The 72,089-nt window shown below is 46.1% G+C and overlaps 1 protein-coding gene and 2 long non-coding RNA genes across 5 annotated transcripts; all 3 read right to left on the reverse strand.

Moving 5' to 3' along the window:
- Window positions 1–29,437: 29,437 nt before the first annotated feature.
- LOC119329210 lies at window positions 29,438–30,069 on the reverse strand. The gene is made up of 2 exons (XR_005159344.1): window positions 29,972–30,069; window positions 29,438–29,801 (listed from the first exon to the last, which is right to left on the reverse strand). It is a non-coding gene; the product is annotated as an uncharacterized LOC119329210 (long non-coding RNA).
- Window positions 30,070–30,259: 190 nt separating this feature from the next.
- LOC119331373 lies at window positions 30,260–32,151 on the reverse strand. Its single transcript, XR_005160484.1, has 5 exons — window positions 31,569–32,151; window positions 31,367–31,468; window positions 31,180–31,274; window positions 30,945–30,994; window positions 30,260–30,297 (listed from the first exon to the last, which is right to left on the reverse strand). It is a non-coding gene; the product is annotated as an uncharacterized LOC119331373 (long non-coding RNA).
- A 2,967-nt stretch (window positions 32,152–35,118) lies between these two features.
- Window positions 35,119–41,177, reverse strand: LOC119331372 (very-long-chain 3-oxoacyl-CoA reductase 1-like). Of its 3 annotated transcripts, XR_005160483.1 has the most exons (6): window positions 40,616–41,177; window positions 40,202–40,490; window positions 39,802–39,871; window positions 35,679–37,309; window positions 35,478–35,610; window positions 35,119–35,402 (listed from the first exon to the last, which is right to left on the reverse strand). XR_005160483.1 is itself a non-coding variant. In XM_037604534.1 (4 exons), exons 1-4 carry the CDS (start codon window positions 40,968–40,970, stop codon window positions 36,998–37,000), a joined length of 1,026 nt encoding a protein of 341 aa, XP_037460431.1. In that variant the 5' UTR covers window positions 40,971–41,177; the 3' UTR covers window positions 35,119–36,997. The 3 variants fall into 3 exon arrangements, 1 of the variants encoding a protein (XP_037460431.1); XR_005160482.1 differs by having other exon boundaries at window positions 35,119–35,610; XM_037604534.1 differs by having other exon boundaries at window positions 35,119–37,309.
- Between the last annotated feature and the right edge of the window lie 30,912 nt (window positions 41,178–72,089).

Consider the following 72,089-nt stretch of genomic DNA (forward strand, 5'->3'; position numbering starts at 1 on the left):
TGGCACAGAGATGGCCATCATCGCCAACTACCCCGGTCTTCTTCCAGCTTCACACGTAAGTGATCCGAACACACCTTATTCAAAAAGAGATTTCTCCTTCCTTCTTACCCACCACACCGTCTTGTGCTCCAAAGGGGGAGGGTTCGGCGCGCCGTACTACTCCCAGGGTACCTCCGAAGAGTGCATCCCCCATGTTGGGTGAGCCTTCCAAGAGGAAGGCAAACGAAGATACGGTCATGCCTTCATCGAAGAGGTATGAATGCGCCAACCTGCACCTAAGCAGTCATGCCCAACCATGACCTTCCTGTTATCCATGTGTCAGGAGAAAGATGCGCCGGACTGTATCCGGAGGTTCGAGCAGCCGTACTTCCCGCAGCCAGGATTCAAATCCTACCATGAAGACGGGGGCTGATACGGAGGTGAAGTCGGACTGTCCTCCAGCCGAGGACTCGGATGATGTATCCATTACCAACTCGGAAGTGGAAAGTGTGATGAATCATCGATGCTGCCGGGCCATTTTACAGGACCCTGGCTTTTCAGAGGAGTCGTTTAACGCCTTCAACTCGGCCAATGCGTATATCCGAGCTGCTCGAGATGGGATTAATAGGGCCACAAAGCAACATTTGAAAGATGTGCAGGTAAATTTATTTTGTCTGACTATGATAACCAGTAGCCCCCAAGACTTAAAGGAGTTGAAACAACTGATTTAAGGATCAATGTGTTACCAGGTGCTTACAGAGAAGAACACCCAGCTAGCTCAGGAGCTGGAAAAGTGTCAGCGTCGGCTGCTTGCTGCCAATGCCGAACTGGAGAAATACAAGGCATCTCCCGGTAATGTTTCCTTCTATCGAGAATTCAGAATGATACGCCGATAGTGCGAATCCGGGTGTTAATCTTTGTGTTTGGCTGTTAGACCAAGTACAAGAGCAGTTGGATGCCGCTCGAAGCGAAGAACGCGAAGCCAAAAAGCAACTAGAAGTGGGCGAGCGTGTATTGACAAAGGTCGTCCAAGAGAAGAAGAAACTCCAAGACTCGAACGCCAAACTAGGCGAAGAACTGAAAGATGTGTGAGCTCAGCTAGCCGACTCTGTGAAGGAGAACAAGAAGCTACGAGGCGGCATATTCACTATGTGTCCACTATTGTTTTATAACAGCTTTGGAGGTAACTGTAGCTGATTAAGCTGTAATTGCAGGTGTTTTGACAACCGCCCTGAAGAGGAGGTGTTTGGATCATCGAGTGATCTGCTGTAAGGGTTGTCGCGGTTGCACGAGCAAGCTCGGCAGGTGATGCGGAGTGTGGCCAAGGCTTTATGGCCATCCGACCCCCCTCCAGGAAGCATGGAGGAGCTGGTAGAGCTGTTCAAGGGGGCACGGCGGCATATCCGGTTGTGGAAGATATTGGCATGCCGAGAGGGTGCGCGAGAGGCATGGGCCATGGTGAAGACACGATATACCAAGCTGGATCCTAATCACATGGCTCGTGTCGGACCGCTAGGGTCGAATGGGGAATAAATTCCCGTAAGTTTAGTGTATAACCAAGTAGAGGTGGCCGCCAAATACTCCCAACAGGATTGTAAGTTAGATTGCCTATTGGAAGGTATAGAAGAGGAGGTGTTCGAGTCCAAGTGACTATGTACTTTCCTCATCTAGCCGAATTATATATCATTTATCATGGCAGACCTTTTCGCTTCAACCTCCGGTCCCGAAGGTGCGGAGTGTTTCCAAATACCGCCGCAGCCGAATAGGCCGGGGTATGCCTGGAAAACTAGGCGTAGGGGTCATAGTTGCTTAAACAGACAAGTTGTATCCGGCTAGCTATGTTATATTACATTGATATCATAAGAAATATCTTCCAGAGAGAATACTTCCGTTAAGGGTTCCTTTCCCTGGGTGTGTATGCGTTTAATGCGCATGTCCGAATTGTGGTGTGAGCACCATGGTTTGTATAACTTCTGGGGGTGCACAACGGAGTGAGTGTAAAAAACATCTTTAATTCACTGATCGAATATTCCCTTAAGAAAGCTAGCTTTCGGCTTCACGCAGTCTGAGGTACACATCCAGATGACCCGGTGGTAACAATCGCAGAGGTGCTCCCTTTATGCCCTAGCCAAACTAACGGGAACGTAGGGCATAAGCACAGGAGCCAGGCAACCCAGCTTGGCCAAAACTTAAGTCATATCGATGCATATAATGGCAAAGAAAAGGTACATATGGAAAAAACTCATATGTGAGGAGCTTGATGCTCAAGGAATGACAAGAACTTCTGTCTGAGAAGCCCCCAGGTACAAGTGGCGTACATGTTGAAAGATGTATGTGCCAACGGTGTGCGGTCTAGCCGCATCAAAGCTTTAAAGTGAAAAAAGAAGAAAGTAATCAGAAAAGAGAGGAAAAATAATGGGAACTATAGGGGAGGAGGAGACGAACAAGGGATGTAGCGCTAGGCGTAGAATCTCCGGAGTCTGGCCACATTCCAAGGGTTCGGCTCGAGGCGATTGTCTGATGCATTGCAAAGACGGTACGCTCCTCCAGTGAGAACTTCGACAATTATGAAGGGACCCTCCGATTTGGGCTTGAGTTTGTCCTTTTTCTTCTCCGGGAGCCGTAGAACGAGTTCGCCAACATTGTAAGTCTTGGCCCATACTTCTATGCTTTGGTATCTTCGAGCATGTTGTTGGTAAACTACTAAACGGGCTTTTGCGACATTGCGTTCCTCCTCCAGGGCATCTAGGTTGTCCTGCCGATCGAGCTCGGCTTCTCTCTCTTCGTACATACGCACTCTAGGTGAGTCGTGAATAATATCGCAGGGCAATACGGCCTCTGCACCATACACCATGAAGAAAGGTGTGTACCCGGTAGTACGGTTGGGTGTGGTCCGCAGCCTCCAGAGTACGGAGTCGAGCTCCTCAACCCAGTGCTTGTCTGATTCTTTTAAGGACCGCACTAGCCTAGGCTTGATGCCGCTCATAATAAGACCGTTGGCGCGTTCGACTTGACCGTTGGTTTGTGGGTGGTAGATGGAGGCATAATCTAGTTTAACTAGATGATACCCCGCACGTTGTTGCGGGAATATTTGCAATATATTTCGATGATATGTGATTTCTATGGAACGTGAATAGTGATACTACGAAAACTAAAATTGCAAATCCTATGCTTTATTGTGTTTGATTAATGTATTGTAAAATATCTAATATATGTTTGCATGTTGAGGTGGACATTTTCATGTGCATGAATGCATGTTGTGGTGGGCCTTTTGCCATGCATGTTACTTGATGATGTGGCATGCTTGCATGTTGAGAGAAATATGTTAGTGGGGGCTAGCTATTTAGATATAGAAGATACCCAGATTAGTGCACCAGGTTTGGAGGAGTAGGAGAGGAAAGGGAAAAGAGAAGAGAAGGAAGGAGGGGGCGCCACCCCTCCCCCTAGTCCAATTCGGACTAGGCCTTGGGGGCGCGCAGCCTCCCCTCTCTCTTTCCCCTAAAGCCCAATAAGGCCCATATACTCCCCGGCGAATTCCCGTAACTCTTCGGTACTCTGAAAAATACCCGAATCACTTGGAACCTTTCCGATGTCCAAATATAGTCGTCCAATATATCGATCTTTACGTCTCGACCATTTCGAGACTCCTCGTCATGTCTCCGATCTTATCCAGGACTCTGAACTACCTTCGGTACATCAAAACACATAAACTCATAATACTGATCGTCACCGAACGTTAAGCGTGCGGACCCTATGGGTTCGAGAACTATGTAGACATGACCGAGACTCATCTCTGGTCAATAACCAATAGCGAAACCTAGATGCTCATATTGGTTCCTACATATTCTACGAAGATCTTTATCGGTCAAACCGCATAACAATATACGTTGTTCCCTTTGTCATCGGTATGTTACTTGCCCGAGATTCGATCATCGGTATCTCAATACCTAGTTCAATATCGTTACCGGCAAGTCTCTCTACTTGTTTCGTAATACATCATCCCGCAACTAACTCATTGGTTGCATTGCTTGTAAGGCTTATAGTGATGTGCATTACCGAGATGGCCCAAAGATACCTCTCCGACAATCGAAGTGACAAATCCTAATCTTGATCTATGCCAACTCAACAAGTACCATCGGAGACACCTGTAGAGCACCTTTATAATCACCCAGTTATGTTGTGACGTTTGGTAGCACACAAAGTGTTCCTCCGGTATCTGGGAGTTGCATAATCTCATAGTCATAGGAACATGTATAAGTCATGAAGAAAGCAATAGCAACAAACTAAATGATCATCGTGCTAAGCTAACGGATGGGTCAAGTCAATCACATCATTATCTAATGATGTGATCCCGTTAATCAAATGACAACTCATGTCTATGGCTAGGAAACTTAACCATCTTTGATTCAATGAGCTAGTCAAGTAGAGGCATACTAGTGACACTCTGTTTGTCTATGTATTCACACATGTACTAAGTTTCCGGTTATTACAATTCTAGCATGAATAATAAACATTTATCATGATATAAGGAAATATAAATAACAACTTTATTATTGCCTCTAGGGCATATTTCCTTCAGTCTCCCACTTGCACTAGAGTCAATAATCTAGTTCACATTGTTATGTGATTTAACACCAATAGTTTACATCTTTATGTGATTAGTTCGCATCTCCATGTGACTAACACCCGAAGGGTTTACTAGAGTCGATAATCTAGTTCACATTGCTATGTGATTTAACACCCAAAGAGTGATCATGTTTTGCTTGTGAGAGAAATTTAGTCAACGGGTCTGCCACATTCAGAGTTGTATGTATTTTACAAATTTTCTATGTCTATAATTCTTTGCACGGAGTTACTCTAGCTAATTGCTCCCATTTTCAATATGTATCTAGATCGAGACTTAGAGTCATCCAGATTGGTGTCAAAGCTTGCATCGACGTAACTCTTTACGACGAACTCTTTGTCACCTCCATAACCGAGAAACATTTCCTTATTCCACTAAGGATATTTTTTACCGTTGTCCAGTGATCCACTCTTGAATCACTATTGTACCCTCTAGCCAAACTTATGGTGAGGTACACAATAGGTCTGGTACACAGCATGGCATACTTTATAGAACCTATGACTGAGGCATAGGGAATGACTTTTCGTTCTCTTTCTATTTTCTGCCGTGGTCGGGTTTTGAGTCTTTACTCAATTTCACACCTTGCAACACAGGCAAGAACTCCTTCTTTGATTGTTCCATTTTAAACTACTTCAAATCTTGTCAAGGTATGTACTCATTGAAAATATATCAAGCGTCTTGATCTATCTCTATAGATCTTGATGCTCAATAAGTAAGTAGCTTCACCGAGGTATTTTTTGAAAAACTCCTTTCAAACACTCCTTTATGCTTTCCAGAAAATTCTACATTATTTCTGATCAACAATATGCCATTCACATATACTTATCAGAAATGTTGTAGTGCTACCACTCACTTTCTTGTAAATACAGGCTTCACCGCAAGTCTGTATAAAACCGTATGCTTTGATCACTTTATCAAAGCATATATTCCAACTCCGAGATGCTTGCACCAGTCCATAGAAGGATCGCCGGAGCTTTCTCACTTTGTTAGCACCTTTAGGATCGACAAAACCTTCTGGTTGCATCATATACAACTCTTCTTTGAGAAATCCATTAAGGAATGCAGTTTTGACATCCATTTGCCAGATTTCATAAAATGCGGCAACTGCTAACATGATTCGGACAGACTTTCAAGCATCGATACGAGTGAGAAAATCTCATCGTAGTCAATACCTTGAATTTGTCGAAAACATTTTGCGACAATTCGAGCTTTGTAGATAGTAACACTACTATCAGCGTCCGTCTTCCTCTTGAAGATCCATTTATTCACAATGACTCACCGATCAACGGGCAAGTCAATCAAAGTCCATATTTTATGTTCACCACAGATAAGCACATGCAAGACTTACATCAAGTGTTCTCAAATCCTTAAAGACTCAATCCGATAAGATAACTTCAAAGGGAAAACTCAATCCATTACAAGAGAGTAGAGGGGGAGAAACATAATAAGATCCAACTATAATAGCAAAGCTCGCGATACATCAAGATTGTGCTGAATCAAGAACACGAGAGAGAGAGAGAGATCAAACACATAGCTACCGGTACATACCCTCAGCCCCAAGGGTGAACTACTCCCTCCTCCTCATGGAGAGCGCCGGGATGATGAAGATGGCCACCGGAAAGGGATTCCCCCTCCGGCAGGGTGCCGGAACGGGTCTAGATTGGTTTTCAGTGGCTATAGAGGCTTGCGGTGGCGGAATTCCTGAACTAGGTTATTTTCTGGAGGTTTCTGTATTTATAGGAATTTTTGGTGTCGGGAACAAGTCAGGGGGTCCCCGAGTCGTCCACGAGATAGGGCGGCGCGCCCTACCCCACCCTCATGGACGGCTCGAGACTCTTTTGGTCCAACTCTTTTACTCCAGAGGCTTCTTTTGGTCCATAAAAAATCATCAAAAATTGGCACGTCAATTGGACTCCATTTGGTATTCCTTTGCTGTAAAACTCACAAACAAGAAAAAAACAGAAACTGGAACTAGGCTCTAGGTTAATAGGTTAGTCCCAAAAATCATATAAAATAGCATATAAATGCATATAAAACATCCTAGATGGATAATATAATAGCATGGAACAATCAAAAATTATAGATACGTTGGAGACGTATCATGGGCCCAAGACCCTGGAGCGCTTAGGATGTAGACCGTCGGGGACCTCTCAGCTGAGCCTAGGTAGGGCTGCAACGTGTTGATATTCCGAGGCCGGGCATGACCTAGGAAAGTGTGTCCGACCAGAGTGATCAAGCGTGTTGGGTAACGTGGTGCACCCCTGCAGGGAAGATGTCTATTTGAATACCGTGTCCATGATAATGGACGTTCAGACTTGTATCCTGATCTATTACAACTAGAACTAGTTACTTGAGACATGTGATGGATATGTGGCTCCGAGATTGCTTTCTCGTAGGGAGTCGAGGAAGGATCTCTGGGCGTTAATGTTACAACATGTTTGTTAAGTATAAATAGCTATTCTTTACTCTTCTACATGTTGCAAGATGCTTGGAGCTGCTTGAAGATGCTAGTCTTGGATAGGCTAGGCCTTCTCCTCTATTCTGGCATTCTGCAATTCAGTCCATAGATACAACCCTTCCATTTGATACCAATGCATACTTAGTATAGATCTGATGCTCGCGAGTACTTTGGATAAGTACTCACGGTTGCTTTGCTACCCCTTTTCCCCCTTCTTTCTTCTTTCCGACTGTTGCAACCAGATGGTGGATCCCAGGAGCCAGATGCCACCCCGACGACTACTACTACCACCCGGAGGATGCCTACTTCTACACGGAGGCCGCCGAACACCAGGAGTAGTTAGGAGGTCCCAGGCAGGAGGCCTTGCCTCTTCGATTGTTGTTGTTTTTGTGTTTGCCTTCTTAAGGCAGTCGTGTTTAATTTATGTATGTACTCAGATATTATTGCTTCCACTGACTCTTGTGTATCGAGCTATGTATTCGAGCCCTCGAGGCCCTGGGCTAGTAATATAAAGCTTGTATTATTTTTGATTTGTGTCTAGAGTTGTGTTGTGATATCTTCCTATGAGTCCCTAATCTTGATCGTACACATTTGCGTGCATGATTAGTGTACGGTCGAATTGGGGGCGTCACACCTTGAGACCAAAAAGTATCTTTGAGAAATGGAGCGAGAGGATCCAAAATTTCATTACCAGAGGCAGTCTGGCTACCAAAGTCATTGATGGTGTAGGTCATCACTTCTAGACTAAAAAGGGACTATGTCTAGGTGACCCTCTATCTTAATTGTTATTTAACATTGTCGCTGACATGTAGGCTACTCTGACTGATCGCGCCAAATGGGAAAACCAAATTGCAGGAGTAGCGCTGCACCTTGTGGATGGGAGGATCTCTATCTTGCAATATGTCGATGATATAGTTCTTTTTATAGAACAAGGCCTGGATAAGGCTAGGAATTTGAAACTCTTTCTTTTAGATTTTGAGCAGTGATAGGTCCGAAAATTAACTTCCATAAAAGTGAAGTGTTCTGTTTCGGAGAAGCCAATTAGGCTGCTTCACAATACACTGGACCTTTTGGTTGTGCACAAGGCCAAGTCCTAATTAATATTTGATAATTCTGATTCATTATTGGCATCTCACTAATGGGAGGCGGAAGTATGTGTTGGAAATATGCCCTAAAGGCAATAATAAAATGATTATTATATTTCCTTGTTCATGATAATTGTCTATTATTCATGCTACAATTGTATTATCCGAAAATCGTAATACATGTGTGAATACATAGACCACAATGTGTCCCTAGTGAGCCTCTAGTTGACTAGCTCGTTGATCAACAGATAGTCATGGTTTCCTGGCTATGGACATGGGGATGTCATTGATAACGGGATCACATCATTAGGAGAATGATGTGATGGAGAAGACCCAAACATAAGCATAGCAAAAAGATCGTGTAGTTCGTTTGTTGTAGCTTTTCTGGATGTGAAGTATCATTTCCTTAGACCATGAGATTGTGCAACTCCCGGATACCGTAGGAGTGCCTTGGGTGTGCCAAACGTCACAACGTAACTGGGTGACTATAAAGGTACATTACAGGTATCTCCGAAAGTATCTGTTGGGTTGGCACGAATCGAGACTGGGATTTGTCACTCCGTATGACGGAGAGGTATCTCTGGGCCCACTCAGTAATGCATCATCATAATGAGCTCAATGTGATCAAGTGGTTGATCATGGGATCATGCATTACGGTACAAGTAAAGTGACTTGCCGGTAACGAGACTGAACAAGGTATTGGGATACCGACGATCGAGTCTCGAGCAAGTAATGTACCGATTGACAAAGGGAATTGAGTACGGGATTGATTAGGTCCTCGACATCGTGGTTCATCCGATGAGATCATCGAGGAGCATGCGGGAGCCAACATGGGTATCCAGATCCCGCTGTTGGTTATTGACCAGAGAGTCGTCTCGGTCATGTCTGCTTGTCAACCGAACCCGTAGGGTCTACACACTTAAGGTTCGGTGAGGCTAGGGTTGTATAGATATGAGTATGCAGTAATCCGAAAGTTGTTCAGAGTCCCGGATGAGATCCTGGACGTCACGAGGAGTTCCGGAATGGTCCGGAGGTGAAGAATTATATATAGGAAGTGTAGTTTCGGCCATCGGGAAAGTTTCGGGGTCACCGGTATTGTACCGGAACCACCGCCTAGGGGGCCTATATAAAGGGGGGAGGGAGGGAAGCCGCACCTCAAGTCTTGGCGCCTCCCTCTCCCCTACTACACCTCTCCCTCTTGCAGAAGCTCGGCGAAGCCCTGCTGCGATCACTGCTGCATCCACCACCACGCTGTCGTGCTGCTGGATCTTCATCAACCTCTCCTCCCCCCTTGCTGGATCAAGAAGGAGGAGACGTCATCCGCTCCGTACGTGTGTTGAACGCGGAGGTGCCGTCTGTTCGGCAATTGGTCATCGGTGATTTGGATCACAGCGAGTACGACTCCATCATCCCCGTTCTCTTGAACGCTTCCGCTCGCGATCTACAAGGGTATGTAGATGCACTCTCCTCTCATTGCTAGTTGACTCCATAGATTGATCTTGGTGAAACGTAGGAAAATTTTTGTTTTCTGCAACGTTCCCCAACAGTGGTATCAGAGCTAGGTCTATGTGTAGTTACTATGCACGAGTAGAACACAAAGTAGTTGTGGGCGTCAATATTGTCAATTTGCTTGCCGTTACTAGTCTTATCTTGATTCAGCGGCATCGTGGGATGAAGCGGCCCGGACCAACCATACACGTACGCTTACGTGAGACTGGTTCCACCGACTGACATGCACTAGTTGCATAAGGTGGCTGGCGGGTGTCTGTCTCTCCCACTTTAGTCGGATCGGATTCGATGAACAGGGTCCTTATGAAGGGTAAATAGAAATTGGCAATTCACGTTGTGGTTTTGGCGTAGGTAAGAAACGTTCTTGCTAGAAACCTATAGCAGCCACGTAAAAACTTGCAACAACAATTAGAGGACGTCTAACTTGTTTTTGCAGCAAGTGTTTTGTGATGTGATATGGCCAAAGGTTGTGATGAATGATGAATGATATGTGTGATGTATGAGATTGATCATGTTCTTGTAATAGGAATCACGACTTGCATGTCGATGAGTATGACAACCGGCAGGAGCCATAGGAGTTGTCTTTATTTATTTATGACTTGCGTGTCAACATAAACGTCATGTAATTACTTTACTTTATTGCTAAAGCGTTAGCCATAGTAGTAGAAGTAATAGATGACGAGACAACTTCAAGAAGACACGATGATGGAGATCATGATGATGGAGATCATGGTGTCATGCCGGTGACAAGATGATCATGGAGCCCCAAGATGGAGATCAAAGGAGCTATATGATATTGGCCATATCATGTCACTATTATTTGATTGCATGTGATGTTTATCATGTTTTTGCATCTTGTTTACTTAGAACGACGGTAGTAAATAAGATGATCCCTCATAATAATTTCAAGAAAGTGTTCCCCCTAACTGTGCGCCATTGCGACAGTTCGTTGTTTCGAAGCACCACGTGATGATCGGGTGTGATAGATTCCAACGTTCACATACAACGGGTGTAAGACAGATTTACACACGCAATACACTTAGGTTGACTTGACGAGCCTAGCATGTACAGACATGGCCTCGGAACACAGAAGACCGAAAGGTCGAGCATGAGTCGTATAGAAGATACGATCAACATGAAGATGTTCACCGATGTTGACTAGTCCGTCTCACGTGATGATCGGACACGGCCTAGTCAACTCGGATCATGTTATACTTAGATGACTGGAGGGATGTCTATCTAAGTGGGAGTTCATTGAATAATTTGATTAGATGAACTTAATTATCATGAATTTAGTCTAAAATCTTTATAATATGTCTTGTAGATCAAATGGCCAACGTTGTCCTCAACTTCAACGCGTTCCTAGAGAAAACCAAGCTGAAAGACGATGGCAGCAACTATACGGACTGAGTCCGGAACCTGAGGATCATCCTCATAGCTGCCAACAAAGATTATGTCCTAGAAGCACCTCTAGGTGACGCACCCGTCCCACAGAACCAAGACGTTATGAACGCTTGGCAGACACATGCTGATGATTACTCCCTTGTTCAGTGCGGCATGCTTTATAGCTTAGAACCGGGGCTCCAAAAGCGTTTTGAGCGACACGGAGCATATGAGATGTTTGAAGAGATGAAAATGGTTTTCCAAGCTCATGCCCGGGTCGAGAGATATGAAGTCTCTGACAAGTTCTTCAGCTGTAAGATGGAGGAAAATAGTTCTGTCAGTGAGCACATACTCAAGATGTCTGGGTTGCATAACCGCTTGACTCAGCTGGGAGTTAATCTCCCGGATGACGCGGTCATTGACAGAATCCTTCAGTCGCTTCCACCAAGCTACAAGAGCTTTGTGATGAACTTCAATATGCAGGGGATGGAAAAGACCATTCCGGAAGTATTTGCAATGCTGAAATCAGCAGAGGTAGAAGTCAAAAAGGAACATCAAGTGTTGATGGTGAATAAAACCACTAAGTTCAAGAAAGGCAAGGGTAAGAAGAACTTCAAGAAGGATGGCAAGGGAGTTGCCGCGCCCGGTAAGCAAGCTGCCGGGAAGAAGCCAAAGAATGGACCCAAGCCCGAGACTGAGTGCTTTTATTGCAAGGGAAGTGGTCACTGGAAGCGGAACTGCCCCAAATACTTAGCGGACAAGAAGGCCGGCATCACAAAAGGTATATGTGATATACATGTAATTAATGTGTACCTTACCGGTACTCGTAGTTGTTGGAAATATGCCCTAGAGGCAATAATAAATTGGTTATTATTATATTTCCTTGTTCATGATAATCGTTTATTATCCATGCTAGAATTGTATTGATAGGAAACTCAGATACATGTGTGGATACATAGACAACACCATGTCCCTAGTAAGCCTCTAGTTGACTAGCTCATTGATCAATAGATGGTTACGGTTTCCTGACCATGGACATTGGATGTCATTGATAACGGGATCACATCATTAGAAGAATGATGTGATGGACAAGACCCAATCCTAAGCATAGCACAAGATCGTGTAGTTCGCATGCTAAAGCTTTTCTAATGTCAAGTATCATTTCCTTAGACCATGAGATTGTGCAACTCCCGGATACCGTAGGAATACTTTGGGTGTGCCAAACGTCACAACGTAACTGGGTGGCTATAAAGGTGCACTACGGGTATCTCTGAAAGTGTCTGTTGGGTTGGCACAAATCGAGACTGGGATTTGTCACTCTGTGTAACGGAGAGGTATCTCTGGGCCCACTCGGTAGGACATCATCATAATGTGCACAAGGTGACCAAGGAGTTGATCACGGGATGATGTGTTATGGAACGAGTAAAGAGACTTGCCAGTAACGATATTGAACAAGGTATCGGGATACCGACGATCGAATCTCGGGCAAGTATCGTACCGCTAGACAAAGGGAACTGTATACGGGATTGATTAAGTCCTTGACATCGTGGTTCATCCGATGAGATCATCGTGGAACATGTGGGATCCAACATGGGTATCCAGATCCCGTTGTTGGTTATTGACCGGAGAGTTATCTCGGTCATGTCTGCATGGTTCCCGAACCCGTAGGGTCTACACACTTAAGGTTCGATGATGCTAGGGTTATAGGGAATAGATATACGTGGTTACCCAATGTTGTTCGGAGTCTCGGATGAGATCCTGGACGTCACGAGGAGTTCTGGAATGGTCCGGAGGTAAAGATTTATATATGGGAAGTCCTGTTTTGGTCGCCGAAAAAGTTTTGGATTTTATCGGTAATGTATCGGGACCACCGGGAGGGTCCCGGAGGTCCACCAAGTGGGGCCACCAGCCCCGGAGGGCTGCATGGGTCAAGTGTGGGAGGGGACCAGCCCCAGGTGGGCTGGTGCGCCCCCCCACCAAGGCCCAAGGCGCAAGGGAGAGTGGAAGGGGGCAAACCCTAGGCTCAGATGGGCCTAAGGCCCACCTAGTGGTGCGCCCCCCTCTCTACCCCCTTGGCCGCCGCCCTAGATGGGATCTAGGGCTGGCCGCCACCCCTAGGGGTGGAAACCTAGGTGGGGGCGCACCCCCTCCCCTCCCCCTATATATACTTGAGGTTTTGGGCTGCCATAGACACGATTCAATCTCCATCTTGGCGCAGCCCTACCCCTCTCCCTCCTCGTCTCTTGCGGTGCTTGGCGAAGCCCTGCTGGAGTCCCGCGCTCCTCCACCACCACCACGCCGTCATGCTGCTGCTGGATAGAGTCTTCCCCAACCTCTCCTTCTCCCCTTGCTGGATCAAGGCGTAGGAGACGTCACCGGGCTGTACGTGTGTTGAACGCGGAGGTGCCGTCCGTTCGGCACTAGGATCATCGGCGATTTGAATCACGACGAGTACGACTCCATCAACCCCGTTCACTTGAACGCTTCCGCTTAGCGATCTACAAGGGTATGTAGATGCACTCTCCTTCCCTTCGTTGCTAGATTACTCCATAGGTTGATCTTGGTGATGCGTAGAAAATTTTGAATTTCTGCTACGTTCCCAAACAGTGGCATCATGAGCTAGGTCTATGCGTAGTTTCTATGCACGAGTAGAACACAAAGTAGTTGTGGGCGTTGATTTTGTTCAATATGCTTACCGTTACTAGTCTAATCTTGATTCGGCGGCATTGTGGGATGAAGCGGCCCGGACCGACCTTACACGTACTCTTACGTGAGACTGGTTCCACCGACTGACATGCACTAGTTGCATAAGGTGGCTAGCGGGTGTCTGTCTCTCCCACTTTAGTCGGATCGGATTCGATGAAAAGGGTCCTTATGAAGGGTAAATAGCAATTGGCATATCACGTTGTGGTTTTTGCGTAGGTAAGAAACGTTCTTGCTAGAAACCCATAGCAGCCACGTAAAACATGCAAACAACAATTAGAGGACGTCTAACCTGTTTTTGCAGGGTATGCTATGTGATGTGATATGGCCAAGAAGAATGTGATGAATGATATGTGATGTATGAGATTGATCATGTTCTTGTAATAGGAATCACGACTTGCATGTCGATGAGTATGACAACCGGCAGGAGCCATAGGAGTCGTATTTATTTATTGTATGACCTGCGTGTCATTGAACAATGCCATGTAATTACTTTACTTGATTGAACCGGTAGCCATAGTAGTAGAAGTAATAAGTTGGCGAGACAACTTCATGGAGACACAATGATGGAGATCATGATGATGGAGATCATGGTGTCATGCCGGTGACGATGATGATCATGGAGCCCCGAAGATGGAGATCAAAAGGAGCAATATGATATTGGCCATATCATGTCACTATTTGATTGCATGTGATGTTTATCATGTTTATACATCTTATTTGCTTAGAATGACGGTAGCTTAAATAAGATGATCCCTCACTAAAATTTCAAGAGAAGTGTTCTCCCTAAATATGCACTGTTGCGAAAGTTCGTCGTTTCGAAGCACCACGTGATGATCGGGTGTGATAGATTCTTACGTTCGAATACAACGGGTGTTGACGAGCCTAGCATGTATAGACATGGCCTCAGAACACATGCGAAACACTTAGGTTAACTTGACGAGCCTAGCATGTACAGACATGGCCTCGGAACACAAGAGACCGAAAGGTCGAGCATGAGTCGTATGGTAGATACGATCAACATGAAGATGTTCACCGATGATGACTAGTCCGTCTCACGTGATGATCGGACACGGCCTAGTTGACTCGGATCATGTAATCACTTAGATGACTAGAGGGATGTCTATCTGAGTGGGAGTTCATAAGATGAACTTAATTATCCTGAACATAGTCAAAAGGTCTTCGCAAATTATGTCGTAACTCGCGCTTCAGTTCTACTGTTTAGATATGTTCCTAGAGAAAATTTAGTTGAAAGTTGATAGTAGCATTTATGCGGACTAGGTCCGTAAACTAAGGATTGTCCTCATTGCTTCATAGAAGGCTTGTGTCCTTAATGCACCGCTCAGTGTGCTGAACCTCGAACGTCGTCTGTGGATGTTGCGAACATCTGACATACACATTTTGATAACCACGTGATAGTTCAGTTAAACGGTTTAGAGTTGAGGCACCAAAGACGTTTTGAAACATCGCAAAACATATGAGATGTTTCGAGGACTGAAATTGGGATTTCAGGCTCGTGCCCACGTCAAGAGGTATAAGACCTCCGACGATTTTCTTAGCCTGCAAACTAAGGGAGAAAAGCTCAATTGTTGAGCTTGTGCTCAGATTGTCTGAGTACAACAATCGCTTGAATCGAGTGGGAGTTGATCTTCCAGATGAAATACTGATGGTTCTCCGAAGTCATTACCACCAAGCTGCTAGAGCTTCGTGATGAACTATAATATATTAGGGACATATATGATGATCCTTGAGATATTCGCGATGTTTGACACCACAAAAGTAGAAATCAAGAAGGAGCATCAATTGTTGATGGTTGGTGAAACCACTAGTTTCAAGAAGGGCAAGGGCAAGAAGGGATACTTCATGAAACGGCGAATCAGCTGCTGCTCTAGTGAAGAAACCCAAGATTGAACCCCAAACCCGAGACTAAGTGCTTCTGTAATAAGGGGAACAGCCACTGGAGCAGAATTACCCTAGATACTTGGTAGATGAGAAGGCTGGCAAGGTCGATAGAAGTATATTGGATATACATTGTGTTAATGTGTACTTTACTAGTACTCCTAGTAGCACCATGGTATTAGATACCGGTTCGGTTGCTAAATGTTCGTAAACTCGAAATAAAAGGCTGTGGAGTAAACAGAGACTAGCTAAAGGTGAGCTGGCAATATGTGTTGGAAGTTTTTCCAAGCTTGATGTGATCAAGCATCGCATGCTCCCTCTACCATCGAGATTGGTGTTTGCGTTGAGCATAGACATGATTGGATTATGTCTATCGCAATACAGTTATTCATTTAAGGAGAATAATGGTTACTCTGTTTATTTGAATAATACCTTCAATGGTCTTGCACCTAAAATGAATGGTTTATTGAATCTCGATCGTAGTGATACACATGTTCATGCCAAAAGATATAAGATAGTAATGTTAGTACCACCTACTTGTGGCACTGCCACGTAAGTCATATCGGTATAAAACGCATGAAGAAGCTCCATGTTGATGGATCTTTGGGCTCACTCGTTTTTGGAAAGTTTGAGACATGCGAACCATGTCTATTGGTGTATATGCATGAAGAAACTCCATGCAAATGGACCGTTTGGACTCACTTGATTTTGAATCACTTGAGACATGCAAATCATACCACATGGGCAAGATGATTGAAAGCCTCGTTTTCAGTAAAATGGAACTAGAAAGCAACTTGTTGGAAGTAATACATTTTGATGTGTGCAGTCCAATGAGTGCTGAGGCGTGTAGTGGATATCGTTATGTTCTTACTTCACAGATGATTTGAGTAGATGTTGAGTATATTTACTTGATGAATCATAAGTCTGAATTATTGAAAGGTTCAAGTAATTTCAGAGTGAAGTTGAACATCGTCGTGACAAGAGGATAAAATGTCTATGATATGATCGTAGAGATGAATATCTGAATTACGAGTTTGGCACAGAATTAAGACATTGTGGAAATTGTTTCACAACCAATACAGCCTGGAACACCGTAGTGTGATGGTGTGTCCGAACATCATAACTGCACCCTATTGGATATGATGCATACCATGATGTCTCTTATCGAATTACCACGATAATTTATGGGTTAGGCATTAGAGACAACCACATTCACTTTAAATAGGGCACCACGTAATTCCGATGAGATGACACCGTATGAACTATGGTTTAGAGAAACCTAAGCTGTCATTTCTTAAAAGTTTGGGACTGCGACGCTTATGTGAAAAGTTTTAGGCTGATAAGCTCGAACCCAAAGCGGATAAATGCATCTTCATAGGACACCCAAAACAGTTGGGTATACCTCCTGTCTCAGATCCGAAAGCAATAAGGGATTGTTTCTAGAATCGGGTCCTTTCTCGAGGAAAAAGTTTCTCTCGAAAGAATTGAGTGGGAGGATGGTGGAGACTTGATGAGGTTATTGAACCGTCTCTTCAACTAGTGTGTGGCAGGGCACAGGGAGTTGTTCCTATGGCACCTACACCAATTGAAGTGGAAGCTTATGATAGTGATCATGAAACTTCAGATCAAGTCACTACCAAACCTCGTGGGATGACAAGGATGCGTACTAATTCAGAGTGGTACGTAATCCTGTCTTGGAAGTCATGTTGCTAGACAACAATGAACCTACGAGCTATGGAGAAGCGATGGTGGGCCTGGATTCCAAAATAGCTCGAGGCCATATAATCCGAGAGAGGATCCATATATGAAAACAAAGTGTAGACTTTGGAAGAACTACTTGATGGTCGTAAGGCTGTTAGGTACATATGGATTTTAAAAGGAAGACGGACAATGATGGTAAGTATCACCATTAAGAAAGCTCGACTTGTCATTAAGATGTTTTCCGACAAGTTCAAGGAGTTGACTACGATGAGACTTTCTCACTCGTAGCGATGCTAAGAGTCTGTTGGAATTATATTAGCGATTACTGCATTATTTATGAAATCTTGCAGATAGGATGTCAAAACATTGTTTCCTCGATGATTTTCTTGAGGAAAGGTTGTATGTGATACAACCGGAAGGTTTTGTCAATCCTGAAAGATGCTAACAAGTATGCAAAGCTCCAGCAATCCTTCTAAGGACTGGAGTAAGCATCTCGGAGTTGGAATGTATGCTTTGATGAGATGATCAAAGTTTTGGGTGTATACAAAGTTTATGAGAAACTTGTATTTCCAAAGAAGTGAGTGGGAGCACTATAGAATTTCCGATGATTATATGTTGTTAACATATTGTTGATCGGAAATGATGTAGAATTTCTGGAAAGCATGCAGAGTTATTTGAAAAGTGTTTTTCAATGGAAAACCTGGATTAGGCTACTTGAGTATTGAGCATTAAGATCTATAAGGATAGATAAAAACGCTTAATAGTACTTTCAAATGAATACATACCGTGACAAGATTTTGAAGGAGTTTAAAATGGATCGGCAAAGAAGGAGTTCTTGGCTGTGTTATAAGGTGTGAACATTGAGTAAGACTCAAAACCTGACCGCAGCAGAATAGAGAGAAAGGACGAAGGCCGTCCCCTATGCTTTAGACGTAGGCTCTATAGTATGCTATGCTGTGTACCGCACCTGAAGTGTGCCTTGCCATGAGTCGGTCAAGGGGTACAAGAGTGATCCAAGAATGGATCACAGAACAGCGGTCAAGTTATCCTTAGTAACTAGTGGACTAAGGAATTTTCTCGATTATGGAGGTGGTAAAAGAGTTCATCGTAAAGGGTTACACCGATGCAAACTTTGACACTAATCCAGATTATTCTGAGTAGTAAACTGGATTTGTATAGTAGAACAGTTATTTGGAATAGCTCCAAATAGAACGTGGTAGCTGCATCTAGGAGATGACATAGAGATTTGTAAAGCACACACGGATCTGAAAGATTCAGACCCGTTGACTATAACATCTCTCACAAGCATAACATGATCAAACCCAGAACTCATCGAGTGTTAATCACATGGTAATGTGAACTAGATTATTGACTCTAGTAAACTCTTTGGGTGTTAGTCACATGGGGATGTGACCTTGAGTGTTAATCACATAGCGATGTGAACTGGATTATTGACTCTAGTGCAAGTGGGAGACTGCTGGAAATATGCCCTAGAGGCAATAATAAATTGGTTATTATTATATTTCCTTGTTCATGATAATCGTTTATTATCCATGCTAGAATTGTATTGATAGGAAACTCAGATACATGTGTGGATACATAGACAACACCGTGTCCCTAGTAAGCCTCTAGTTGACTAGCTCGTTGATCAATAGATGGTTACGGTTTCCTGACCATGGACATTGGATGTCATTGATAACGGGATCACATCATTAGAAGAATGATCTGATGGACAAGACCCAATCCTAAGCATAGCACAAGATCGTGTAGTTCGCATGCTAAAGCTTTTCTAATGTCAAGTATCATTTCCTTAGACCATGAGATTGTGCAACTCCTGGATACCGTAGGAATACTTTGGGTGTGCCAAACGTCACAACGTAACTGGGTGGCTATAAAGGTGCACTATGGGTATCTCCGAAAGTGGCTGTTGGGTTGGCACGAATCGAGACTGGGAGTTGTCACTCCGTGTAACGGAGAGGTATCTCTGGGCCCACTCGGTAGGATATCATCATAATGTGCACAATGTGACCAAGGAGTTGATCACGGGATGATGTGTTACGGAACGAGTAAAGAGACTTGCCAGTAACGAGATTGAACAAGGTATCGGGATACCGACGATCGAATCTCGGGCAAGTATCGTACCGCTAGACAAAGGGAACTGTATACGGGATTGATTAAGTCCTTGACATCGTGGTTCATCCGATGAGATCATCGTGGAACATGTGGGAGCCAACATGGGTATCCAGATCCCGCTGTTGGTTATTGACCGGAGAGTTATCTCGGGCATGTCTGCATGGTTCCCGAACCCGTAGGGTCTACACACTTAAGGTTCGATGACGCTAGGGTTATAGGGAATAGATATACATGGTTACCGAATGTTGTTCGGAGTCCCGGATGAGATCCCGGACGTCACGAGGAGTTCCGGAATGGTTCGGAGGTAAATATTTATATATGGGAAGTCCTGTTTTGGTCGCCGGAAAAGTTTTGGGTTTTATCGGTAATGTACCGGGACCACCGGGAGGGTCCCGGAGGTCCACCAAGTGGGGCCACCAGCCCCGGAGGGCTGCATGGGCCAAGTGTGGGAGGGGACCAGCCCCAGGTGGGCTGGTGCGCCCCCCCCGCCACCAAGGCCCAAGGCGCAAGGGAGAGTGGAAGGGGGCAAACCCTAGGCTCAGATGGGCCTAAGGCCCACCTAGTGGTGCGCCCCCTCTCTCCCCCCTTGGCCGCCCCCTAGATGAGATCTAGGGCTGGCCGCCACCCCTAGGGGTGGAAACCTAGGTGGGGGCGCACCCCCTCCCCTCCCCCTATATATACTTGAGGTTTTGGGCTGCCATAGACACGATTCAATCTCCATCTTGGCGCAGCCCTACCCCTCTCCCTCCTCGTCTCTTGCGGTGCTTGGCGAAGTCCTGCTGGAGTCCCGCGCTCCTCCACCACCACCATGCCGTCGTGCTGCTGCTGGATGGAGTCTTCCCCAACCTCTCCTTCTCCCCTTGCTGGATCAAGGCGTAGGAGACGTCACCGGGCTGTACGTGTGTTGAACGCGGAGGTGCCGTCCGTTCGGCACTAGGATCATCGGCGATTTGAATCACGACAAGTACGACTCCATCAACCCCGTTCACTTGAACGCTTCCGCTTAGAGATCTACGAGGGTATGTAGATGCACTCTCCTTCCCTTCGTTGCTAGATTACTCCATAGATTGATCTTGGTGATGCGTAGAAAATTTTGAATTTCTACTACGTTCCCCAATAGTAGTAGCTCCTGGGTATTTGATACCAGTGCGGTTGCTCACATTTGTAACTCAAAGCAGGAGCTGCGGAATAAGCGGAGACTGGCAAAGGACGAGGTGACGATGCGCGTCGGGAATGGTTCCAAGGTCGATGTGATCGCCGTCGGCACGCTACCTCTACATTTACCTACGGGATTAGTTTTAAACCTCAATAATTGTTATTTAGTGCCAGCTTTGAGCATGAACATTGTATCAGGATCTCGTTTAATACGAGATGGCTACTCATTTAAATCTGAGAATAATGGTTGTTCTATTTATATGAGAGATATGTTTTATGGTCATGCTCCGATGGTGAATGGTTTATTCTTAATGAATCTCGAGCGTAATGCTACACATATTCATAGTGTGAATACCAAAAGATGTAAGGTTGATAATGATAGTCCCACATACTTGTGGCATTGCCGCCTTGGTCACATAGGTGTCAAACGCATGAAGAAGCTCCATGCAGATGGACTTTTAGAGTCTCTTGATTACGAATCATTTGACACGTGCGAACCATGCCTCATGGGTAAAATGACCAAGACTCCGTTCTCAGGAACAATGGAGCGAGCAACCAACTTATTGGAAATCATACATACTGATGTGTGCGGTCCAATGAGTGTTGAGGCTCGCGGTGGCTATCGTTATGTTCTCACCCTCACTGATGACTTGAGTAGATATGGGTATGTCTACTTAATGAAACACAAGTCTGAGACCTTTGAAAAGTTCAAGGAATTTTAGAGTGAGGTTGAGAATCAACGTGACAGGAAAATCAAGTTCTTGCGATCAGATCGTGGGGGAGAATACTTGAGTCACGAATTTGGCACACACTTAAGAAAATGTGGAATAGTTTCACAACTCATGTTGCCTGGAACACCTCAGCGTAATGGTGTGTCCGAACGTCATAATCGCACTCTATTAGATATGGTGCGATCTATGATGTCTCTTACTGATTTACCGCTATCATTTTGGGGCTATGCTTTAGAGACTGCCACATTCACTTTAAATAGGGCTCCGTCGAAATCCGTTGAGACGACACCGTATGAATTATGGTTTGGGAAGAAACCTAAGCTGTCGTTTCTAAAAGTTTGGGGATGCAATGCTTATGTCAAGAAACTTCAACCTGAAAAGCTCGAACCCAAGTCGGAAAAATGCGTCTTCATAGGATACCCTAAAGAAACTGTTGGGTATACCTTCTACCTCAGATCCAAAGGCAAGATCTTTGTTGCCAAGAATGGGTCCTTTCTAGAGAAGGAGTTTCTCTCGAAAGAAATAAGTGGGAGGAAGGTAGAACTTGATGAAGTATTACCTCTTGAACCGGTAAGTGGCGCAGCTCAAGAAAATATTCCTGAGGTGCCTGCACCGACTAGAGAGGAAGTTGATGATGATGATCATGAAACTTTAGATCAAGTTGCTACTGAACTTCATAGGTCCACAAGGACACGTTCCGCACCAGAGTGGTACGGCAACCCTGTCTTGGAAATCATGTTGTTAGACAACGGTGAACCTTCGAACTATGAAGAAGCGATGGCGGGCCCGGATTCCGACAAATGGCTGGAAGCCATGTAATCCGAGATAGGATCCATGTATGAAAACGAAGTATGGACTTTGACTGACTTGCCCGTTGATCGGCGAGCCATAGAAAATAAATGGATCTTTAAGAAGAAGACAGACGCGGATGGTAATGTGACCATCTATAAAGCTCGGCTTGTCGCTAAGGGTTATCGACAAGTTCAAGGGGTTGACTACGATGAGACTTTCTCACCCGTAGCGAAGCTGAAGTCCGTCCGAATCTTGTTAGCAATTGCCGCATTCTATGATTATGAGATATGCTCAAATGGACGTCAAAACGGCATTCCTTAATGGTTTCCTTAAGGAAGAATTGTATATGATGCAGCCGGAAGGTTTTGTCGATCCTAAGAATGCTGACAAGGTGTGCAAGCTCCAACGCTCGATTTATGGGCTGGTGCAAGCATCTCGGAGTTGGAACATTCGCTTTGATGAGATGATCAAAGCGTTTGGGTTTATGCAGACTTATGGAGAAGCCTGCATTTACAAGAAAGTGAGTGGGAGCTCTGTAGCATTTCTCATATTGTATGTGGATGACATACTGTTGATGGGAAATGATATAGAATTCTTGGAAAGCATAAAGGCCTATTTGAACAAGTGTTTTTCAATGAAGGACCTTGGAGAAGCTGCTTATATATTAGGCATCAAGATCTATAGAGATAGATCGAGACGCCTCATTGGTCTTTCACAGAGTACGTACCTTGACAAGATTTTGAAGAAGTTCAAAATGGATCAGTCAAAGAAGGGGTTCTTGCCTGTATTGCAAGGTATGAGATTGAGCTTGGCTCAATGCCCGACCACGGCAGAAGATAGAGAAAAGATGAGTGTCGTCCCCTATGCCTCGGCCATAGGGTCTATCATGTATGCTATGCTGTGCACCAGACCTGATGTAAACCTTGTCGTGAGTTTGGTAGGAAGGTACCAAAGTAATCCCGGCATGGAACACTGGACTGTGGTCAAAAATATCCTGAAGTACCTGAAAAGGACTAAGGAAATGTTTCTCGTTTATGGAGGTGACGAAGAGCTCGTCGTAAAGGGTTACGTCGATGCTAGCTTCGACACAAATCTGGATGACTCTAAGTCACAAACCGGATACGTGTATATTTTGAATGGTGGGGCAGTAAGCTGGTGCAATTGCAAGCAAAGCGTTGTGGCGGGATCTACATGTGAAACGGAGTACATGGCAGCCTCGGAGGCAGCACACAAAGCAGTCTGGGTGAAGGAGTTCATTACCGACCTAGGAGTCATACCCAATGCGTCGGGCCCGATGACTCTCTTCTGTGACAATGCTGGAGCTATTGCCCTTGCCAAGGAGCCCAGGTTTCACAAGAAGACCAGGCATATCAAGCGTCACTTCAACTCCATTCGTGAAAGTGTTCAAAATGGAGACATAGAGATTTGTGAAGTACATATGGACCTGAATGTAGCAGATCCGTTGACTAAACCTCTCCCTAGAGCAAAACATGATCAACACCAGAATTCCATGGGTGTTCGATTCATCACAATGTAACTAGCTGATTGACTCTAGTGCAAGTGGGAGACTGTTGGAAATATGCCCTAGAGGCAATAATAAAATGATTATTATATTTCCTTGTTCATGATAATTGTCTATTATTCATGCTATAATTGTATTATCCGGAAATCGTAATACATGTGTGAATACATAGACCACAATGTGTCCCTAGTGAGCCTCTAGTTGACTAGCTCGTTGATCAACAGATAGTCATGGTTTCCTAGCTATGGACATGGGGATGTCATTGATAACGGGATCACATCATTAGGAGAATGATGTGATGGACAAGACCCAAACATAAGCATAGCACAAAGATCGTGTAGTTCGTTTGTTGTAGCTTTTCTGGATGTCAAGTATCATTTCCTTAGACCATGAGATTATGCAACTCCCGGATACCGTAGGAGTGCCTTGGGTGTGCCAAACGTCACAACGTAACTGGGTGACTATAAAGGTACATTACAGGTATCTCCGAAAGTATCTGTCGGGTTGGCACGAATCGAGACTGGGATTTGTCACTCCGTATGACGGAGAGGTATCTCTGGGCCCACTCGGTAATGCATCATCATAATGAGCTCAATGTGATCAAGTGGTTGATCATGGGATCATGCATTACGGTACGAGTAAAGTGACTTGCCGGTAACGAGACTGAACAAGGTATTGGGATACCGACGATCGAGTCTCGGGCAAGTAACGTACCGATTGACAAAGGAAATTGAGTACGGGATTGATTAGGTCCTCGACATCGTGGTTCATCCGATGAGATCATCGAGGAGCATGTGGGAGCCAACATGGGTATCCAGATCCCGTTGTTGGTTATTGACCAGAGAGTCGTCTCGGTCATGTCTGCTTGTCTCCAGAACCCGTAGGGTTTACACACTTAAGGTTCGGTGACGCTAGGGTTGTATAGATATGAGTATGCAGTAATCCGAAAGTTGTTTGGAGTCCCGGATGAGATCCTGGACGTCACGAGGAGTTCCAGAATGGTCCGGAGGTGAAGAATTATATATAGGAAGTGTAGTTTCGGCCATCGGGAAAGTTTCGGGGTCACCGGTATTGTACCGGGACCACCGGATGGGTCCCGGGGGTCCACCGGGAGGGGCCACCCATCCCGGAAGGCCCCATGGGCTGAAGTGGGGAGGGGAACCAGCCCATAGTGGGCTGGTGTGCCCCCCCCTTGGGCCCCCCATGCGCCTAGGATTGGGAACCCTAGGGGAGGGGGCGCCTCCACTTGCCTTGGGGGGTACTCCACCTCTTGGCCGCCCCCCCCCCTAGGAGATCCCATCTCCTAGGGCCGGTGCACCCCCCTAAGGGGCCTATATAAAAGGGGGGAGGGAGGGCAACCGCACCTCAAGTCTTGGCGCCTCCCTCTCCCCTGCTACACCTTTCCCTCTCGCAGAAGCTCGGCGAAGCCCTGCTGCGATCACTGCTGCATCCACCACCACGCCGTCGTGCTACTGGATCTTCATCAACCTCTCCTTCCCCCTTGCTGGATCAAGAAGGAGGAGACGTCATCCACTCCATACGTGTGTTGAACGCGGAGGTGCCGTCCGTTCGGCACTTGGCCATCGGTGATTTGGATCACGGCGAGTACGACTCCATCATCCCCGTTCTCTTGAATGCTTCCGCTCGCGATCTACAAGGGTATGTAGATGCACTCTCCTCTCGTTGCTAGTTGACTCCATAGATTGATCTTGGTGAAACGTAGGAATTTTTTTTTGTTTTCTGCAACGTTCCCCAACAGTATGTAGAAGAGCACTTGGAGAAAAGGTTGAGCAGTGGAAAGAAAAGTTGCTCTCTATTAAAGGATGACTGATCTTGATCAATTATGTACCCATAAATCTGGTTCTCTAGATGCTCTTATTTTTTCAACTTACAAAAGGGGTCCTGCAAAGGCTGGGTTATTTCACATCCAAATTCATTTGGCAAGGAGACCGTGAGAAAATAAGGTATATGCTAACCAAATGGAGTGTGGTTTTTTGACCAAAAGACCAGGGAGGTTTATGCATTCAGGACCTCCAGGTCAAGAATGATGCTTTACTTACTAAATGGTGGTTCAAGCTACTTACTGAGGATGACGATTGGCAAACCCTATTGCACAGTAAGTATCCAGGCCAAAAAGTTATGTCTCACGCATATTGGAAACATGGAGATTCACACTTTTTGTTTGGGTTGATGGCGCCAGAGAGAAACGCCTTTTCACTCTAGATCTTTGGTGATAAAGCACGGCTCAAAAATACATTTCTAGAAGGAAAATTGACCTGGAAATGCCACTCTCGCAGAAAAGTATCCACCCTTGTACCACACTGTACGCAATAAGAATGATACTCTAGCACATGTGCTTAGTTCCTCCATGTTGAATGTATCGTTCAGACATGATTTGATTGGCCCTCGCACTATGTCATCGCAATATCTGCTATTCCGGTTGGATTCAGTTAGCCCGACACATAGGCAGGACGTGTTTCACTAGAATTTCACTACATCTGAGTTTTTCACAGTTTACCCTATGTACCTTGCCTTGGCGCAATCAGAGATTTTCATATGATGCCAAAGATGCCACTAAAAGTTAAGATTTATATGTGATATCTTCGAAGGGGGGTTATGGTAGGCAAAGACAACCTCGCTCACCACAATTGGCATGACAACAAGGAGTGTAGTTTTTGTACTTGCAATGAGACAATCAAAGACCTCTTCTTCAAGCGCAAGTTTGCATGTTCTACATGGTCAGCCATTCAAATAGCATCAAATTTGTATCCTTCCACAAGTTTTGTCAATATTTATGGTCATTGTCTGGATGAAATACCAAATAGGTTTAGAATGCTAATAAGAGTGTGAACGTCTGTCTTATTATGGTCGCTTTGACTATATACAAATGATATTATTTTAATGGCAAAAACTCTTTTGATAGGAAGGTTATATAGTGTTGTATGCACTAGTTTCCTACGTGATTTATGCGTCACCGAACGGAGTACCAACCGATGTTCAAGATGGAGTGTATGCAGTTGGAGCATGTGGCCAGGGTCGTTTTTATCCAACATGGGTGGCAGAATAATCTTCCAATTAGTCCACCATCTCCTTTGACATAGGCATAGAGTCAGTCCGGTAAGTCTTTATTTTTGGCAATATGTCATTTTTTATTTGTTTTAGACTGTGTGTGTTGCCGGTCAAGAGGCCGAATATCGATCATCAACGTTTATTTCCTCACATTCGACAATAGTTTTTCTAGCCAACCTTGTATCTTATGTCATATTGCTTCCTTTATATACTCTATTTTTTTTGCTCTTTGCAGCTGCAAGATGAACTGGCAAACCAAGATACCTTTCGTTATGTGACTCGGCAAGGATGCCAAGCACTTGGAGCACTTGTTGTTTGGTGTGGGTGCCGGTCTTCTTGTTGAAGAAGGTCGAAGATTTGTCCATGTTTATTTTATGTTTCGACTGTATCTCATACATCGCAAGAATATCCTGAAGCCTTGTTGCACTAGTTGTTGTTGCTTCTATAACTATCAAGGAGTCATTTGTGAAAAAGAGGTGATTTATGCTTAGCGCACTTCGTCTTTCAATCTCGGCTTGCTGCAACATAATGAAGAAGGCATTCGCGCAAATAATGAACAAGTATTGAGATAAAGGATTGCCTTGACCCAATCCCCTCCGTGGAAGAAAAGGCCTCGTTAATTGCTTATTAACCTTCACTCGGTAAGAGATGGACCGTATACACTTTATTACCAGACTCACCCACGCAGGAGCAAAACCTGTAGTGTTCATCATCCTCTCAAGGAAACTCCACTCCACATGATCATACGCTTTACTCATGTCCAGCTTGGCCGCTATCAACCGCCTATCCCATTTCCTCTTGTCATCAAATGTGTTAGTATCTCATAAGCTAGAAGCATACTAGTAGAATGCCCATGCGTTTCTACATGCAACAATGTAGGCAAATGAGTCAATAATCATGCTTTAACAATTTCATCAATAAATAAGTGCACAATTTTAGTTGATATATCACAATATTTTAATTTAGCCTTCACATGAAGGTTCAAATATCATAATGTTGTAATTTCTCCTTTACATGAAGGTCCACAGGAAGAGGAATCATGGTCTCCTCCATCTCGTCAGCATTAATTTGTTGAACATCACACTCAATGGGGTAGTGCTCCTTCACTGGAATGTCATATTAGAATTATTTGATGCTATTAGGTAGCCTACGCCTGTATTAAGCAACTTGCTAGCAATGATAATTTATTTCTCATAAAAACAAGTTCTGGTAATGTACATGCCATCAATTGTCTAGATCCCTAGTGTGCTCAACGAGCCTGCATCATCGTTACTCTCCTACATCTCTAACCCCTGTTGGCCAAACAACCATTGTAGTTGGAGGAGAGTGACCCGGTGCTCCACTTCCATAATCTTTAGAGACTCCAACCTCATTATGGCCCTCGTAAGCCTCCTCCCCGCCTCATTCCTGATCTTTAACCATCCTAGAGATGGATGTGCGCATGAAGAACCAGCACTAAACTTATAGACGGGGTGATCTTAGTGGATCCCCGCCTCACTCCTGATCTTGAACCATCCGAGAGATGGATGTGCACACGAAGAACCAACACTAAACTTATAGACGGGTTGAGCTTAGTGGCTTGAGGCAGGTTACGGTAAGGACATGAAGGCACGGTGGTGTGCTCCTCATTGCTGGCGTGAGGGCCGGAACAAACATAATCGACGGTGCTCAACGAGCCCGCAGGACCGTTTCTCTCCTACATCTCAGACCCCTGTTTGTAGAAACCACTTCCATAATCTTTAGAGACTCGGGCCTTTTGATGGGCCTCGTGAGCCTCCTCTCCGACTTGTACCGGATCTTGAACCATCCGATAGTTCCTCCTCAAGCTCGCGAAACTGTAAGCAGCCACCAAATCCCAGAGCAAAAATTTCAAGATGTATTGAACAAATAGGAATTGAAGGAGTTGACGCATGGGTGCTACAGAGTAGTGCATCAACTTTTTTTTCCTCTCAGCATGTTCAAGATCAAACCTGCCAAATCATTTGCGTCAGGTCAAAGGAGAGCTGTCATGTACATAACTGGGCCTAGTTCAATGTAAGAATTTTATGTAAAGAAAGAATCAAACAGCTACAAGAACCAAAAGCATTGATGAGTTTGTACAGAAAAGTCCTTGGCAAATCTTTTTTATGTATCTCATGTTTGGTCTAGAACAAAAAAATGTGGATTGGATCATTTTGACACTATAACATCCTTTAAATTATCATGTTTTCAGTACATTATATTTCAGCACCATCTTTCCTTGGTTCCCTCAGAAACCGAGTATTAAGCACCAAGTCGCTCTCCTTACCTATAGCTATAGGATACCTAGTGAGCATATTCGGTACCTTCAGAACAATCACTTATGCAGACAATTTCATCTTTGGAAGTACAGCCCAAATGCAAATTCCGTAGCTCAGGGAACATTAGACAACACAGTACCAAGTGCAAAAGTAAAGTTTATGAATTCATGCCGACAAGAAAGTGCTTGCAGAATTAAAATAAATTATCGTCCATTTTGCAAGCTCTTATACAATCAGCAGCACGATTAACCTGCATCCTCACAGCCTAAAGCAGAAAGTAGAAAATCAGTTATTAAGTCACCACTAAAATTGGTCCCAAGACAAAAGAGCATTGTTTCCAATGAGAATTGGTGCAGTAAGTGGGCATCTTGCCATGACATACAAGCCACAGGAGTATAATTGGATATCACAAATGTTAAAGCTAGAACTGAGCATAGTATCCCATTTTCAAAGCACAAACTTGTCACGTTCTTTGTTTTTTAAACAATCCATGCAAAGCATCTCTATGAGCAAGAACTATCTTGTGGAACGGAATTTAGGAGGAATGATAAAATCACAATAAATGGCAAGTTCGCACCTCAATGACAATTAACTCAATACAATGTGTAATGGGGAGCTTGGGCAGTGCCACTCCTTGTTCCAGTAAAACCAAATCAAACAACAGAAAATTCTCTATGCAGACACGCAGACAAGCAACATGGACCTCCAAGCACTGTTTGCCCATGTCACCCACCACCTCCTTGTCGTCATCCACAGCTGTGGGAAGCGAATGCGGTGACCTGCAACAACGGATCTTTAGGCCTTTGAGATGAGAACGAACCAGCCCTTACTGGCTACACATATATTATAACCAATGCACCGCCTACTGCACTTCGCCCTCGCCTCCCCACCTAGCCCACTTTCTACAGAGCTCAAGAGAGGAAGAGGAGAAGTAAACTGAGAGATTTACCAAGCCGGCGGCGAAGAAGATGACAAGAGACTCGCAGAAGCAGCTATAGTGACAACGGTGTGGATGAGCTTGAGCAGGGTCAAGACCATATCTCTATATCACCGTATGAAAGTGTCATCAACACATACAACATGTACAGTTTTCAAGAAGGAGAAAAGAGGAGCATAAATCAAGCTTATTTTTCATACACTAACTACTAACTGGTACAACTCTGCATAAAGCAAAACTGGCAGGTCATGTTATTGTAAAAATATAGGGAAATGCACCTGTATAAGTTGCTGGGTAGAGTAGTAGTTTGTTCTCGCCATCAACTCATCAGTCTTGGCCTACATTTCAGCACAATGCTTTAATAATTTACAGAAAATACCCAAGCTTCTCAGCCAATCGATGGTGATATCCTTCCAACGGTTTAAGCTACCATACTTTGCATTTTTGGTGAAAGAGCTATGCGCCCAACCCCAAGTCATATATCATCTAAGTCCAAGTGTCCAACGACAATAGCAAAGCTACGAAGCACACATTCAAAAGGCATGAACAAACATCAACAAGTTACGAAGCAATCTATGAAATTCGATGGACACTTGGACTCCATGGGCAAAACTAAATAACAACAACTAACAAGTTACAAAGCATCAACAAAATATTATGCTTCTCAATGACAATTAAATGCATGGGAACTAAATAATTAAATCAAATCCATTTTCAATGAACCTCTATGATTATTTTCACCTAGCATTAGGTATATATTGACTGGACATGAAGCTTTTCATAACCAGATCACTTGTGTACGATGTTTGCCTTCAAATATGTGCAGAGATATAACTCCAGGTTACAAGATGGGAAGCTAACTATACATTAATCTGTGTATGTATGGCCCACATCTAAATTGTACTTTTAACTTAAACATAACATAGACATAGGTCCTCACGCCGAGCAGCCAACGTCCCAATATACTAACGTATCAAATACTCACCTCAGTTCGACCCACGACGAACAACATGCTCCACTGCAAAGCTGATACACCTACAATTGAAAAAATAGGTTCAAAATCAACCAGTTTATAGTGGCATATGGTTTTCTTGAAACACTTTTAGTGATGCCAAAGTCTCGGTCTCCATCAACGCCAGGAATATCCTGAAAGCTCCGGACATCAATAAAAAATATGCTTGATGATACCAAAATTATACATTCATTGCATGTTTAATTACCTTGAATATAGCTATGACGGCAGAGAACCAACACAGGACAATGTTGCAAACACCAGTCATTTTGTTGCTGCCAAGGGCCTTTTCAGAACATGTCACTGCAAAATGAATCATCAAACACTGATGAAGGAAGCCAAGTAAATAAGTATGAATTTCTAGTGCTACTGAAGATGTGTACTGTGCCGAGTACCTGCATATGTGCAAAGAAAGCCAATTGGACCATGATAGCCCTCACAAATAGGATACAAGATGCAGCGAGGAGTGTGTGTCGTTCCCACCGGAGCATCGGAGCCTGAAAAGGATCAAATATGAGATGAAAATGATCATCACTTGGCGTTTGATGGTTTCATGGAACTTACTTTCCCATTCTCATGATGGTAAGTGCTACTTACCTCAATGGAACACTTCCAAGAAGGAAGCTGATAATTAAAGCACACGTCAGTGGCACCGATCCGAAACAGATTCCAAAGCTAAAGCTCTGAAAACAACAACACTTAAGTATTTAGACTTCAGCCATATTTTCCACACCATAACACCATTATGTTGAACCTAATATACCATGATCAGGAATGTGACCACTAAGAATACTCCAGTTGCTACTGAAAATCGCCTAGCTACCAATGGAAAACCTGGCTTGTTGATCTCCAAAATAGAGTATAATTTATACTAAATGATTGTACAATATAAAGGATTAAGAAGGTGCATTTTTTCAAACCACAAGGAATAAAATACAACCTTTTCAATGTGAATGTCGAACAGCTGATTCAGCCCTACCAGGTAAATCTTCATACATAAAGCAGCAGCCAAAGCGTGCACAGAAAGAGAAAAAATTGAATTTTTTTAAGACGTAACAGTGTAAAATTTCCATACACAAATGGCTAGGTATATTTTTAGTTGCCAAATAATATTACTCGTAAGAGATAAAAATCTATAATAACTCTTAGTATCGTAGTAGTAAAATCATCTAGGCTCTTCATTAACAGGAGAGACACTGAAGTTATCCTATGATCTAACAATACAATAAACACAATAAAGAGCGCATCAAGCAGTGTGCATCAAAACTACATATGTAAATTGGAACAAAAGATGACAAATCTCACAATGCCAAAGATTGTGTGTGGTCTGCAGAACTGATAGAAAGCGTGCAATTTCTTCAAAGCATCTTGGCTGATTTCCTCAAGCCAATTGGCATCAGAACTGGTTTTTTAACTAACATCAACTGTTTTGATCACGAGTAACCTTGCTGCATCCAGCTTGGTGGGCTAGATAATCATCGCTGCACTACCTCATTGTGTTTCTTCTAGGGCTAGTAGCTTGAGAAGTGGCACTGAATTTGAGACTGGCCGTTCAGGACCCGGGTGTCCCTGCACCCTTCTATCTTTACCGTCCGTGTAAGAGCCAGCGCATTGAGATCTGCACCAGGTCCTGAACCGCTGTTTGATTAACAGGTCTATGAAATTGCTAAGCGCAAGAGGCAGGAATTGTTTGAATCGCATGTGAGCCTAGTGTCGCACTGTTCATTTTAGGCAGTATCAGCCGCGTCTGTGAGCGGCAAGTCTACATCAGAATTGTCACATCGTCCTTGTCGCATGTGAGCCAACGAATAAAACACATGCTAGAGTGCGTGTGTCTGAAGCAACAAGACTAGAAGAGCAAAGTAAAAAGGCCATTTACTTTTTACTACTTATAGTGGGATCTTCTCTGAGCAATGCATATACACTGTTTACAAAATATTGATCAGGAAATAGATATAGGAGAGGACACTGTTTATGACTTGTCTGGTTCTCACCTCTTTGCTGCTCTACAAGATGGTTTAATAAAGAAATGAGAACCGGCAGTGGTGTGAAACAGCTAGGGACCCATATTGTCTGTGAATTGTCCCTCCAACCTGGGAGACGCGTCACCTCCTGCCAGGCTGATGCTACATCCTACTAGCTGCACCGTTTGTATGGGTAAATAGGCTGCTTAATTAAACCGAGACTGCAAATAGACCACTGCTGGACAGAGAACAGCAAGGGGGTGCCGGGGCTCCCGGATGCTATCACACCTTTCCGATTTATGCATCACAGTAGTAGCACTGCTGTTTAGAAACAAACCAACAGATGTTAGCATGATGCACGCAGATAAATGAAACATCACATCGAAGAAGATATACTTAACTTTGAAAATGACCTGCAAAAGCTTCCACTGCCTATCGACCTCAGTTTGGCACATCTAGTCAAATATATCTGCTACTCCCTCCGTAACAAATATAAGAGCATTTATATCACTAAAGTAGTAATCTAAATGCTCTTATATTTCTTTACAGATGGAGTAATTTTTTGTTACATAAAGAACAGGCTTGATAACTTCCATTTGTGTAAGAAACCGCACATATTTCAACACATTTATTAGCAGGGAACTCCTTTTTTAATTTGTTGTAACTATTTTCAATTGAAAACAAGAAATGTTCCAATTCCCAAGTAATTTGAGATATGTGGTTGTATAATGTACATACTATCAATCTGGTTGGTAACATGTGAGCTTGAAGTAAATGATCCACATGTGGAGTTTAAATAAATTGTCCATTGGTGTCCTGTAGATGCCAATTTGTAGGGGAATTTTAAGCAGCAACTTTGATAATTGGGTTTTAAACAAAAGACGGTCACCAGAAGAGAATACAACAAGTCCAGCTGAATTAGGCCACATATTAGACATAGCTCTTGGATAAAATTGACACCCACCATTTGATTCAAGTACCAAGTAGAAAGGGCCAATGCATGTCCTGCCATCTCTCTTAACAAGGGTGTACAAACACAATCTTTGATTGGTGGCGCTCCATAGAAGATTACTTTTCTCGTTGCAGCCTGTATATCTAACATGCAGGAATTCAGCTATAGAAGCCCAAATGTAGAAGAAGAAAGCCATGAGTTACTAACTCATATAGCCGAATAATAAAGAATCTCGTCGGAACCGCTGATGTAGAATATAGCCGAATACCATGTAGTTACTAATTCAACATTTCTACAATTACAAAAGCATACAAGTGCACAAACCGATACGATTGAGAATCTGCCTGCAGTTTGTATGATTGCAACAAAATATTCAGCAATGTGATAGACATTTGTACTGCTAAGAAACATTTTGACAGGGACCAGGCAACACATTTACCGGAAAAGGCGTGGTCCGGGCGGCACCTAGCCGAGAAGGCAGTTGAGGGCGTACACGGATGAGCGGTGCACGAGCCACCCCTTGGTCCGAGCAAGTGAGCCAGCAAGCTGCATCAGCGCTGCCATGCCAAGAACCGCTTGCCTGCCCTAGTGCCTTGCATACCAGGCTCAGGAACCTCAAGCTCCTATCTTTCTCGAGCAACTCGTCGAAGAATTGGGTCTAGGAAGAAACAGCCTTGTCGACATGTCCATGATGGCCGGCCTCCACCAGCCCTTGATATCACCATTAGTGGAGGAGCCGAAACCTATGTGCCTCCGCTATCAGCTCACGATCTAGGAGAGAGAGCTTGGTGGGGGAGGTGGACCAGGAGGAGAAGAGCGGGCGGAGACTGCCGCGAGAACTGGCCGTCGCGAAGTGGATCCATGGAACGGAGCGGTGGCGGGCTTGGCGGCGTGGTAGGGTTCGGGAGGTTGGGATCGGGAAGGAGGCAGGTTGGCGGCCGGGGCGTGGTTCCCGTCGGTGTGATCTCGAAATAAAAAGACTAATCGGAATAAATATTAGTTTTAGTGCGTACCTCTCATGAGTACATCAACATGATTGTACCATGTTACATGTCGGTGCACTTATATGATGACCTAAAATATAATGGTAGCGGCAAATTAAATTAGATCAGTCGGTCGCTCAAAGTTCCTGAAATATAGTTACAACTTTCTGAAATACAACAATTCTAGCCTTCTTGTTCAAGAAATTTCATAGTTGATTCATAGCTTCCTGAACGTGCCCCCCATCCTATGAAGGTGAATAGCGTGTTTATTTCTGATCCAAAAGTGCTCTGAGAATTAACAGATGAACTAATCCTGAACCAAATATAATTCTAAGATTAGTCAGTACAACATAGAGTAGTTAGTACAGCATAGAGTAGTCACATATCTGAACCCATTTCCTCATGATCTGAAATAAAATAAAAGAGCAATACCTTCAGAGCGATTGATTCCTAGTTGTCTAAACTCGGAATCAACTCATGTGCAATTTATGATAGAGGCAGTACAAGCATGTATCCTTATCCTGCTATATAACTGCAGTACGGTTAAAAAGAAAGGAATTTGTCCCAAATAATCCAAGTAATTCGACTGCAAGATGAAGGTGCATACAACATTCAGTTCTGCTAGTGGTCTTCCACACATATTTTTTTTGTTCTTGAAGAAAGGCGGAACTGAAGAAGTGATGGAGGCTGGGACCTCGTGACACGCACTTGAGCCATGGATTTCGTAGAGCCGAGAAGTGCTGCCACATCTCGGACCCATCAGCTCAAAACGAAATCTAGAAGAAGCATAGGGGAAAAATTATAGTACCTGTGTGTACGTGGGATCAATCCACGGTTCCTATGCCCGCAGCCAATTCCCACCAATTGCAGCTCTCATGCCGGTACGCCCGAGCATACTCCCGCTACAGCAAGCGTCGGCGCCAGTCGAGCTCTCCGGCGAGCAGGGCCTTCTCCGTCGCCTTTTTTTTTCTTCATTCCTCCTGCTGCTCCTCCCTGACCTCCCCCTCGTCTCGTTTTCTCTGCATAGGAAGCCATGGCGCCGTCCGAGTTGCAGCTTCGCCGCCGTCCCAAACCGCCGCCGCCGCGCGCCTACAAGTCTCCCCATCGACCGGTTCCAGCCCTCCGTCGCCAGAACATGCGGCTCGGAGTTCGTCGCCGCCGATCGAGCTCTCCGGCGAGCAGGGCCTTCTCCGCCGCCTTCTTTTCCTTCACTCCTCCTGCTGCTCCTCCCTGACCTCCCCCTCATCTTGTTTTCTCTGCACAAGGAGCCATGGCACCGCCCAAGTTGCAGCTTCAAGTTGTAGCGAGACGATCGATGGCTCCCGTTCAGGTAGCGCAGGGATCGGCGGCGGCTTCATGTGCGAGGACGGCGGCAAATGGATGGGTCTGCGGCGGCTTGATGTGCGAGGGCGGCGGCGGAGGGATGCGAGTGCGAGGGCGGCGGCGATGGGATATGGTGTGGCGTCGCTCGAGGGTACCCTGCAGGCTTCGCTCGTTGGCACTACGAGGGAGCGATTTTTTTCGTTGGATTTTTCTTGCGAGGGTAGTACGTCGAGGCATCACTCCTTCGTAACGTGGGTTGGTTTTCTTCCGTGCGAGGGGATACCTGGGAGGTGGGAGTAGGAACGAAAATAAATCAGAAGAAGGCAAAACTACCAAGTCCTATATTAGGAATAGAGATTGTCCGTAATTATACGTCGAGGAACAAAAGCAGATTTAGTTGAGGATGCCTTTCAACCGGTTAGTCATCTCGGAGAGGAAAAAAAAGTGTTGCCTTAAGAGACGGTGGTTTGTTTTCAGAAGTGAAAACCCTTGTCTGGCCTTCAATAGATGGACTAATTTTTGGATCCCTGGTATTATTATAGCTACCACATCCTTTTTCAAGAAATCTGTTTATTATTTTGTTCCCCCGTTGAACTCCATTTGCTTCGTATTGACGCATTCGGCCAGGAACGGTTTAACTAAAGGAAAATGCAGCCAACAGAAATGTAGGCATCAGCTGCGCGTGCATCAACGGCGACTTAAACCGAACCACGGTTCACAGATGCATGTCAAATCATACACAGTAGTACCACACCACAAAGTATGCACCGACACAAAGTATGCACGCGCGCGGCCTGGGCCAAGCTAGCTCTGCTCGCCGCCGTTGGCATGGGACGACGCCCTCGGCGACCGGAGCCGCTGGAAGACGGCCCTCTGCCGCAGGTTCTCGCGCAGGCGCTGTGCGTCGAGGAGCCGGCCTGGCACGACGCGGCAGAGGCGCCACTGCAGTCGGTGTCCCAGATTGGGCATGCAGAGCGGGCCGTGCCCGATCCAGCGCGTCGCCGCGCGCGCGTACTCCTCCGACGTCGGCACGAGCAGCCGCTGCAGCAAGCCTCGGCCCCGCTTGCCGGACCCCGCGACTACCGACGTCATCTTCGTCTGCACCAACAGCGGGGCCTGCAGTTGTTGCACCACACACCATGATAATGATTAGCACCGTTTATTTGGCCTCAAAGGTATCTACAAGTTACAAGTTATGTACCGTTTTAGATATCTTATAGTACATGGAGGGAAACACAGAGTACCCCCCGTGTCATCCTCCCCCTAGGGGGACTCAGGCGGCCACAAACCTAGCCGCCGCCGCCGCAAACTCCCTCCTCTCCTTCCTCCGCCGCCGCCGGAAGACGCTGCTGGGCTAAGCCCGGGGGCCGACGGCTGTGGCGGGGGATCTCCTCTCTCACGCGTCTTCGGGGTGGGGCGGACCCCAAGGTGTGTGGTGGTGCGATCGATCTGGGATCTGCTGCGCGGCGGCAGGCCGGCCCGTCCTCGGACGGCGACGGCTTGGCGCGGCGGAGGCCAGGGCTGCGGGCGCTGCGGATGGCCCTTCGGGCGGAGGCGGCGGCTGCGGTTGGCGCCGGCCAGTTAGGCTGCGGTGGCGTGCATGCTTGTCTTCACATCGGCGACGGCAGTGTGGAGGGCCTGGTGGTCTCGTCGGTGGCACCTCCGATCAGATCTGTTCTGACCGGTGCAACCGGCGGTGGTGGTCATCTCTTCCATCAGAGGTGATCGGCCTGAGGCTGGGTGTTCGGATCTCGGGATCCGTCATCTGGCACCAACTGCGAGTCGGGGAGACGTAGTTGCCGGTGAAAACCGAGCCGGCGGCGGGCGATGGCGGCATTCCACGTTGTTACCTTGATGAAGGCATCGTCATGTGACTTTCGTCGACCCACTCGTATTGCTCCGGGGGAAACCCTAGGATCTGGTGTTCCAGACCGAACGATGGCGGCACTGCGGTGTCGTTTCTCTCTTGGGAGTGTCGTTTTGTGAAGCAGCGCTGGAAGTTAGAGGCAGGAGGTGGAGCGGCTTCGTCTTGCACGGAGCTTCGGTGGAGATGTCAAGTCATGCATGACCGACAGGTGATACGCTTGGTCATGCCTGGTCGGCAGGTGTTACGCACGGCAGGTCCTCCAAGGGCTTCAAGTTGTGTCGGCTGGTGGTACGTGGCAGCATGGCGCTGAAGTGTATCAGTGGCGACCGCGTCGTGTACAGCTGTTTGCACGCAGGGAGGAGGTGTCGTTGGGCGCCGTGGTGGCGTCGACGATAGCTGGACCGAGCAAGGTTGATGCATCAGTACAACTCTGAAGATGGAGCGATGGCAGTTGGCGGTGACGGCCTCTGAGAGCACGCCGGACCAGTGTGTGCCCCAGACCCGGCAAGTGGCTAGGTTGGGGTCTCAGGTCCTAAATGTTAGGCTTAGCTGCGATGTCTGTTTGGTATTAGACCCAGGCTATCTGCGCCCCTTTATTAACTGGATAGGTATAGCGACAGTTTGTTGCTTAGACAGCGACTTTAATTTTACTGTTGTATGACTTTATAAGGTCTTGTGAAAATAATTAATAAAGTAACTGTATGCATAGTCCAGATGCAGAAAGCGGGGGTCATCCTCTTTTTTAAAAAAAGATCGAGAGTTTCTGTAGGATGCAACTCGGTGGACCATGTTTCAACCAACTTTCTGACGACCGATAACTCGGTGGACCATGTTTCAACTAACTCTCTGACGACCGATAGCTCGGTGGAGCATGTTTCAACTACCTCCATCTCCCTGTCAACTTTTTAGAAAAAACTAACTCGAATTTCGGCGGTTCTTCCATGTTTGTAATCAACTCGGCCTTCTCAAAGGTTAACCCGTCAGTGTGCAGAGCTTTAGACTCTGGCATTTCCGTGCTGAACACATGGCCCTTAATATATTACCCATGATCTCCAGTAAGATGCATGGGATCATGGGGCTGTGCAGACCGTAAACTAATCCCGCGAGTAAACCAAACTCTGTTGATCTGGAATCTATGTGTGCAGACCGCAAACTGAATCACTGACTATGTATGGATGAATCAGTTTTTTTTCTTTCTTTCTCGAGGACGGTGCGGTCGATCACATGCGGGGTCTGCACTCTGCACCTGCGGTAGGATGGCTTCTGGTTAGGGCCTGTTTGGTTTCAATAAGTCACCCAACTTATAAGTCAGTTGACTTATAAGTTACGCTTGTTTGGTCGTCGCCTGACTTATAAGTCACCTGACACATTTTTCCACACCAATCAACATCATGCAGGTGGTGGGACCCACACAAAAGGGGGTGACTTATAAATTTTAAGTTGGGGTGGAGCAACTTATGACTTATAAGTTGGGTTGACTTATAAGTCGGGTCTGTTTGGCAAAATAAATCATTTTTTTTCACTTTTCGACTTATAAGTTGATGACTTATTTAGAACCAAACAGACCTTTATTTTTCATATGCTCTGGCTGCAGAAAGACGATCAAGCTTATTGGTCTCAGCAGCATTCTCTGTACTCACAGACTAAAATCAGTGACATTTGAAACAAAATATAGTTACTATACCTATGGTATATTTTTGTCGAATGCTCGTAAAACTACAATTTAAATTTGCATGCTTACCTGGCATTGCACATCGATCCCTTTGCTTCTGTACTCCACGTAGAGGCTCCGGGAGAACTGAGCAACGTACCTGAGATTTAAAACCTGTGTGATTTATCTACTTATTTAACACAGAAAATCTAGAAAGAGTCATGTACTTGTATTTCATATAAGCCAACAGAATAAAAGAAAAGCAGCAAGCGCATGAACAGTTAAGAACATGATCACTGCTCAACAACAGCCAAGAACATGATGATGAGTGACGTCAACAAACCCAGAAACAGTTAGCGCAATGAATTACAAATAGAAAAGCAGCAAGCGCAAACCAACCAAAGCGCTTTTCCTTTCGGCGACCTACCCAAGAATCCAAGATACGTATGTACGTACAGTGAAATTGACAAGACCGTATGTAGTGCAGTACCGTTTGGAAGCGGCGTAGATGGTGTAGAGGGGGAAGGAAGGGATGGCCTCCGACGACCCGGAGCCGATGTTGACGACGGCGCCCCTGCCCCGCTGCACCATCCCCGGCAGCACCGCGGCCGTCACCTCCGTCAGCGCACACAGGTTCACCCGCATCATCCGCACCCACGCCTCCACGTCCACCTCGTGTAGGTACAGCGCGCATGGCTTGGCCACCCCGGCGTTGTTCACCAGCACCCCCACGTCCAGCCCCTCCACGGCCTCCCGGAGCCGCCGCACCGCCTCGTCCCCTGCCAAATGCAGTATATATGCTCAGCAGTTCAGTTTATACCGTGAGGTAGATCACAGTCAGCTCCATCTTATTCACATGGATGCCGTGGCGATGCTTGTGTTGTGCACCGTGCGTATGGGTCACCTCGAGGGGTGGCGACGAGCGCGAGGTCAAAGACGACCGTCTTTGTCTGCACGGAGCGAGTCTTGGAGATGGTCTCGGAGATGTCCTGGAGCTTGGCGGGGTCGCGGCCGACGAGGACGAGGTTGAGGCCCAAGCGCGCGAGCTCCAGGGCCATGGACTGGCCGATGCCGGACGTCGGACCGGTCACGACGGCCCACGCCCCGTAGCGGCGGCGGAGGTCCCTCGGCCGGCGCAGGAGGAGGGCGAGGTGTGAGAGGAGGCGGAGCACCACGGCTGCTGTGTACAGTGCGCCGAGGACGGCCAGGGAGACGAACCATGGCTCCTGACGGAGGAGGGTGTCGGCGCCGCCCATCATCTCCTCCCTCCCTCTTTCTCCGGCGGGTCGCGCGTGCCGCGGACTTGTCGCTGCGTCTGCTGAGCGCCGGGGATTCCTCTATAAATAAACGGAAGATCAGGCGCACCGCCCGGGTTGCATGTTTATCTAGGAGTAGGTTTGGGGCGAGACTTGCCTGCGACAGTCCCGTGAGTCGCCTGAGATTGGTGTGCAAAATGTACTGGCGTGACGATTTTTGGTCTATCTGCTAGGCTGTTGCTATGCGACAGTCCCGTGCCATCCGAACAACTTAATGCCCGCAACGGCTTTTCTCGTTTGCAGTTGTGCGTCGTACGAGGTCGCATCACCTGAAGTAACGTTTTATGTGGCGCCGTGTAAGCGGCTTTCCTCTGTTTGTTGTTGTGGAGGGAAAAGAAAACCATGAACCCGGTGAGCAGGCCGCATCCGGCATGCTTGAGATCACACACCAAAACTAAAAGATTGTGAAAAACTGGAGCTAAACCAGTAGTGACGTCTAAGACCAGCTCTAGAAGAGTCGGCAAAAATATTGAAACTTCGTAACAAAAGCAACTCTAGCAGAGTCACCATATCGAAATATCGACAATTGTCATAACACGTTAGATATGAAGGTTGCGACGGCTGTGCGCAAACACAGAATTTCCAAAATGGCGGCCTCCCTAAAATTCTTTGTTTTTTTCCATTTTCATTGATTTTGTAGGGGCACTTTAAGCTCAATAATCTAACCAACACGTGTATCATGACAATAGATTAGCACCTATATTTAGTGGCCAAGATGGAGTAAATTGCAGAAAACCACCACTTTGAAGGTTAGCTTTGCGAAAACCACTACAATATTTTTTTTTGCAGAAAACACCATGTCTTCGGTAATCTTTTTGCAGAAGATACTAAACGGCGGATCGGGCTCAGTTAAGCTTGTTTATGACAGGTGGGGCCACCAGTCAGGCTGACATGGCAACACTTAACATTTTATGCGTAACGGCGACAATTGGTGACGATAACATCATGAGTGAGACTGTGGGGTCCACCTGTCATTGAAACAAAAGAAGAAAAATCAGTTCATCTTATCACTGTACCCCCAAATCGCGCCAAATCTCAGTTCACCAAGCCGCCGCCGCTCGTCCCGTCGCCGGCCGAGGCAAAGTCCGCCGTCGCCGGCGCTGTGCCCAGATGCACGCAAAGGTCGTTGCCCGTCTATTCGTGGCAGGGGCTGTCGTCGCCCGTCCTAACCCAGACCGCGGCCGTGGCAGGGGCTATCGTCGCCCGTCCCGACCCCGGCCGAGGCAGGCGCCGCCGTCGCCGTTGCCGCACCAAGGGGGGAGCAGAGGACGTCGCCCGTCCCGCCCCCGGCCGAGGGGCGGCCTTCCGCCACGCGCCGAGGACGCCGTCGCCTTTGCCGCACCGAGGGGAAAGCAGGGGACGCCGCCCGTCCCGCCCCCGGCTGAGGAGCGCCCTTCCGCCACGTGTCGAGGACGTCGTGCGCGCACTCCAGGACGATTGCATCACTGGGATCGCCTACCTCATCCAGGACCCGCCGGTGCTCGCGGCCGTTGCTCGTGACAAAGGAGCAGGAATCCGAGATGCAGAGGGGGCTGCGGCTCGATTCTTGATGGATCCGATGAGAGAGTTGGTTAATTGCGACGAATTTCGTGGAGCTCAGGGCCATGGCGACGGGCGGCGGCAGCGCTCCTGCGTGCTGCTCTGCTGGTTCGAGGGAGGGAGAGAGAGAAACTAGGATGAAATGCTGACAAGTGGGCCCATGTCCAGCAAAAGGACGGTTCAACGTAACGGTGTTAGAAATTGATGTCACATCAGCCTGGCTAGTGGGTCCCATCTGTCATAAACGTGCTCAGTCAAGGCAAATACGCCGATCAGTGTTATTTGCAAAAAGATTACGATAGACATGGTGTTTTCTGCAAAAAATGTAACGTAGTGTTTTCTGCAAATCTAACCTTCAAAGTGGTGGTTTTGTGCAATTTACTTAGCCAAAATGCGTCATTTTACATATAATTTGCGACTTAGCGACATTTCCAAGAATACTGCTACCTACACTAGTCGTGGCCGGTGTCGTCTAGTCTTCGTCCTCTTCGCTGTTGTCATGGTCCTCTTCTTCTTCCTCGATTATTCCTCCTCCTCCCCCTCCTCGGAGACATCATTGAGGTAAGCATAGGGGTCGCACTCATGAGCTCCAATCGCCGCTCCTCGTCGGTGGTTGCGTGGCGGAACATGCGGCAGATTCCCTCCTTGTTGCGAGCTTCGAAGGCAGAGTGCCGCAGCACAACATCGATATGTTTCCTCGGGCTGCGACTCCTACTGGGCCTCCAAGGGGACAACATCATTCACCGGGACAAGGGGTAGCGGGATAGACATGGACAGTGTCCTTTGTCTCGTTCCAGATGAGGGGGTCAGCCCTACGCCATCCGCAACTAGTAGAGTCGTTAGCGCCACGGGAAGCGTTGGATCCCCGCAAGAACCAGATCCATCGCATGGTAGGAATATGCAACTAGTTTTATAATTAAAAGTGAAAAATGAGAGTTGTTGCAAACATGCAATTTGATGCTAATGTCAAACTAATTAGCAGTTGAGCCAGTAATGTCTATCCAAATCTATACTACAATAAAGTTTGAAGGCGTGAGAAGGATGGATTTACCATAGCTATTATCACCTGCTCTATAAAGCCCTTCTCCATGTCGATGGAGAATAATTCAAGAAGTTCACCACAAAAACTTTTCCATAAGCATATTCTCTTTATTCTACATTTTGCTAAGAGTAAATATAGATATGATAATGATACAAAGTGATGCTACATAATTAACTAGCTATCATTTTTAGTACAATGATACAGGGCAAAAATGTACTAACGAGAGCAATGTAGAGCTAAACTTCTCTAGTAGTATTTGAAGGAAATATGCCCTAGAGGCAATAATAAAATTGTTATTTATATTTCCTTATATCATGATAAATGTTTATTATTCATGCTAGAATTGTATTAACCGGAAACTTAGTACATGTGTGAATACATAGACAAACAGAGTGTCACTAGTTTGCCTCTACTTGACTAGCTCGTTGAATCAATGATGGTTATGTTTCCTAACCATAGACATGAGTTGTCATTTGATTAACGAGATCACATCGTTAGGGAATTATGTGATTGACTTGACCCATCCGTTAGCTTAGCACGATGATCATTTAGTTTGTTGCTATTGCTTTCTTCATAACTATACATGTTCCTATGACTATGAGATCATGCAACTCCCGAATACCGGGGGAACACTTTGTGTGCTACCAAGCGCCACAAAGTAACTGGGTGATTATAAAGGTGCTTTATAGGTCTCTCCGATGGTGTTTGTTGAGTTGGCATGGATCAAGATTAGGGTTTGTCACTCCGATTGTCGGATAGGTATGTCTGGGCCCTCTCGGTAATGTACATCACAATAAGCCTTGCAAAAATGTAGCTAATGAGTTAGTTACGGGATGTAGCATTACAGAAAGAGTAAAGAGACTTGCCGGTAACGAGATTTAACTAGGTATTGAGATACCGACGATCGAATCTTGGGCAAGTAACATATCGATGACAAAGGGAACAATGTATACCGTTATGCGATTTGACCGATAAAGATCTTCATAGAATATGTAGGAGCCAATATGAGCATGCAGGTTCCTCTATTGGTTATTAACCGGAGACATGTCTCGGTCATGTCTACATAGTTCTCGAACCCGTAGGTTCCGCAGGCTTAACGTTCGGTGACGATCGGTATTACGAGTTTATGTGTTTTGATGTACCGAAGGTAGTACGGAGTCCCGGATTTGATCACGGACATGAAGAGGAGTCTCGGAATGGTCGCGATGTAAAGATCGATATATTGGAAGCCTATGTTTGGACATCAGAATGGTTCTGAGTGGTTCGGGCATTTTTCTGGAGTACCAGGAGGTTACCGGAAACCCCCGGGGAGTATATGGGCCTTAGTGGAATAGAGAAGAGGGAAGGGAAAAGAGGGAGACGCGCCCCAAGCCCAATCCGAATTGGGAAGGGGTCCGGCCCCCCTTTCCTTCCTCCCTCTCTCCTCCTTCCTTCCTTTCCTACTCCTACTTGGAAGGGGGGAACCCTACTCCCGAAGGGAGTAGGACTCCCCTAGGGCACGACATAGAGAGGGTCGGCCCTCCCCCTCCTCCACTCCTTTATATACAGGGGAGGGGGCACCCCATGGACACACAAGTTGATCAATGATCTTTTAGCCGTGTGCGGTGCCCCCCTCCATCATAATCCACCTCGGTTATATCATAGTGGTGCTTAGGCGAAGCCCTGTTCCGGTAGCATCATCATCATCGTCATCACACCGTCATGCTGACGGAACTCTCCCACGAAGCTCTACTGGATCATGAGTTCGCGAGACGTCACCGAACTGAACGTGTGCAGATCGCGGAGGTGTCGTACCTTCGGTGCTAGATCAGTCGATCGTGAAGACGTACGACTACATCAACCGCGTTGTCATAACGCTTCCACTTATGGTCTACGAGGGTACGTAGACGATACTCTCCCCTCTCGTTGCTATGCATCACCATGATCTTGCGTGTGCGTAGGAAAAAAATTACTGCATTCCCCAACAGTGGTATCAGAGCCAGGTTTATGTGTAGATGTTATATGCACGAGTAGAACACAAAGGAGTTGTGGGTGAGGGAGTCCTAGACTAAGGGGTCCTCGGGTGTCCAGCTTGTTATCTATTGGGTCGGACTGATGGGCTGTGAAGACATGAAGGCCGAAGACTGTACCTGTGTCCGGATTGGACTCTCCTTGGCGTAGAAGGCAAGCTTGGCGGCCGACTATGAAGATTCATTCTTATGTAACCGACTCTATGTAAACCCTAGATCCCCTCGGTGTCTATATAAATCGGAGGGGTTAGTCCGGAAAGGATATACTCATTACCATAGTGAAAGTGCAAGTGGCACTTATACTATATTTTGGTGTGATGACAATGTGGTTAGTTGAACTAATATCGGTTGCTAAAGTTTATCTCGGGATATTGGTTCTAAGTGCCCACGATGGAGATGTGCAACCCCCCCCCCATTTCAAAAAGGGCAAAGGCGTGGTCTTTCAATGCTTCGAAGGTTTTAGTTTTGGTTTGCTTCGAGTCGTAGGAAAGACCGCACTATTAAGAGGGGTTTGTGTGGATGAAAGTCGTGTGGGAATGCCATTGCCGAGCCTTACTCTCTTATCCTTACCACTCCGACCACCTAAAGAACTTAGTGTGTGTGTTGTGGTACTCAGAAAGCTTGCAACAGAAAGTTACTGGGTACCCCGTGCGCACGGGGTCCTTTGACCCCCATCGCACGGGGTACTGCTTAACTCTTTGAGTACCCCGTGCGCATGGGGTCTTTTGACCCCCGTGCGCACGGGGTACTGCGTAACTCTCTGAGTACCCCGTGCGCATGGGGTCTTCTGACCCCCGTGCGCACGGGGTGGTGTGATAGTCTCTGAGTACCCCGTGCGCACGGGGCTGACTTAGCCCCTGCGCACGGGGTCCAACGGGCAGAAATCCCCACTAGCTCAAGAACACTATATATAGGGCCTTCTTCCACCTCCAACCTCAAACCCTAATGTCTTGTTGAGCTCCACCATTGCTACACCCCATTTTGCTCAATACTCTCAATCCCTCCACCCAAACTTGTTGAAACTTTGGGGATTGGGAGAGCAAGACCCGATCTACAACTTGACCAAACCAAATCGCGTTCCCCGCAACTTTTCTTCCCCATTGACTTGTTACTCTTGGAGCTTGGGTTCCTAGGCGGTTAGAGGTTCCTCCGGAAGATTCCTTGCTTGTGGTGTGCTCCGGAGAAGTTTGTAAAGGTGTGGTGGTCGCCTTCAAGACCAACCCCGAGTGATTCGAGGCTCATCCGTTGGGGGTGACTCGAAGGAGAATACGGCGAGCCTTCGGTGGCGTTCCGCAAGCTTTGGCTCTGGCACCGCTCCAAACGGAGAGTAGCTCTTCCCCAAGGAAGAGTGAACTTCGGGTTAAAAGCCATGTCCTCGTCTCACTTGTGGTTAATACTTTCCCGCACCTTACTTTGTTGTTGCTTGCTTGTTGGCTTGCTAATTAGTTTTTTGCCTAGAATTTTTATCTTGGAGCTTGCTTGTCATATAGGTTGCATTCACCTACTTGCATATCTAGTGAACTCTTTTATCCGCTAAGCCTTAAAAACGACAAGAAAGATTAAAATTTGTAGTCTCCTATTCATCCCCTCTAGTCAACCATATCGATCCTTTCAATTGGTATCAGAGCCTCGTGCTCTAATATAAGGTTTTACAACCTTAGAGGATATGGTCGATCTAGGGAATGAGGGAAGTGGCACACCCGTTGCGGAGGATGGTCAAAACCAACCCCCCGCCGCGGCCGAGGCACTTGGTGCTCCTGTCGTTGCTGCCGCCGCTCTTACTAACCCGAGTGTCCCCTTGACCGCGGCCGATCTTCTTTCAATGTTTGCAGACCTCAAAGTCTCCATGTTGAAAGAGGTTCGAGCCTCGGTCAAGGAGGAAATTGATGCTCGCTTAAAGCCATCAACGTTCGCATCAAAATCGTTTGATCCAAATGAGGTTCATGATGCGGATGACTCGAGGGAACCTCTTGCTTCTCCGGCTCGTACTCAAGTTCCCAAGTACAATGTTGTGGAACCCTTTTACTCTCCTCAACCCTTGCAACATCCCCGCATTAATCCTGTTGGGCCTCCGCCCCCTTTGAAAGCTAATGCATTTGCTAAGTGGAAGCTAGATATGGAGTCTCACATGCGCAGTGCTTCAACTCAATTATGGTAGATTGTGGTCAATGGATTCAACCCCAAGGACCCAATGAATCTCACTCCAAGGGAAGCAGTTGACGACCAACTCAATGCTACCGCACACAACATGCTTTGCACCGCTGTGACTGAAGACTATAGTGACTCCATTGCTCTTCTCAAAACCGCAAAGGAAATTTGGGATTGCCTTGAGGAGGCTCTTGAAGGAGATGAAGCAATTCGATGATCTCGGTTGGCTTTGCTCAAGCAAGAAGTCAATCTCTTTGTGAGGAATGAGGGTGAGTCCGCAGAAGAGGTTTACCGAAGGCTGAAGTCCCTTGTGCTCAACTTGAGAACCTTTGGGTGCACTTGGGCAAATGATGATTTCATCAAGGACAAGTTCATCGATGCTATGGTTCTCACAAAACATACCATGGTCATGATGGTTCATCAATGTCCGGACTATCACAAATTGTCCGTAGCTCAAGTTGTTTCCACCTTCTCTACCCATGTTCTTTTGGAAACCAAGTCCAAGAAAACATTTGCAATAGATCAAGCAACCAAGAACCCCAATCTTGCTTTGAAGGCCAAGAAAGTGATAAGCCAACCCTCAAGGTAGGAAGAAGTGAGTGAAGAGATATGTGAGGAGGATAATGACACCTCGTTCCCGGCAAATGATTTTGCAAAAGACTTGGCTCTCTTAGTCAAGAAGTACTCCGAGACCATGGCAAACAAAGGAAAAAAATCTTCAAGGAAGATCTTTTGGAAGAAGGAAATGCTACAATTGTGATAGACCAAGACACTTTGTCCATGATTGTCCGTATGAGAGACGTGAAGACAAGTCCGAGAAGCTTGTGCTTAAGAAGAAGAAGTTCACCAAGTTTGCAAAGAGGGAGGATGACAAGGCTCTTGTTCATGAAGAATACATGTCTGGAGATGAAGATGACGGTGATGATGATCAAGTGGGCACGACCGCCTTTTCCATGCATGCCACTACCTCCTCCTCCAACACCGGCCTCTTCGACTCTCCAAATGAGGACAAGCCGTTCACTCATCAGTGCCTCATGGCCAAAGAGGTAAAAACAAAGTCCAAATCCAAGAAACCCGACAACTACACTCCCAATGTCTCATGTGAGATAGTGGAGGATGAGTGTGAGGAGGGTGTGGATAATGATGAGGAATCCTTAATGGATTTCATGAAAACTCTTCATGGTGAAGCTCGTGCTCGTTTTGGCGATCTCCTTAAGTCACTTGCCGAACGCGATGACTTTATTGAGAACGTTGAAAACCTCCTTATAGAGGAAAAAGAGAGAGTTGATCTCCTCGATCACGAACTTAATGAAGAGAGTGTCATGAGAGCATCACTTGACGAAGCCTTATCTGCTCATCAAATTGACTTTGTTAAAACCAACGATGCTTTGAAACTTGCTCTTGAGAACAAAGATGCTCTTAACGTTAGAGTTGAAAAGCTTCTAGTTGACCATACAAGACTTGTTGAGGAGCATGAGTTCCTTGTGCTTAGTTCCAAGGTTGTCAAAGGTGACCTCATTGCCCTCACCAAATCTTATGCCCAACTAAAAGCTACAACCATTAAGGCTCTCACTTTCGTACCTCATATAGATTTAAATGATGATGCTTGTATGGCTAACTTTGTTCATGATTGCACCTTCCTTCAAGAGGAGAATAAGAAGTTGAAATCCCAAATTGAGAAAGGGCTTGTATCATGCATCCAAGGGGAGAAAAACCTAAACGACCTCTTGAGCAACCAAAAGGAGTGTGTTGCCAAGGAGGGAGTTGGGTTTAATCCCGCATCTAAAAGTGGTAAGAAAAAGAAGAAGAAGAACAACAAGAAGATCGGTCGGACTCCTTCCCCTCCCCAAAAGGTAGTGTTTGTGCAAGAAGGGCACACAGAGAAGGAGAAGGAAACGAAGGGTGTTGGGAATGGAAAGGTCATTAGGGACAAGGCCATTCCCAAGAATTTTTCCAGCAAGAACAATCCATCATATGTTCTCATGAGAGGAGATGATGGCTATACCTTTGCAAAATTTGTTGGAACAAACTATGATGATTATGCTTGGACTATTTGGGTTCCCAAGATCCTTGTTGCTAACTCACCAGGACCCATTGCAAAATGGGTACCTATAACCAAAGCTTGATTATTGTAGGACTATGTCTCCGGTGGAACTCAATGGGTGATCGACAGTGGATGCACCAATCATATGACCGGAGAAAGGGAGATGCTTGTGGAGTTCGTTGATTCACTCAAGGCCTCTTCGAACATCTCCTTTGGTGACAATAGCAAGGGCAAGGTATTGGGATTGGGCAAGGTGGTAATCTCTAATGATTCATCACTTTAAAATGTCATGCTTGTCCAATTCCTTCACTACAATTTACTTTCAACTATTCAATTGGCTCGTGCTAGATATGATTCACATTTTGGTGAATTCCATGTGACCGTCTTTAAGAGAAGCAATCTCAAAGTGGTCTTCATTGGGCATGTTGAAGAGAACCTTTACGTGGTTGATTTCTCGAAAGAGAAAACTCATCTTGCAACATGCCTAATGGCCAAGGCCGACGTGGGGTGGCTATGGCACCGTAGGCTAGCCCACGTGGGCATGATAAATTTACAAGCTCTCTTAAAGGGGGAGCACATTCGTGGACTAACCAATGTGTCTTTTGCCAAAGATCGTCCTTGTAGTGCTTGCATTGCCGGAAAGCTTCATGAAAAAGCTCATAAAGTGAAGACTATCATCACCACCTTGAGGCCCCTTGAGCTTATTCATTTGGATCTATTTGGGCCTCCAACATATGATAGTTTGGGAGGGAGGAGGTATTGCCTTGTTATTGTTGATGACTTCACAAGATATACTTGGGTGTTCTTTCTCAAGACTAAAGACGAAACTCAAGAAACCTTCATCAACTTTGCCAAAGAAGTTCAACATCAACATAACTGTGAGATCAAGGCAATCCGAAGTGACAATGGCACCGAGTTCAAAAACTATACAATGGATGAATTCTTGAGTGAAGAGGGGATAAAGCACCAATATGCCGCACCATATACTCCCCAACAAAATGGTGTTGCGGAGAGGAAGAATCGGACTCTTATTGAGATGGCTAGGACCATGCTTGATGAGTACAAATCACCATACAAGCTTTGGGCAGAAGCCATCAACACCGCGTGTCATGCTTCAAACCGGCTTTATCTTCGCAAGCTCAAGAACAAGACCCCTTATGAGCTCCTAATCAGGAGAAAGCCCAACATCAAATACTTTCGGGTATTCGGTTGTAAGTGTTCCATTTTAAACAAAAAATCCCGGTTAGCTAAATTTGAGTCTAGAACTTATGAGGGCATATTTGTTGGATATGCATCAAACTCTCATGCTTACGAGTTCTCAATAAATCCACCGGGTGCATTGAGGAAACAGTGAATGTGGAGTTTGATGAAGATAACGGCTCCCGTATGGAGCAAATTGTTCCTAGTGTTGTAGGTGATGAGGCTCCTTCACAAGCTATAAGGACAATGGGGATAGGTCACATTCTTCCACAAGAAACACCCCGTCCAAGTATAAGAAGAAGGTGTAAGAGCCCCTCTTGAGGATATTCCACAAGGGAAGTCATCACCGACACCACTTGTACAAGATGCTTTAGGAAATAATGAACCTATCCAAGAACAAGATCAAGTCCCTCATATTCCTGAGCAAGATCAAGAGCAATATCTTCCAAGGCTCAAGATCAAGCTCAAGGTCATGATCAATATCAAGATCAACCCCAACCACAAGTGTCTTCATCGTCATCACTTCCTACTGAGCAAGAACTTGTGATTGCAAAGAGAAGAGTGTCTCCAAGGCTAAAACAATCCCAAGGGCAAGCTTCTTCATCAAGTCCAAAACCAAGTGAAGAAGAGCTTGACCGCAAAGAGCAAAAAGTGGCCGCCAAGCTAAAACATCTTCAACACCTCACCAAGAACATCTGCGGAAGCATCAAAAGGGGGTTAACTACTCGTAGACGTTTGGAAAAATTTTGTGAACATCACTCGTTTGTCTCTTGTGTTGAGCCCCTTAAGGTGGAAGATGCACTTGACGATCCGGATTGGATAGATGCCATGCATGAAGAACTCAACAACTTCACCCGCAACAAAGTGTGGACCCTAGTAGAAAGACCCAAGGAATTTCATAATGTCATTGGAACAAAGTGGATTTTCAAGAACAAACAAGATGAACATGGACAAGTAATAAGGAACACAACAAGGTTAGTGGCACAAGGTTTCACCCAAGTTAAAGGTTTGGACTTTGGTGAAACTTTTGCCCCCATTGCCCGTCTCGAATCCATTCACATCTTGCTTGCTTATGCCTCTCATCATGATTTCAAATTATATCAAATGGATGTTAAGAGCGCATTTCTTAATGGTCCTCTTAAGGAGTTGGTGTATGTCAAGCAACCTCCCGGTTTTGAAGACCCCGATTATCCCTCTCACGTTTATGAACTCCATAATGCACTCTATGGACTCAAACAAGCACCTCATGCTTGGTATGATCACCTTACATCGTTCCTAAGCGAGAAGGGGTTCCAGATTGGGGTAATAGATTCCACTCTCTTTACGAAGAGGGTAAAAGGAGAGTTGTTTGTCTGCCAAATATATGTTGATGATATTATCTTTGGGTCCACTAACCATGCTATTAACGTTGAGTTTGAGAATCTTATGACTAAGGAATTTGCTATGAGCATGATGGGAGAGTTGAAGTTCTTTCTCAGTTTTCAAGTGAAGCAATTGAGAGGCGGAACCTTCATCAATCAATCTCGTTATATCCAAGACATGCTCAAGAGATTCAAAATTCAAGATGTCAAGCCAATGAAGACACCCATGCCCACAAATGGTCAACTTCATCTTGATCCAAATGGTAAAGAAGTGGATCAAAAGGTATATCGCTCTATGATCGGTTCCTTGTTTTACCTTTGTGCATCTAGGCCAGATATTATGTTGAGTGTGTGTATGTGTGCAAGATTTCAATCCGCTCCTAAGGAGAGCCACTATTCGGCAGTGAAAAGGATCATTCGATATTTGGCTCATACCCCAAACTTGGGCCTTTGGTATCCCAAGGGATCATCATTTGAGTTAATGGGTTACTCGGATTCGGATTGGGCCGGAGACAAGGTTGATCGCAAGTCCACTTCCGGTTCATGTCAATTCCTAGGAAGGTCGTTGGTAAGTTGGTCTTCAAAGAAGCAAAATTGTATATCTCTCTCCACAGCCGAAGTCGAGTACATTGCTGCCGGAAGTTGTTGTGCTCAATTATTATGGATGAGGCAAACTTTGATGGATTATGGTGTCAAATGTGACAAAGTGCCTCTTTGGTGTGACAATGAAAGTGCCATCAAGATCGCCGAGAATCCGGTTCAACATAGCAAGACCAAGCATATTGAGATTCTCCATCATTTCATTAGAGATCATGTGGCCAAGGGAAACATTGAGTTACTCCATGTCAACACCGAGAATCAACTAGCCGACATCTTCACCAAGCCCCTTGAAGAAGCAAGATTCCGCGAGTTAAGGCATGAGCTAAATATCATGGATATTAGTAACTTGGGATGAAATTCTTGCTCATACACACATACTCATGTATTATCTTGTTTAGATGTAGGCACATGTCTAGGGGAAGCTAGCTCAACTCATGAGCTATCTTATCCTAGAAGTGCATAAAACAAACACAATCTTTCACATAAGCCACTTTAGGTGGTACTTGTGCTTCAAAGATGAGTATTGGTCTTGGGCCCAAGGTTCATATCTTCGCGGTGCCATACCAAGTAAACTCAAACATGGTGGCCTCGGCCACCTCCCTCTCTTGAGGGTTGTGTCCGTGTTTTTTTCGCGTGTGTGGTGTGTTGTTTTTTGTGTCTTTTCTCTCCTTTTTCTTGGTGGGTTTTTCTCGCTTCTCTTTTGGTACAAGTGCTCCTCATATGCCCTTCTCGTAGTGATAGGACTTTTCTCGCGACGTATTCGGAAATATAGACTGAGTGTTTCGTGAAGTAGGGGTAAGAGTCTACACTCAGCCCTGTATTCAAAAAAAATCATCACTCATGTCAAAGTTCCTCAATACCCCGTGCCCACGGGCTCTGTACCGTGCGCACGGGGCCCCCGTGCCCACGGGGCTCACTTAGCCCGTGCGCACGGGATCTGCGGTTTCTGGCCCTAAAGAGGTGGGGCGTGGGTGGCTCGGGTTCATTCCCACCCATTCGCCCCCTCCACTCCCCAGGAAACCTCCAACGCCGCCGCCATCGCCTCCGCTCGCCGGAGCTCCTCCGGGCTTTGTCGGGCTTCTTCCTCCGTGGATCTGCATCAGATGGGTTCCTCCTTCGGTTGGTCGTGTCCTCTTGTTTTCTCTCCATCAGTTCCTCTAGTTTATAGCTTTAGGGTTTCCTCCATAGTTTCATTTGGCCTAGACCTTTGTTTAGACAGAATTCGATGTGCACAGGTCCCTTGGTCTCTCTGCTCCACCCACTCCCGGATTTCGATCTGGAAGTGGCTGCCGCTGGGAGACCCCCCCGTGTCCATAGGGTGTTTGACCCCCATGCGCACGGGGCCCTGTGTCCACGGTCCTGTACCGTGCGCACGGGACCCCCGTACCCACGGGGTCTAAACCCCCGTGCGCACGGGCTATCCAGAAACTTTTTGTCTGGATTCTGTCTAACTCCTTGCCATCCTTCTTGCACTTGTACTCATTTGTGTTCGTGCTTTGTGTTGTTGGGTGTTTGCGTGTGTTTCAGACTCCGCTGACAAGAGGTCTGAGCTTCGTCACAAGCGTGCAAAAGGAGGATCAAAGGACTACACCATTGCTTGTTGTCAGCCATCTGAAGGCATGGGTCAGGGGTCTGGGTCAGGTCAGGGCCGTGTTCGCCGTGCTGCCTCAAAGCGGCCCGTTGTTGAGACCTCCAATAATTTTGAGGAAGATTATGACTCGCAAGATGATGCTTACTATGACAACCCCAATGTTGATGATGAGATAGAAGAAGAGGATGATCGTGTTGAGGAAGATGAAGAAGAGGAAGAGGTGTATAGTCCCGAGCAAGCCATTCCGGGTGGGTGTGACCTCTAGAATATGCCTCTTGCCAAGTGGACCAAGCCAGAGATCTGGGCTGAGAGACAGAGCCATCCTTATGCAGCTGCCACTGGTATGGGAGTGGATCCTTGCTTCAAGAACGAGTTTCAACAAAGGGTCTATCATGAGCTTCTTATGACCAAGTCAAAGAAGTTTGCTCCTCACAAGCAAGTCAACACTAAGAGTTTGCGCGACAATGATCATCTGTATCCCGGTGTGTACTCTGCTCTTGGCAGATTGGATCTTATTCCGTTTGTCACCTTCAACCATCCCTATAATGAAGATCTAGTGATGAAGTTCTTTGCCACTCTGTTTTTCTCCAATGACTCTGCTCGCACCCTCACTTGGATGTCTGGAACGCATCGGTGCTCGGCTCCCATGTCAAAGTTCTCTAAGATCATTCCCTACCCATTTATGGATGCAGAGGCTATTTCTAATGAGTTTGGCATTATTAGGGAAAGTGGGCAGCGCACTAAGGATGAGATTGCCTGTGCTTACAAACAAGAGAAGTCGTTTGTCACTGGGTCAATCAAATATCTCTTGCCCCTCTATGACACCACGCGCCATATCCTGAGGTATACCCTCACTCCAAAGGCCGGGGATTCCCATAACATTCGGAGATCCATGCTAGGTGTCTTTGTGTATCTTCATCATTAGAAGAAAGTGGTTGTTCTGGATTTCATGTACTATGAGCTTCGTCAGTGTGTGCAAGAGAACAAGTCCTTGATCTATGCTCCATTCATACATGCTTTGATTGAGACCGTCTGTCCTGCAAAGTACATTGCCTCTTTCAAGACCTCTGTTCCTAAGCGCAACTCCAACTGGACCCCGGCTGCTCCTGCTCCTTATGTGCCTATCAAGAAGGGGCGCAACCCTAGGCCTAAGGATCGTGCCACTTATAATCCAGGCATGTCCTCTACTGCACGGATCTCTCGTGGTAAGGCCAAGTCTATTGGTTCTGAGGCCATCTTTGCCAGGGGAGAGAAGAAGTCTCTGTTCAAGACCTTGAGCAACATGTTCAAGATGTGCCAGTCGATTCATCGTCGTCAGATCAAGGAAATCAACAAGGAGAAGCTTGTTCAGCGTGAGCAGAAGGCAGCAAGGGCTGCTGCTGGTGAGGAGGTCGGTACAGGTTCAGAGGACAACGACAGTGAGGCCACTGTTCGATCTTTCCTGATGGCCGGGTGGCGTTTTGATGATGATGATGCCTCGAGTGCTCCTCCTCTTGTCTAGTGGGTATGGGTGACGCCATTTGTCTCCTTTTTGTTGTCCTGATGACAAAGGGGGAGAAGTGGTGTTGTCGCGGGTGTGTTGTCGTGGGTGTGTTGTGTGCGTTGAGATCTCAAGCCTCGTGTTTCTCGTTGTTGGTTGGTTTTAGTTGGCTTGAGATACTCTTATTTACCTTCCGTCTGTGTGGTTGTGAGACTCTAGCTTTATCATTGAACCGTGCAATTATATCCTTATGCTTATTGGGTCTCACATGTTTTGCTCACCACACTTTGTCATGAGATCTAGGCACCGTTATAGGTTTATTATGATATATCTCATGACTTGACAATAGTGACCTTAGTAGAGCCTCCTATGTGTGCACTAGATGCATTCTTGTTTTCGGGCACACATATAGGGGGAGCTATCATGATCATTATATGTTCCACGGCTTTCTATCTGTTTATCCTCTATGCCATGCTCTAACCACGTTGTCATCAATGCACTAAAAAGGGGGAGATTGAAAGTGCAAGTGGCACTTATACTATTTTTTGGTGTGATGACAATGTGGTTAGTTGAACTAATATCAGTTGCTAAAGTTTATCTCAGGATATTGATTCTAAGTGCCCACGATGGAGATGTGTGCCCCCCCCCCATTTCAAAAAGGGCAAAGGCGTGGTCTTTCGACGCTTCGAAGGTTTTAGTTTTGGTTTGCTTCGAGTCGCAGGAAAGACCGCACTATTAAGAGGGGTTTGTGTGGATGGAAGTCATGTGGGAATGCCATTGCCGAGCCTTACTCTCTTATCCTTCCCACTCTGACCACCTAAAGAACTTAGTGTGTGTGCTGTGGTACTCAGAAAGCTTGCAACAGAAAGTTACTGGGTACCCCGTGCGCACGGGGTCCTTTGACCCCCGTGCGTACGAGGTACTACGTAACTCTCTGAGTACCCCGTGCGCACGGGGTTTTTTGACCCCCGTGCGCACGGGGTACTGCGTAACTCTCTGAGTACCCCGTGCGCACGGGGTCTTCTGACCCCCGTGCGCACGGGGTGGTGTGATAGTCTCTGAGTACCCCGTGCGCACGGGGCTGACTTAGCCCGTGCGCACGGGGTCCAACGGGCAAAAATCCCCACCAGCTCAAGAACACTATATATAGGGCCTTCCTCCACCTCCAACCTCAAACCCTAATGTCTTGTTGAGCTCCACCATTGCTACACCCCATTTTGCTCAATACTCGCAATCCCTCCACCCAAACTTGTTGAAACTTTGGGGATTGGGAGAGCAAGACCCGATCTACAACTTGACCAAACCAAATCACGTTCCCCGCAACATTTCTTCCCCATTGACTTGTTACTCTTGGAGCTTGGGATCCTAGGCGGTTAGAGGTTCCTCCGGAAGCTTCCTTGCTTGTGGTGTGCTCCGGAGAAGTTTGTAAAGGTGTGGTGGTCGCCTTCAAGACCAACCCCGAGTGATTCGAGGATCACCCGTTGGGGGTGACTCGAAGGAGAATACGGTGAGCCTTCGGTGGAGTTCCGCAAGCTTTGGCTCCGGCACCGCTCCAAACGGAGAGCAGCTCTTCCCCAAGGAAGAGTGAACTTTGGGTTAAAATCCGCGTCCTCGTCTCACTTGTGGTTAATCCTTTCCCGCACCTTACTTTGTTGTTGTTTGCTTGTTGGCTTGCTAATTAGTTTGTTGCCTAGTATTTTTTATCTTGGAGCTTGCTTGTCATATAGGTTGCATTCACCTAGTTGCATATCTAGTGAACTCTTTTATCCGCTAAGCCTTAAAACGACAAGAAAGATTAAAATTTGTAGTCTCCTATTCACCCCCCTCTAGTCGACCGTATCGATCCTTTCACATAGTCATATAGGCTAGGCTTCCAGGGTTTAGCCATCACGATCTCGTGGTAGATCAACTCTTGTAACACTCATATTCATCAATATCAATCAAGCAGAACATGGGGTATTACCTCCATAGAGAGGGCCTGAACCTGGGTAAACATCGTGTCCCCTGTCTCCTGTTACCATCGATCCTAGACGCACAGTTCGGGACCCCCTACCCGAGATCCGCCGGTTTTGACACCGACATTGGTGCTTTCATTGAGAGTTCTACTATGCCGTCGACGAAAGGCTCGATGGCTCGCCTTGTCCTTAAAGACAACATCACCTCCGGGGGAGCTCTAGCCCCGGGCCAAACCCTCCGGTTGGGCGGCTTTACTATGATCGCCCGTTCGGCCGTTGAGCCTACGATGACCTCTCAGGCCATCGAGAACCCCCTTCGCATCAACTCCGAGCACTCCAAGCAGATGGATCCAACAGAGTTTTCATCTTTGAACGAACTCCTAGATCGCATCGCCCCTTTGGGAATAGCCACAGACTATGATCAGATCGGGCGTAAAACCAATCAAGGAGAAATCGAGACCCTACCGGTCACCCACCAGATTGCGGTAGTCGTGGAGCAGGACGGCGAGTCTTCTTCTATACCGAAGACGGCTTATGATCGGACCGCCGATCAGGAAGAGCCGGATACCCACCCACGAAAAGATGCGACTAGCCCTCCAAACACAGCATCGGACGACGGTCCTAAAGAATCAGAAGATATTCTGGAACCCGGACTATTAAGCTTGGAAGGTCGTCAGACTTTGGATAATCGGTCAGGTCGGGGCTCGGATTTAATTCCACCCACCCACCCACCCGGATATAGACGCTCTTATGAGCATAAAACAGCTGTCTCAGGAAACGGTCCACCACTTCTGGGCCAGATTCCTCCTTGTCAAGGACAAGGTAAAAGATTGCTGTAACGAGGATGCAATATCAGCGTTCTGCAACAAATTGCGTAGACGAAGGAATCCTCAACGCCATCAATCGCTGCCGCATACTGAAATTCGCTGACTTAGCAACCATCTTACAAAAGTACAGCGTGATGGAGAGCACCTGGAAAACTCAGGCAGCTCGTTGGGAACCGTCAGTCCCAACCCAACTCCCCACACAGGCGAAAAGGGCGCACCCTCGCGGCACACCCAGTCCAACAGTCAAGAAACACAAAACCGCTATGTGGCACGGCACCATTCTGGCGGGATGGCTCGATGGCCCATGCAAAATACATACAATGCCAGATATCGTGGGAACCCATAGCCTTAGAACATGTTGGATACTACGACAGGTAGGCAAGAGCGGCGAGGACATCCTTATCAAGGACGACCCAGAACGGCATCCCCTAGGGGACGATAACTCAAGAGTATTGACGGTCTTCGAGACATTCGCTTCAAACAACAAGCGCAAAAGGGCGCTTCGCGAGCTCGCTGAAGTCTGCCAAATTGTTGCGATAAACCCCTGGAACGACGCGGCTATAACATTCAATGCCGGTGACGAACCAAAGTACAGAACAGTACGAGCGCCAGCCGCATTAGTCCTTAGTCCCATCGTGGACGGGTTTCGACTTACCAAGGTCCTCATGGACGGCGGCAGCGGACTAAACCTCATTTATGAGGACACACTCCATAAAATGGAAATAGACAGGAGCCGCATCATGCAAAGTAACACAACCTTCCGAGGAATTATTCCAAGTCAGGAGGCGCGGTGCGCGAGCAAAATCACACTTGACGTAGTATTCGGCACATCGGAGAACTATCGGTTCGAAGAAATAACTATCCAAGTGGCCCCTTTCAGGAGCGGATATCATGCCCTGTTGGGGCGGGATGCTTTTACACGCTTTCAGGCCATACCCCATTACGGGTATATGAAGCTCAAAATGCCCGGACCAAACGGTATAATCACTCTCGTCAGTGATCCGGACATAGCACTCCGTGCAGAAAACAAAACCGCATCCCTGGCCCTGGAGGAGCTATCCGAAGCCCTCGCGGCCGACGAATTAAGTGCACTACGCTCCATGGTGGACAGGGACGACGTGATCCTTGACAAACGCCCTAAATCCACATCCTTTAAACCAGCAAAAGAAATAGTCAAATTCTAGGTCCACCCAATGGACCCCAAGAAGACAGCATCTATCGGAGCTCAACTGAACCCAATAGTCGACATCGCACTACGAGAATTCCTGCGCGAAAACTGGGACATATTCGCCTGGCACCCTTCAGATATGTCAGGGATCACATGGGAGCTGGCCAAACATAGCCTCAATATATTAAAGGGGTTCAAACCGGTCAAGCAATCACCGCGGCACTTTTTCGAATCCAAGCAACAAGCCATGGGGAGGAGCTGGCCAAACTCATCGAGGCCAGATTCATTAGAGAAATCAAACACCCGGACTGGCTGGCAAACCTGGTGATGGTAGCAAAGAAGGACAAATCCTGGCGCCTGTGCGTCGATTTGAAAGACCTCAATAGGGCTTGCCCTAAGAATCCCTTCCCCCTCCCCCGCATTGATCAAATCATCGATGCCACCGCAGGACACGACTCACTGTGTTTCCTCGATGCATATTCCGGATAACATCAAATCAAAATGAAGGAGTCCGATCAAGCTGCAACAGCATTTATCACCCCATATGGGCCATTCTGCTTCAACACCATGCCCTTTGGGCTCAAGAACGCCGGCGCCACATACCAACGCATGATTCAAACATGCCTGGAGAAACAGATCGGCAAAATAGTAGAACCTTACATCGATGACCTCGTCATCAAAACCAGGCACGTCGGAACACTAATAGACGACTTACGTCTTACATTCGACAACCTCCGGGCGTATGACATTAAGCTCAACCCAGAAAAGTGTGTCTTCGGCGTCCCCGCAGGAAAACTGTTGGGCTTCATCATTTCCAATAGAGGAATTGAAGCAAACCCAGCCAAAATCCGAGCTTTGTCACAATTGGCTAAGCCAATAGACCTTAAACAAGTCCAAAAGCTCGCGGGTTGCGTAGCAGCTCTAAGCCGCTTTTATCTCCAGATTGGGAGAAAAGGCACTGCCACTCTATCGCCTTCTATGACGAACCGACCACTTCGAGTGGACGGACACGGCAACAGCCGGACTGGAGGAAACAAAAACCCTTCTTGCGGGCAGTCCAATCCTGGCCACACCAAACACCGGCGAACCGATGTTATTATACATATCGGCAACACACCAGGTGGTGAGCGCCGTACTCGTCGTTGAACGAGAACAGGACGGACATAAATTCCCGCTTCAGAAGCCAGTATACTACATATCTACTATCCTTACACCATGCAAATCCCGGTACCCTCATTATCAAAAAATAGCATATGCGGTCTTCATGGCATCCCGAAAGCTCCATCACTACTTCCAGGAGTGTTTGATCACGGTGGCCTCCGAAGTACCACTCAATGACATTATGAACAACCGCGATGCTACAGGCCGGATTGCCAAATGGGCCATTGAACTCCTCCCATTTGACATTACATATAAACCACGTCGAGCTATCAAATCCCAAGTACTGGCTGACTTCGTCGTCGAATGGACAGAGGCTGAACTCCCTAAAGAGTACGGCACATACTCCAATTGGGTCATGTACTTCGACGGCTCCAAAATGCTGGCAGGGTTAGGAGCGGGTGTCGTTTTAACATCCCCTACTGGAGACATCATCCAGTATGTTCTCCAAATACTATGCACAGACTCCAATAACGCAGCCGAATACGAGGCCTTATTACATGGTCTCCGGATGGATGTCTCCATGGGCATACAACGCCTAGAAGTACGTGGGGATTCCAACCTTGCAATATCTCAAATAAATGGAGATTTCGACGCTAAAGATCCGAAGATGGCAGCGTACTGTAACGCGGTCATAAAAATGTCGACCCGGTTCGAGGGGCTTGAGTTCCATCATGTGGCTCGAGAAAGTAATCAAGCGGCGGATGTTCTTGCTCGTATCGGCGCTAAGTGCGACCCCGTCCCACCTAACATTTTCCTGGAAAGGCTATTCAAGCCATCCGTTGTGTGGCAGGGGAAAACGACAATACTAGTCCGGAACCAAACATAATCCAAGATCCCGGAAACACCGACGTCGTCGGGGGCTCAGCCATCGAAATAACACCATCGGCGCATCTCATCATGGCAGTCATTGCCCCATGGACCGAACCCTTCCTGGCCTACCTCAACAGGAAAGAGCTTCTTGAGGACCAGAATGAGGCCCGCTGCATTGTCCGGCGTTCAAAGGCCTACAAGGTTCATGATGGAGAGCTCTACAAGAAAAGCGCCACCGGAGTCCTTCAACGATGTATATTTGAGGAAGAGGGGCGGCAGCTCTTGGCTGAAATTCATGCCGGACTCGGTGGTCACCACGCCGCAGCTCGGGCCCTTGTTAGCAATGCCTTCCACACATGGTTTTATTGACCGACGGCCCGAGCAGACGCACAGGACCTTGTCCAACGTTGCATCGGATGCCAACTCTTTGCCAATCAAAGCCATATGCCCCCCACCGCCTTACAAACAATCCCCATCACTTGGCCTTTTGTTGTCTGGGGACTCGATATGGTTGGACCCCTTAAAGGGGGAAGCCATAAGAAAAAAATATCTACTGGTTATGGTGGATAAATTCACTAAATGGATAGAGGCTAAGCCGGTCAAAACGGCTGAGTCCGGCCCGGTGATAGACTTCATATCCGATGTTGTGCACCGTTATGGTGTCCCACACAGCATCATCACTGACTATGGCTCCAATTTCACAGCCGACGAAGTAAAAACCTGGTGTACTAATCTGGGTATGAAACTCGATTACGCCTCCGTCTACCACCCACAAACCGACGGTCAAGTCGAACGAGCCAACAGTCTTATTATGAGCGGCATCAAGCCCAAACTAGTGCGGTATTTGAAAGAATCAGACAAGCACTGGGTTGAGGAGCTCGACTCCGTACTCTGGGGGCTGCGGACCATGCCCAACCGCAATACCGGATACACACCTTTCTTCATGGTGTATGGCACAGAGGCCATATTGCCCTGCGATATTATTCACGACTCACCTCAAGTGCGTATGTACGAAGAGAGAGAAGCCGAGCTTGATCGGCAGGATGGCCTAGATGCCCTGGAGGAGGAACGTGATGTCGCAAAAGCCCGTTCAGCATTTTACCAACAACAGGCTCGAAGATATCAAAGCAGAGAAGTACGGGCCAAGACTTACAACGTTGGCAAACTCGTTCTACGCCTGTCGGAGAAGAAAAAGGACAAACTCAAGCCCAAATGGGAGGGTCCCTTCATAATTGACGAAGTTCTCACCGGAGGAGCGTACCGTCTTCGCGATGCATCAGACAATCGCCTCGAGCCGAACCCCTGGAACGTGGCCAGACTCCGAAGATTCTATGCCTAGCGCCAAACCCCGTGTCGTCTCCTCCCCTGTAGTTTCCATTATTTTTTCTCTCTTTTCCGATTATTTTTTGTTTCTTGCTTTAAAGCTTTGGTACGGCTTGACCGCACACCATCAACACATACATCTCCAATATGTATGTCACTTGTACCTGGGGGCTTCTTGGACAGAAGTTCTTGTCATTCCTTGAGCATTAAGCTCCTCACGTATGAGTTTTTCCATGTGTACCTTTTCTTCGCCACTATATGCATCGATATGACTTAAGTTTTGGCCAAGCTGGGTTGCCTGGCTCCTGTGCTTATGCCCTACGTTCCCGTTAGTTCGGCTAGGGCATAAAGGGAGCACCTCTGCGGTTGTTACTACCGGGTCATCCGGATGTGTACCTCGGACTGGGTGAAGCTGAAAGCTAGCGTTCTTAAGGGAATATTCGGTCGGTGAATTAAAGATGTTTTCTAAACTCACTCCATTGTGCACCCCCAGAAGTTATACAAACTGTGGTGCTCGCGTCACAATTCAGACATGTACATTAAATGCATGCACACCCAGAGAAAGGAACCCTTAACGGAACTATTCTCTCTGGAAGATGTTTCTTACGATATCAATGTAATATAACATAGCTAGCCGGATACAACTTGTCTGTTCAAGCAACTATGACCCCTACGCCTAGTTTTCCAGGCATACCCCGGCCTATTCGGCCGCGACAGTATTCGGAAACACTCCGCACCTTCGGGTCCGGAGGTTGAAGCGAAAAGGTCTGCCATGACAAATGATATACAATTCAGCTAGATGAGGAAAGTACACAGTCACTTGCACTCGAACACCTCTTCATCTACACCTTCCAATAGGCAGTCTAACTTACAATCCTGTTGAGAATATTTGGCGGCCACCTCTACTTGGTCATATACAATACTAACGGGAATTTATTCCCCATTCGGCCCTACCGGCCTGACACGAGCCATGTGATTAGGATCCAGCTTGGTATAGCGTGTCTTCACCATGGCCAAGGCCTCTCGCGCACCCTCTCGGCAGGCAGATATCTTCCACAGCCGGATACGCCGCCGCGATCCCTTGAACAGCTCTACCAACTTCTCCATGCTTCCTGGAGGGGAGTCGGATGGCCATAAAGCCTTGGCTACACTCCGCATAGCCTGCCGAGCTTGCTTGTGCAACTGCGACAACTCTTGCAGAAGATCATTTGATGATCCGGACACTTCCTCTTCGGGGCGGTTCGTCAACACACCTGCAATTACAGCTATATCAGCTACCGCTACCTCCAAACTGCTATAAGAAAAAGCGGCCATGTACTGAATATGCCGCCTCGCAGCTTCTTGTTCTCCTTCACAGAGTCGGCTAGCTGTGCTCACACATCTTTTAGCTCTTCGGCCAGTTTGGTGTTTGAATCCTGGAGTTTCTTTTTCTCTTCAACGACTTTCGTCAATACATGCTCGCCCGCTGCTAGTAGCTTTTTGGCTCCGTGTTCTTCGCTTCGAGCGGCGTCCAGCTTCTCTCGTACTTGGTCTAACGACCCAACACAAAGATTAGAACCCAGATTCACACTATCAGTGTATCATTATGAATTTTCTATAGAGGAAAATATTACCTGGAGATGCCTTGTATTTCTCCAATTTGGCGTTAGTAGCAAGCAGTTGGCGCTGACACTTTTCTAGTTCCTGAGCTACCTGGGTATTCTTCTTCGTAAGCACCTGGTTGTACATTGATCCTTAAATCAGTTGTTTCAACTCCTTTAAGTCACGGGGGCTACTGGCACATGGTTATCATAGTCAGACAAAGCGAATTTACCCGCACATCTTTCAAATGTTGCTTTGTGGCCCTGTTAATCCCATCTCGAGAAGCCCGGATGTATGCATTGGCTGCGTTGAAGGCGTTAAATGACTCTTCTGAAAAGCCAGGATCTTGTAAAATGGCCCGGCGGCACCGATGATTCATGGAACTCTCCACTTCCGAGTTGGTGATGGATACATTATCCGAGTCCTCGGCTAGAGGACAGTCTGGCGTCGCCCCCGCATCAGCCCCCGTCTGCACGATAGGATTTGAATCCTGGCTGTGGGAAGTACGGCCGCTCAAACCTCTAGATATAGTCCGGCGCACCTTCCTCTTGATACATGGAAAACGGGAAGGTCACAGTTGGACGTGACTGCTCAGGTGCGGGTTGGTAAATTCATACCTCTTCTATGAAGGCACGGCCGTGTCTTCATTTGCTTTCTTCTTGGAAGGCTTGCCCGGCGCGGGAGCCGATCTCTTCGAAATCGCTGAACGTCTCCCATGTGAAGCACGATACGGTGCGATGAGTGAGGCAGAATAAGAGCACTCTTTTAGAGAAGGTGTTTCTTAATTATTTACATGTGAAGCATGAGGAAGGCCAGGGTAGTCGGCGGTGATGGCCACTTCTGTGCCGTCATAGCTTATCTGGTAAAACACTCCCCCCGCAAGCACCACGAATATATCCGGATCCTCTTCAAAACTAGGATCTAGCTCCCGGTTGTGGATCTCCGGCTGTGGGGCAGGACTATGAAGTCCTTCGGTGACTTTCTGCCAATCCTGTCATAAATAGACTTGAAATTTATCAAAAGTAATCTGGAAGGGGAATGAGTGGAATAGAGGGGTCGAAGCTTACCCAACTGGGAGGATTATACATAGAATATCCATCTCTGCGCTTAATGCAAAGAAACTCCTCTTCCTCCCCTTTAAACAGCCCGACCAATATTTTGGCCAGAGCGGCGGGGGTATTCGGACCCTTCCGGCCATAGCAGGAGGCGTCATCCTCTCCATTATAGTGCCACATGGGCATCCCTCTGTATTGTAGCGGCTGAACCCCACGCACTATGGAGATCGCCATTACCTCGATTATTGTGAGTCCGGACTGAGCGAGCGTCTTTATTTTGCTCATAAGCTGGTAAACTTCTGTGTTGTCATCCTCTTCAAGACTCCAAGGACGCCAACTGTGGCGTTTCTTCAACGGAATGCTCGCAAATTCAGGAAGACCCTTTCGAACTGGGTCGGGAAGTGCGACGTCCTCAATATAGAATCATTCGGAAGGCCATTCTTCGGATGCCTTCCTTAGTGTGCCGGACAGATATCCGGTATCAGTGATACGCCATACTTTGGCTCTGCCCACTTCAAATATTGACCCCTCATGATTACGCGGGCAAGACAGAACAACTTCCTCCACAGCTCGAAGTGAGCCTCGAGACCCAGGAATAGTTCACATAAAGCAACGTAACCCACAATGTGCAGAACGGAGGCAGGGGTGAAGTTGTGCAACTGGAGGCCATAGTATTCCAGAAGCCCTCGGAGGAACGGATGAATGGGAAATCCAGTGCCCCTTAGCAGGTAGGGGACGAAACATACTCGCTCTCCGCCGGATGGATTGGGGAAGTCCTCTGCCTGAATCTCACCGATGAAGGAATCTAGCCCCGCTCGAACAGGAACTAGATCTGCGGGGGAAAGAAATCCCTGCGTCTGCAGCTTCGTCAATTGACTGTGGGACACTGAACACCTCTCCCACTGGCCTTCCTCTGGGCCGGAATGGGTGGAGGAGCTAGGGGCGCTAGCCATGCTGGAATGGTTTCTCCTAAGCAGTTTCCGGGGATTTCCTCTGTGTGGTGCCGAATGGATCTAGGATCCAATCTCTTTAATAGGCGCTCTTCCTTGCATGGACGGGGTGTTATCTGCAAAAATACCCCGACCTTCCGCCTTCACTTGACATGGGGGAGGTGAAGTTATTTAACGTGCAGGAGCCGAGGGGAGCGACATGGAACCAATGGCCGAATACATCACTTGGAGATCATTAAAGGAGGAACCCGCCTTGCAACGCCGAAGACAATTTGTGTGCCGAACACCTCGCTATTGAAGACTGGTTTGGGGGCTACTAAGGGAGTCCTGGACTAAGGGGTCCTCGGGTGTCCGGCCTGTTATCTATTGGGCCGGACTGATGGGTTGTGAAGACATGAAGGTCGAAGACTGTACCCGTGTCTGGATTGGACTCTCCTTGGCATGGAAGGCAAGCTTGGCGACCGACTATGAAGAATCCTTCTTATGTAACTGACTCTATGTAAACCCTAGATCCCCTCGTTGTCTATATAAACCGGAGGGGTTAGTCCGGAAAGGATATACTCATTACCATAGTCATATAGGTGGTGTTTTTGTGATAAAGATGCAAAGTAAAATAAAAGCAAAGTAAAAAAGCAAAGGAAATAACTAAGTATTGGAGGATCAATATGATGAAGATAGACCCGGGGGCCATAGGTTTCACTAGTGGCTTCTCTCAAGAGCATAAGTATTTTACGGTGGGTGAACGAATTACTGTTGAGCAATTGACAGAATTGAGCATAGTTATGAGAATATCTAGGTATGGTCATGTATATCGGCATCACGTCCGAGACAAGTAGACCAACTCCTGCCTGCATCTACTACTATTACTCCACTCATCGACTGCTATCCAGCATGCATCTAGAGTATTAAGTTCATGAAAACAGAGTAACGCCTGAAGCAAGATGACATGATGTAGAGGGATAAATTCATGCAATATGATAAAAACCCCATCTTGTTATCCTTGATGGCAACAATACAATATGTGCCTTGCTGCCCCTATTGTCACTGGGAAAGGACACCGCAAGATTGAACCCAAAGCTAAGCACTTCTCCCATTGCAAGAAAGATCAATCTAGTAGGCCAAACCAAACTGATAATTCGAAGAGACTTGCAAAGATAACCAATAATACATAAAAGAATTCAGAGAAGATTCAAATATTGTTCATAGATAATCTTGATCATAAACCCACAATTCATCGGTCTCAACAAACACATCGCAAAAAGAATATTACATCGAATAGATCTCCACAAGAGAGGGGGAGAACATTGTATTAAGATCCAAAAAGAGAGAAGAAGCCATCTAGCTAATAACTATGGACCCGAAGGTCTGAGGCTATGGTGTTGATGTAGAAGCCCTCTGTGATGGATGCCCCCTCCGGCGGAGCTCCGGAACAGGCCCCAAGATGGGATCTCATGGATACAGAAAGTTATGACGGTGGAATTAGGGTTTTGGCTCTGTATCTGATCGTTTCGGGGTACGTAGGTATATATAGGAGGAAGGAGTACGTCGGTGGAGCAACAGGGGGCCCACGAGGGTGGAGGGCGCGCCTGGGGGGGGGGGGTAGGCGTGCCCCCCTACCTCGTGGCCTCCTCCTTTATTTCTTGACGTAGGGTCCAAGTCTCCTGGATCATGTTCGGTGAGAAAACCACGTTCCCGAAGGTTTCATTCTGTTTGGACTCCGTTTGATATTCCTTTTCTGCGAAACTCTGAAATAGGCAAAAAACAGCAATTCTGAGCTGGGCCTCCGGTTAATAGGTTAGTCTCAAAAATAATATAAAAGTGGATAATAAATCCCAATAATGTCCAAAATAGTAGATAATATAGCATGGAGCAATCAAAAATTATAGATACGTTGGAGACGTATCAAGCATCCCCAAGCTTAATTCCTGCTCCTCGAGTAGGTAAATGATAAAAATAGAATTTTTTATGCGGAGTGCTACTTGGCATAATTTTAATGTAATTCTTCTTAATTGTGGTATGAATATTCAGATCCGAAAGATTCAAGATAAAAGTTCATATTGACATAAAAATAATAATACTTCAAGCATACGAACTAAGCAATCATGTCTTCTCAAAATAACATGGCCAAAGAAAGTTCATCCCTACAAAATCATATAGTTTAGTCATGCTCCATTTTTGTCACACAAGAATGCTCTCATCATGCACAACCCCGATGACAAACCAAGCAATTGTTTCATACTTTAGTAATCTCAAACCTATAAACTTTCACGCAATATATGAGCGCGAGCCATGGACATAACACTATGGGTGGAATAGAATATGATGATGGGGGTTATGTGGACAAGACAAAAAAGGAGAAAGTCTCACATCAACGAGGCTAATCAATGGGCTATGGAGATGCCCATCGATTGATGTTAATGCAAGGAGTAGGGATTGCCATGCAACCAATGCACTAGAGCTATAAATGTATGAAAGCTCAATAAAAGAAACTAAGTGGGTGTGCATCCAACTTGCTTGCTCACGAAGACCTAGGGCACTTAAGGAGGCCCATTGTTGGAATATACAAGCCAAGTTCTATAATGAAAAATTCACAGTAGTATATTAAAGTGACAAAACAAGAGACTCTCTATCATGAAGATTATGGTGCTACTTTGAAGCACAAATGTGGCAAAGGATAGTAGCATTGTCCCTTCTCTCTTTTTCTCTCATTTTTTGGGCCTTCTCTTTTTTTTGGCCTTTCTCTTTTTTTATTCCTCACTTGGGACAATGCTCTAGAAAATGATGATCATCACACTTCTATTTATTTACAACTCAATAATTACAACTCGATACTAGAACAAAGTATGACTCTATATGAATGCCTCCGGCGGTGTACCGGGATATGCAATGTACCAAGAGTGACATGTATGAAGGAATTATGAACGGTGGATTTGCCACAAATACTATGTCGACTACATGATCATGCTAAGCAATATGACAATGATGAATGTGTCATGATAAATGGAATGATGGAAAGTTGCATGGCAATATATCTTGGTATGGCTATGTAAATGCCATAATAGGTAGGTATGGTGGCTGTTTTGAGGAAGATATAAGGAGGTTTATGTGTGAAAGAGCGTATCATATCACGGGGTTTGGATGCACCGGCGAATTTTGCACCAACTCTCAATGTGAGAAAGGGCAATGCACGGTACCGAAGAGGCTAGCAATGATGGAAGGGTGAGAGTGTGTATAATCCATGGACTCAACATTAGTCATAAAGAACTCACATACTTATTGCAAAAATCTACAAGTCATCAAAAACCAAGCACTACGCGCATGCTCCGAGGGGGATAGATTGGTAGGAAAAGACCATCACTCGTCCCCGACCGCCACTCGTAAGGAGGACAATCAAAGAACACCTCATGTTTCAAATTTGTTACATAACGTTTACCATACGTGCATGCTACGGGACTTGCAAACTTCAACACAAGCATTTCTCAAATTCACAACTACTCAACTAGCACGACTTTGATATTATTACCTCCATATCTCAAAACAATCATCAAGCATCAAACTTCTCTTAGTATTCAAAACACTCATAAGAATTTTTTTACTCTTGAATACCTAGCATATTAGGATTATTTAAGCAAATTACCATGCTATTTAAGACTCTCAAAATAATCTAAGTGAAGCATGAGAGATCAATAGTTTCTATAAAACAAATCCACCACCGTGCTCTATAAGATATAAGTGAAGTACTAGAGCAAGACTATATAACTCAAAAGATATAACTGAAGTACATAGAGTATTCTAACAAATTCCAAATAATGTATGGCTCTCTCAAAAGGTGTGTACAGAAAGGATGAGTGTTTTAAACTAAAAAGCAAAGACTCAATTCATACAAGACGCTCCAAGCAAAACACATATCATGTGCTGAATAAAAATATAGCTCCAAGTAAGGTTACCGATAGAAGTAGACGAAAGAGGGGATGCCTTCCGGGGCATCCCCAAGCTGTGGATTTTAGGTATCCTTAGAATATCCTGGGGGTTCCATGGGCATCCCCAAGGTTAGGCTCTTGCCACCCCTTGTTCCATAATCCATCAAATCTTTACCCAAAACTTGAAAACTTCACAACACAAAACTTAAAGTAGAAAATCTCGTGAGCTCCGTTAGCGAAAGAAAAAAAAGACCACTTCAAGGTACTGTAATTAACTCATTCTTTATTTATATTTATTTTAAACCTACTGTATTCCAGAATCTATATGGTTTATAAACTATTTTACTAGCCATAGATTCATCAAAATAAGCAAACAACACACGAAAAACAGAATCTGTCAAAAACAGAACAGTCTGTAGTAATCTATAGCTAGCGCAAGATCTGAAACCCCAAAAATTCTAAAATAAATTGCTGGACGTGAGGAATTTATCTATTAATCATCTTCAAAAAATATTAACTAAATATCACTTTCCAAATAAAAATGGAAGCAGTTCTCATGAGCGCTAAAGTTTCTGTTTTTTACAGCAAGATATCAAGACTTTCCCCAAGTCTTCCCAACGGTTCTACTTGGCACAAACACTAATTAAACACAAAAAGCACAACCAAAACAGAGGGTAGGTAAATTATTTATTAATAAACAGGAGCAAAAATCAAGGAATAAAAATAAAATTGGGTTGCCTCCCAACAAGTGCTACCGTTTAACGCCCCTAGCTAGGCATAAAAAGCAAGGATAGATCTAGGTATTGCCATCTTTGGTAGGCAATCCATAAGTGGCTCTCATAATAGATTCATAAGGTAATTTAATTTTCTTTCTAGGAAAGTGTTCCATGCCTTTCCTTAACGGAAATTGGAATCTAATATTTCCTTCCTTCATATCAATATTTGCACCAATCGTTCTAAGGAAAGGTCTACCAAGGATAATAGGACATGAAGGATTGCAATCTATGTTAAGAACAATAAAATCTACGGGAACATAATTCCTATTTGAGACAATAAGAACATCATTTATTCTTCCCATTGGTTTCTTAATAGTGGAATCCGCAAGGTGCAAGTTTAAAGAGCAATCATCAAAATCACGGAAACCTAACAAATCACACAATGTCTTTGGAATCATGGAAACACTAGCACCCAAATAACATAAAGCATAGAAATCATGATCTTTAATCTTAATTTTAATAGTTGGTTCCCACTAATCATAAAGTTTTCTAGGGATAGAAACTTCCAACTCAAGTTTTTCT

This window comes from Triticum dicoccoides, chromosome 7A (assembly GCF_002162155.2).
Source record: "Triticum dicoccoides isolate Atlit2015 ecotype Zavitan chromosome 7A, WEW_v2.0, whole genome shotgun sequence".
In the NCBI taxonomy this organism is placed as follows: domain Eukaryota; kingdom Viridiplantae; phylum Streptophyta; class Magnoliopsida; order Poales; family Poaceae; genus Triticum; species Triticum dicoccoides.

Excerpts from the sequence above, each read along its gene's own strand:
- LOC119331372 (XM_037604534.1), bottom strand. The coding sequence starts at position 40,970 with ATGATGGGCGGCGCCGACACCCTCCTCCGTCAGGAGCCATGGTTCGTC. Across the intron at positions 39,872-40,201 it reads ATCTACGCCGCTTCCAAACG|GTACGTTGCTCAGTTCTCCC; the intron begins GTACTGCACTAC and ends TTTAAATCTCAG. Across the intron at positions 37,310-39,801 it reads GGATCGATGTGCAATGCCAG|GCCCCGCTGTTGGTGCAGAC; the intron begins GTAAGCATGCAA and ends CAACAACTGCAG.